Source organism: Coturnix japonica, chromosome 1, assembly GCF_054131305.1.
Source record: "Coturnix japonica strain WE chromosome 1, WE-NBRP24, whole genome shotgun sequence".
NCBI classification, from domain to species: Eukaryota; Metazoa; Chordata; class Aves; order Galliformes; family Phasianidae; genus Coturnix; species Coturnix japonica.
The window spans coordinates 94,151,285-94,212,232 of NC_140663.1; the positions used below are offsets into that span (position 1 = coordinate 94,151,285).

Sequence of the window (60,948 nt, forward strand, 5' to 3'; positions counted from 1 at the left end):
ACCCTCTTAACTTTCTTTTGCCTGTTGCTGAATTTCAACAGCATCCAAAGTCCCACTTCAGGTTGGATTTTGTAAGAGAAAAGGCCCTAGTAGATATTTGCAAGAATGGTAGAGATAATAGCAAAGCACTGGAACAGGTTGTCCAGAGAGGTGGTAGATTCCCCGTCAACACAGACACTCAAGGTCAGAATAGACGGGGCTCTGACCAGCCTGATCTTGCTGTAGGTATTCCTGTTCATTGCAGGGGAGTTGAACCAGATAACCTTGAATGATGCCTTTAAACCCAAATAATTCTAAGATACTATGATTTAAAAACCATACTGCTACCATGAACTTCCTGTGCAGCTACTTCAAATAGAGACTGAAGAGCAACTAGCTCAGAAATTAAATGCCAATGAGCAAGAGTGAACAGAACATCTGTCCTTCTTATTATATACTTTCTATTCAAGGCACAGGGGTTTTGACCTGTTTATGCAGTCATTCAAGAAAACAGAGAATCAAATTTCAATGCAGAATATACTTTTCCTTCATTTACATTTTTACAAATCATGCAGGATTTTTTATTTAGATAAAATAAATATTGGATGCTGATGCTGTTGCTTACCAAATATCCTCTGTTTATATTATCATGGTACAAAAATAGCTACAGAGAAAGTGCATCCGTCACTGGTAGTGATTAGTACGACAAATCCCCTGTTAGGCTATAGCAGATGAAACAACCTTGGGAAGCCCAAAAGATCCTTTCAAAACCTGCAGAGCTCTCTATAGCAGTATTGTTATTGACTATATCTGAGACAAAGGTGCTACTGAAACAGGCGGTGTGCATAAACAGACAGTGATGGCCATATGCACTTTGGTAAGTTAAGGAGGGCTTTGCTGTATGAAGTGAAACCAACAATTGTTCATCTTGCTTTTGAGTGATCATCTCAAGACAGTTAAGTTCTTCAGAAGTTCAATGTAAAATGATAAATATGCAATTGATCTGATCATTCATCCCAAACCCACATGAATCCCTGCGGCTTAATCTAATTTTTGAGCTGCTTATTTACATGTTTTCTGAGACACACTTTGAGGCCAGATAGAAAAGTAAAGACATTCCCGTCTCACATATGAAGGAAGAGACACGGCTGACTTCAGGGACGTGCAAGGTGCTTATCTGCAGTTCACATGTTTCATCAGGCTGACCTGAATGAACAACTCAATCCCCAATTTCCATCAGTTAGGGAACTGAATTGCTTTATGTGAGCTGGGCCGTTCTGTACTGGAGGCATTTCTGCTTCCCTCACTCTTTACCGCCCAGAAACATAGCCAACAAATGTCACTGAGCAAGGGCACAGAGTTGACAGGAACTGACACAGTGCTGTGGTACAGCCCTCATTATTCTTCCTCTCCTCACTCTTGAAAAGTAACCATGGATGACTTTGGTTGTCCTTGATACATAAGTTTCTGTATCTACGGAATTAACTACACAGAAGTGTCTGCTTAAACAGTTGATTTTATCTATTTCCAGTTAAAAAGAAAATAAAGCAAAAAAACTCCTAAAAAACACTAAATCATTCAGAAGCTTCAGTGCGTTCTCAATGTCCTATTCTGCTCCTTCAGATCCAAAATAATATATACGATGTTGTTGTTGGCTTCAGGTAAATAGCTATATAGAGAAGTCTAATAAAATACTACTCATATTTCAACAGATTCAGTTTTTCCTTTCAGGAGAGGCATACTACTCAATGCTTTTACAGTAAAAGTTAGAATCTTCCTTTTCAAATGCACTTAAAAAAAATCAAAACAACTCCACAAAGCCCAGGTTTCTTAGGCAACAGCAGAAGAACTCCCCGTATATGATTGCAGCAAGCTGGCTCTTCTGGAAGAAGGCTGTTAATGTACAAGAAAGGAAAACAAACAGAATCAAAATGAGTTCACGTGTGAGTGTTTCTCAGCAAATCCTAGAAGACAACACTTCAGGGTTTTTTTACTTTCACAGAAGCATAGAATTGTCTGAATTGAAAGAGACCACAAAAGACCACCTGGTTGAACTCAGATCTAAGACCTTGTGCTTGGATTTGTTGAACCTCACAAGATTCTCCTGGGCCCTCTGCTGAAGCCTGTCTAGATCTCTCTGGAAGGCATCCCGTCCCTCAGGCAAGCTGACTGCACCACACAGCTTGGTGTCATCCTTCCTTTTTCTTGTTTTACAGTTCTGTTTTCTTTCACAAACACACTTGTATCAGTCTTCCTTTTGATAACTCTGCAGATAGCCTCACTAATAAGCCTTGAGTTTACAACTGAAGTGTTAGTCTGTTGGCACTTGAAACAAAAATGATGATGTAGGATTTTATCTTACAAAATCCATGAAAGATTTGTCTCTGAGTGCGCTGCTTCTATCATTCATTCTATCATTCACATTCATATCTTTATGCTTACTACATGAAATAGTTTGGCAGAAGCAAGTAAACCTCTGTTTTTTTCTCAGCTAACACAGAACACGTTGTCATTCTGAACAAAATCCTCAGCTCTGTGAAATGAACAAGTTTCTGCTTTGAAAGCTTACTCCTATCACGTTTACAATGTCTTCCACATTGCAAAGAATGGAAGTGGAAAATATTGCTTTTGTCAAAGGATAAAGACTCTAATGAAAATTTCCAAAAGAAATAAGAAAAAAGCATATGAGAAATTGCTAACACTGATCTTTTCACCCTGTCGTGTTCCTGCCTTGAGAATTTGCTTCTGTAAGTAGAGAGTTTTAGCAGTGGTGATTAGATGTTCCTGCCCTAACTTGTTAATGATACAAAGAACAGTTTTCATATTAGTTCTCTGAAGTATGCAGAAAGCAATAAAAATGCATATACATCCTAGAGGAACGACTTTTCAAGAGCCATTTGCTTGCCAAGGCTATCAGATTATAGTGATAAACTACCATCTGTTTATTTCTTAAGTCTTTAAAAAAAACACAATCCTTTCCTCAAAGGATGTGATAAACACTCTGAATACACATTAAAGAAATAAATGCATGCACAGTATTATTTAAGTGCAGATACAGAACTAGAGTGATCAATAGAGGTACAAAAGGCTTGTGGAAGGAAATCATATCTGTTACTAGAACCAAAAAGAGCTGGAAATAAAACTCACACAGGCTATTCTTCAGATTTGAGAAGCATAAAAAGCTTCGCAACCATGGCCATAGTTGGCAAACTTCTGCCAGCAAATCATTTATTTGTTGAAAAATGTAGTATTAGAGCAGACGGAACTATTTGCCAGATCTGAACTATTCACCATGAGTTACAGCCAAGAACAGAAAACGCTGGAACGTCAAAAGGATTTATCTGAGTTCTTCTGAAATGGAAACAGTGACCGAGGTCATAAACAAAAGTCCTGACAGAGCCACAGAGCCACACGCACAGAGTGAAGGTCCCGTTCACAAAACAGTAGGCAATCCTCAAAGGCATAAAGTAGGGTGTCTGGGGAGTTTGCGCTCAGATGGCTTTGTCACACTTGGTACAGCTGAATTTTTCTTTTCCATATTATGGAGAATATCCTAATGATATTTTGACCACTTAGAGTTACAGCTTTCCTTCTTCCACTGGTAAGCTGTGTTATATTTTAACCTCACTGGACCAATGAAAGGGATGAATCAAATTCACATTTTGCGAGACAATACTCAATGCTGAAGTAATAAAATGAAGAGGAAAAAAAAGCTACATACAACAAGCCAGCCTCCTTGTATTTCTGTGCTGCAGCTTTTGAAAAGATAAAATAAAAATAGGAATAATAAAAATAAAAGATTCTGTAGAGACTTCAACACTTAATTCCCTTAATTTCAAAATATGTTTCAACAGGATGTGCTAATATATGTGTGCAAACCCGTATGCAGTACTATTTCTTGTTAGACTGAGCAATAAAGATTTCTTCTTGAAAAATGTTCCATTTTCATGCCATCATGTAATTTCATGTGTTTTCATATGATTGGAGACAAAAGTCAAGGTGAACTAAGAAACAGCATAAACAACTTAGATGAAAGGATGACATGATTTATTAAATGAGACTAAGTGATTTACTGTTTGAAGTTTATAAGAAGAAAAAACAATCATAATAACATTATCTCTTGAGGTAACACATACACCAGAAATCAAGATTTGTAAACACTCTATGAAATGAACTGAAACAAACACAGGCAGCTCATTCAGTAGTGAAATACAGCTACCTTTTGGATGGAAAGCAGCAAACACTAACTGGGACAATACCAACAAACCTCAGAGAGCAACAAGGATGGAAACTAAATGCTGCATGCGGCAACATCTACTTCCATGATACAGGATCAGGGACGACCTTGTTAAGCCCAAGAGTAACCTGAAGTGCTGGCAGTGTAGAGACAAAAGCAAACATCGGTCCTCTCAAACCACCAACTCCACTTAGCACCTGTTCTAGCACAGATGGGATCTAGCTCAGGAGCAGAGATGCAAAACTATCTTCTGGTGTTCCCTGGGAAAGCTACAGCTCAGATCAGAGGGGAACATAGGCATCTCTCCTGGCAAGACAAGTGTCAGACTCCTCTAAGGACAGTGCTTATTATCTGGAAGGTGTTTCTAAGGCACACATTATCTGAACCTGAGCCCATAACCTCTTCCCACCACCCCAATCACCAGCTGGTCTTGTTTAAAAGACCTTTTTTTTTTCCCCAGAACTTCAGACTAAGGTCCTACTATTTTGTGTCATAAGAAATAGTATCAGTGGGGACAAGACCTCACCATTGCTGTCATGGGGTTTTATGGAGTCTGCACACCAGGGGATCCTGTCCACAACTGATAGATCAGTAGCACACCTAGTGTTTCACATGTCACTCTTCCCTCCTGTGCGCTGGTAGCTGCCCCTCCAAGTAGATGAGTTTGTGATGTGTGGTTTTTTTCCTTCAAGTTAAACACTTCTATAGTAATAGGAGCACAGGAGAATATCAGGTAATAGAAGTGGCTGCTTGTTTGACTCTCTGTTTTGCCCCACAGTTTCCTTCTCAGCCTCACGAGGGAGAGTAAAGACTCAGCAGCTGTACAGCAAAATCTTGCTCTCAACACCTCCAGCATACATCAGATGAGGAAATCAGCTTGCAATAAGCAGAAATATTTCCTGACCCAGATTCAGGCATTTTATAAACTTCAAGCCTCTTTCCAGCTGTACAGATAAAACACTGCACTGAAGCAAGAAACAGTGAGAGCTGTCAGAGTCAGCCATCTTCACCCTCTGTCACCATGTGTGGCACAACCATTCAGAGAATTTATACGATGTTTCACAACAGAAATGAATGTGTGTTTAAGACCTGAAAGCCTCTCTACTTGATTTGTTTTGTTGTTTCTGCTGAGCAACACACTTGCAAGCTATGCTGAAACGCAAAATGTTACACAACAATTCATTTGCCCGGCGTTCCAACAGAAAGGCACCTAAGTAGGGAAATGGCATCCTCCCAAATTTGAGGTCCTTCTGCAGTCACAGGCTGGCGCCTCCAGGCTTACTGAAGGGCTCCTGCAATGGCTCATTGTGTGCAGTACTGGATGTCACCCAGCCCAGATGGGAGCTGAGCAGGGTCTTCGTGTCGGCTGGTGCAGAGCACAGTGGTGACAACATACGCTGCAGCTGCCCAGAGGTCTCCATTAGAAAAGATCAAGAAGTTTGTGAAAGACAAATGCAAGTGTTTCTTTGAAAAAAAAAAACCCATAAAGTAATTCTCATAAAACCTGGGTAACAGCATTCTGCAGATAGCAAAAATTGTGCAAGATTACATTATACTTTATCTTGAAGCAAGATAATACATTTCATTCAACAGTTTTACTTTTTTTTTTTTTTTTCTAATGTCTTCTAAGGACAGATATCTACTTTTTTGAAGACAGTGATGTGGTTCATTATTGTCCTCATTCACTACCATCACAATAGGATCTTTATACATGGCTATCGCACAAATGGTAATTGATGCTCGAGAGTAATATTACTGGAGGGATAAATTGTATGGAATTGCTTCAAAGTCTTTTTCACTTATTAAGGAAGTCTTCTATATTTATTCCCTTCGAACAAAAATACTTCATTATGAAATTCTGATGGCCACACTGATGGTAGTTTCTCCTGGATCAGGTACCTCAAACATACAGGTATGGCATTTCACAGTCACGTTGTAGGGTCACTGGTTGTTAGACATATTTTATGGCATCTGTTGTCACAGTACCGACACCATGCCCTCCACTTAAAAACTATGCGAGGGCAAACAAAAGGCAATACTATATGCCATCCTTAACTCCAGACTGCTTCTGCTAACCCATGTGGTGGGGTGGCAGCAATGTTACTAGGGGACCTGGTGATGCTAAGCCCCCTAGTCCTTTGCAGGGCTCCACAACACAACTCATATCCAATGTGAGCCCACTGCAGAGACCCACCGCCATGAGGGTTGCTGGAGCAGCGCTGTGAGTCAGTACTGGGACTCAGGGCTCTTTCTTTTGCTTTCTCCACAGCAGGGTCTTTTTTTAATTGTAAATATAAAATCAAACAAAAACCAGCCAATCAAAAGCCAAAAAATCTCAAACCCCCAAATGTGGCAGGGGTTGAAAACGACCCAGCCAAAATAGTATAATTGGATTTGGAAAAGGGAAGCCTGTTTCAAAAGAAAATTCCTGAGATACTTGTTTTTAAAGTGGTAGCGGCAACCTCAGGAAAACAACAAACCATCTGCTAGAAAGAAAAGGGGGTAACGTAAGGTCTGACCTCAGGACTTACCCTAGTACAGCTCTGCTGCCCTGCAAATATGTCACGTCCTTGCGAGCAAAATCATGCGCAGGATAACAAAGTCAAGGTAAATTGCTCCAGACGTTTCCGAGTGCAATTTTTCATGTAATGTGATTCCCACTGAGGTAAAAAGGGCATATGCAAAATGGGTCAGGAAGACAGCTTTCAGCCAACTAAGATGAGCAACATTTTTGAGCAAATTTTAATATGATTTCTGAGATTCTAAATAACTTAAAAGATCAGGTTCTGTTACTGCTTTAAAAGGTGGAGTTTTTTTGTACTATGCAGATGAAGACAATACAATATGCTGGCTTCAGCCGAGCCTGGGGACCTGCTGCATTAAATATACTGCAAATCAAAACATAGGAAAAAAGACAGCCTTCCTGAAAGAGCTTATAAATCTGAACAAACAAGATGGGGGAAAAATAAAGTATTACTAATAATGCTCTCTTCAGAGAAAGAAATAGTGGCAGATGTTGTCTTGCATCCAAATCAAGAAGCTTCTAGGATACTGCATGGCTTTGTTCATAGAGAGATAGAGTGAAACAAAATTAAAGAGAAATTAGGAGATGGCAAAGTGCTGAATGTCTCTATTACCCAAGTGATTTCTTCAGAGGGCAAAATTATTTCTAGTGTCTGGAGGGATTTGGTTTATTCTACAGTGTCAGTCGTCTGCCTGAGAAAACCACAGTTAAAAACTGGCTTGCTGTGAAATTCAGTGAGTGTTTCTGAATATCTTTGACATTTTTTGAAGCTGAAATATTTGCTTTTAAATCAGTTGATTAGCTTCAAAATGCTCAGATCAAAGATGTTAACCATGGAGTTGTTCACTGTAAGAATGTACACAGAACACACATAAAGGAAAATTGTTGTTATTTGGCTGAATAAATGTACAGATAGAGTAGATTTTCTTCATGATATTTCCTCTTCTGAAGACACCACTTCAAGTCAACTGTATCTGACACAAACTGTGAAAATTCATAAAAGATGTGCAGCCAAAAGGATTGCTGCATAACAATTTTCAGTTTGGACATGAGAATAATCTGTGTTACGTAGTACTTGCTAGCTCTAAAGGACAGCAGTGAAAGGGAAACACAATAGGTGAATATATGGCAAATACAGACATGATAAAAAAGAAAACGCTGGTAAAATCTCTGGATGCCAGCAGTTCCAGTGTATGGTTTATGTTCACTTTTTACTACACCCTTTTCCTGTTTGCCTGAGAGCTTATCTTTGATTAAAAAATAAAACAAAAACACAAAGCAAAACAAAAACCAAACAAAAACCCATAAACATTGTTTAAGATCTGACTAATACCCACAAAAACAAGGACAGCCACAGAAGGAATTCTATGATTCTAGAGATAAAAAAAAATCCCATTTCTTTGCCTTCTCTGATGTTTTATGAATTGGACAACATTGTTGAATGACACACAGATTTTTCTTTTGCCTGGAATGGAACCACTTTTTACTGTAAACCTAAAATTTATTACTGATTATATATAAGCAAACCACTCTTAGTAGGTTACCTGCAATGACTAATGATAGATATTCAGTATTCCTAACCCCCTTTTGTCTGTATTTAGGCTGACATAGAAAGGAGGCCTTTTCATTTAAGAGCTGAGTGACATTTAAAATCAGGCATCTCAGCAAGCTCTTGTACTAAGGTTTTCAATATTTGCTTTCTATAAATAGTCTCTTTAAAACATTCTGTTTCTTTGCACTTCTCTACAGGAGAAACAATTTGCTAATATCAAGCATTCAGGAAAATATGAACAAGGATAGGTAAAGCAAATATCAGTTTTGTTCCAACAGGACTGTCCCTTCTTCAATTTTTTACCGCCTTTCTTTGAAGACCTGTAAACTATTATGTTGCATTTATAGCTTTCAAATCGAATGGAACAGAATTTCTCACCACTTCCAAACAACCAACTTTGGGAGTAACCACACATAAATTTACACCCAATAATCTCAAAATGCATATATATAATCTCAATTATTTCATATTTGTCTTCAATTGATTTTTTGTGTGTAATGTTAAATGAGTCTCAAAGCATTTAAAGAATCAGAGGCCTTGGTTACCACTGAGTTTGTAATCACAGAATCACAGAATTGTGGGGGTTGGAAAGGACCTCAAGAGATAAATAAGTCCAACCCCCTGCCAAAGAAGGCTCCAAAGTAGGTTGCACAGGTAGGCATCCAGGCAGGTCTTGAATATCTCCATAGAAAGAGACTCTGCATCCTCTCTGTGCAACCTGTTCCAGTGCTCCGTCAACCATACTGTAAACAAATTCTTCCTCATCTCTTTATGAATCTTTCTATGTTCAAGTTCTAGGCCATTACTCCTTGTCCTATTAATGCTGTCATTGTTTTATGATTTTTGATTGGTATTTCATATCATAACATCACATAATGTATTCAGAGTTAAGGAGTTAATGCTGCAGCTCTGTGAATTACCAGTATTTCCAGTCTCTTGGTCTCAGAAGAAAAGAGTGTACTAGGCCAGACTAGGCCAAACTGTGACAACTACATGCCACCAAGAAGAGCTTGGCCTCATCCATTTGCCTCCCACTACTCTAGATATTTACAAACATTAATCAAATCCCTCTCAGTCTTTTCCCCAGACTGAACAGACCCAGGTTACTCAGCCTTTCCTAGTACAGGAGATGGTCCAGGCCCTTTATCAACTTCAAGACCCTTCGCTGGACTCCTTCCAGCAGATCCCTGTCTTTTTTGAACTGGACAGTCCAGATCTGGACACGGTAGTCTAAAATGTGGTCTTGCCAGGGCTGAGTAGAGGGGGAGGATCAACTCCCTTGACCGGCTGGCCATGCTCTTTTTAATGCAGCCCAGGATACCATTGGCCCTCTTGGCCATGGAGGAGCTCTGCTGGCTCATGGCTGACCTGTTGTCCATGATAATCATACTTTATTCCTTGTTTGAAATTCTTTCTATTCCTTCATAGGAAAAATGTATCTGAGCACACAGTGTTCTCCATCATCAAATACAGAACTGCAAAATCATGCTGAATTGTGACTTTTCTATTTGTAATCCCTTTGGTAGGTTTGTTACAGGATATATAATGAAAGGACCGAGATACTTCCCCAAGTATGAAAAAAGGGTTTTCAAAAGAGTTCTGCACACTCATTAATTGGATCATTCATCACTGTAATTTGTCTTTAGAGCACAGTTAGTATTTGCTTCAAAGATGATCACTGGTAATTTCACAAGGATGAATACATTTATTAAAAAATATTATTGGTCTATAATTTTACAGATTTCTATATGAAAGCAATTATGCAACTGGTAAATTACTACTAATAAAACTCTTTTCCATAACTCAACCATTTGTAAAAAATATTTTGGTGGAGCTTCTGTATTTTATCATTTCTGATTTTTTTGTACCCTGCATTTTTCCAACCACTGTTTTTGATGGGGAAGGAAAAGCAGAGCTCTTATCATCTAAAACACTCTTCCAAAGCTGTGATAGCTAATCTCTTTAAAGAATAACCTAACTGGTGAAGACAATCCTAGAGTAAAGCAGAGACTTAGTAGGCCAACTTTATGGTGCATCTAGTCCCACCAGTTTATAGGACAAAGGACCAGAGGTCATTGCTGAACCTTAACCTCTCTCACAATAGCATGCAGAACTGCCTGGCCAATTTCCTCTGGGTTTTATTTAGCAGACATGTGGCCAGCATGGGAAGCAGCCTTTCCCACAGATGTTTAGTATAAAAGAAGCTATTTGTCAGTGTGGGTTATACGGGCAGACTGTGATTAGAATAGATCAGGTCTGTTTCTTCAGTATGCAACACAGCAATTCCCATGTTCTCTAAAACAATAGGTTACAAAAGCTAAATTAAAACTAATTTCTGCCTGAAGCATGTTTTCTTGCAATACTTTCTTTCAGAGGACACTGTTTTACACCCTTCATGTTGCCTGAGAAGATGCTGTGGATCACAGGGCAGATGGCAGTACTGTCCAGGGTGACTGGCTGTACAGACCTCAGGAAAATAATAGGGTTTTTTGACAGGCCTACCTTTGCTATCCATTTAAGCAGCGCTTACATTCCCCAAAAGTCTTCTAAAATGGCGATCTTCTCATTTTCCTTAAAAAAACAAACAAACAAACAAACAAACAAAAAAAAACAAAAAAACAAACCCAACAAAGTATAGGCAAGTCAGCCCAAGTTCCTTTCCTTGAACACTAGGAGTCTCTTCTCTCACATCTGCCATTTGTCTGAAGTATCACTGTTCTTGTTTCATATGCAAAAAGTACATCAAATGGGTACTGTTAGATTCTTCTCAGACTACAAGGACTACAGGTATTAACTCACGGTAAACAATTGTCAGATTGGACACATTCACCAACAGTCAGGATCACAGAACAGTGGGGGTTGGAAGGGAGCTCAAAGCTCACCCAGCCCCTGCCATAGGCAGGGCTGTCCCCACCAGCTCAGGCTGCCCAGGACCCCATCCAATCTGGCCTGGAGTGCCCGAGGGATGTGGCATTTAGCTCCTCTGGTGCCAGTGCCTCACTGCCCTCTGAGGAAAGAATTTCTTCTTAATGTCTAATTTAAATCTTCCCTCTTTTATTTTAAAACCATTCCTCCTTTCCCTGTCACTACCCTTCCTGATAAAGAGTCCCTCTGCAGCTTTCATGTAGGACCCATTTGATAAACTATCCCCTTCAGCTGATTATAACCAGTGCACAGAGGATTCTTATTTATGTCATTCACTCTAAAGCCAAATGCATCATCTATAGCTTCAGAGAAAAAAAAAAAGAAAAAGAAAAAAGAAAAAAAAAAAACATATTTTAAATATAATCAAATGTAGTAATTAACTGTACTGATTAGACTAAAAGCATTGTAATATAATACTTCTGGAAGCTGAAGCCTAACTGGGGTTAAGCAGTGCGTATCATTTCTGGGACTATACCAAGCCATCCTAAATGTGGGCATTTCAGGGGTCAAGTCCTTGCAGAAGAGTTTGAGAAACTGATGCATTTTCCCTCATATTCTTAAATTCAAGAGTTTTCCTTAAATTCTAGCACTTACAAAACTTTCAGGTTTCAGTTTGAGTTGGAACAACTAGAACACCCTGGATGAGAAGTACAGAACTCAGCCTCCTTCTTGAGTCAAACCTTTTTCTCCCCAAGCACTTGTTAACCCAGGCAGTGCTTGTGCTCCCCATGCTGAGACCAGATGTTCCCAGCTGGTCCCAGGGCTAGGTAGAGGGACTGTGAGAACCAGAAGAAACTTGAGCTGCTCCAGTCCTGGATCTACTACTGTACCATCCCTGAAAACTGGATGCTACACAGCACTCAGCTTAGATCTTCTCAGCCCATGGAGATGGAGCATCAGAGCTTTTGCCAAGAAACCCTAGTGAGTTTCAAATTAGCATAGTAGCACAGAGATTCTTCAAAGGCTTATGCATTCAGACACGCTTGGGCAAAATGTCATGAGCAAAGCTATTTTTCCAGAGACACACAGATTTCCTTGTCCAGACGTTAAGCTGTTGCTAAAAAGCACAATAATCTTTGTCTTGTCCCAGTAGAATGCTTGTAAGAATTCAGGAGCATGAGAAAATGCATCATACATCAATTACCTTGAGAACGGATGATTATTTATTTATGCAATCTATTTATGTATTTCTTTACCCATTAAAAAAAATAAGATTAAGAATAAAAATAAAACCCAACCGTCAAATAACTGTACAATAAAAGAGCAAGTATTCACCCTGAAGCAGAGGCCTGGCATAAGAAATTTTAGAGCACTGTAAAATAAGTTACCCCAGCAGAAGCAGGATTTTACAAGGGAAATTGTTGGACAAATGTAACTTTCAGCGGCACTGCCAGCTCTGCTTATATGAAAAAAATATGCCTATGCAAATCAGCCAGTCCTTGAAAATTTACAAAGCCCAAATGCTATCCTCAGTCCTATAGCGGGAAGGAAAGTCCATTACTTGAAGAAATGTTAGCCATATTTTGAGTAATGTCATTTCAGGAAAAGCTTGTGATAGATTATGGGAAAACAAGACTCAGCTGGAACAGCGTTACTAGAAGTCTTGGTAATGCCTGTAGCCGCCCTCCTATCGCTCTTCTTCCTCAGTTTCAACAGGTGTCATGTTCTCCCCATGTAGTCGAAAGACACCCCTCCTTGGGTGCAAGCACGACTTTTCTCAAAGTGAACATGGTGAACACAGTGTAATCCCTATAGCACTTTGAGAAGTGAGACAATGTTATCTTTCTCTTCACTCTCCTGTAGAATGCATGAAATACAGAAAGATGCTGCAAATTTCTACTTATCTTTATCAGATATGGAATCGTAAAATCACAGAATTGTTTGAGTTGAAAGAGACTTTCAAAGGTCATCTAGTCTAATCTCCTTGCAATGAGCAGGGACACCTACATCTAGGTCAGGTTGATCAGAGGCCCATCCAACCTGACCTTGGATGTCTGAAGGGAGAGGGCATCCACTACCAATTTGAGCAACCTGTTCCAGTGCTCCACTATCTTATTAAAGAATATCAAAGGATACACTGGAGTTCACCCTCAGGGAAAATATTATATGAAAACAGAGTTTTTGCTGTGCATAACTCTGCCATAATTTGTTATTTGGCAAACATATGGTTAAGTGTGCATAGGACTGCAATTTCTATTTCTGCCAAGCCTACACAGCAAAAGTCTTTCATTCAGTTATCACAGACCAGCAGACCAGTGCCACATGTAATAATTTCTATCACAGGCCGCCATGTTCCCACTTCTTTGGCAGCTTTCATAGTGGCCTATGTTACCACCCATGGTAATACATGTAATACAGTTATAATACATGTCTGTTGTCTGTTCTAGCAGACTCAGTGCAGCAGGCACCCTGACTCAAATCCCCATGGACCGGACTCTTCTCCATTTGTGCAGGCTGGAACAGTGGAAGATCTCCATTTTTTGACAACAGTGGAAGATCTCCATTTTTTGACATTCACTCAAGTATTTATTGTACATTTCCACATTGCTGTGCTGCTTAAAAGAGTCATTACAGAACAACTGTGAAATAATAAGTGTGAAAAAAAGTCAACAAAGAGAGAAAGGAAAAAGTGGAATCACCTCATTTCTGACAGATAGGAAAATGTAACAAACTTAAAACCTCTTCAGATCCTGGAAGCAATGAGTGTAATTTGACAAAGGTACAGTTACAAATTGCAAAGTTATTTTAATTTTAATATTTTTTAGCTAGCTCACATTTTGCATTTTGTATTCTTGCAATAGACAGACAAGGATTCTAGTATTAAATACATTTTCCCCAGTATGCTCTTTTATACTTTACACACAATTTGAAACATCTGGTAAATGAGTTGTTTTCCTGAAGCACAGCAGAGAGCATGCTTGGATGATCCTCCGCTGTTTGTAATATGTTTCTCTCTGTGGAACACTTCCCTTCTTCCATTTCCTCTCCATTTTTGCTATTTGCTTATTCTGAAAATAATAACACCGATGTGAAAGCACCATAACAGATTAGGGTACTGATTGTGCTGTAAGAATGAAACAATATGTGATGGATGCCTTGCTTTATTACTGAAAGCCTTTACTACTGAAAACCTTAATAAGATGGGGTTTTTAGGAAGAAGTATGCTTCTCCCGAGACTGATGAATTGGGATGCCACGCTACTGCAGTACAGAGCATTGGGCCATAGATTATTTGGAATCTGCCTTTTATTTTAAGAGTGTTTATTTTCTGACAATCCATCTTGACATGGAGCTGTTCTCAGTCTCCTATTATTCAGGACATGTCACCGAATTTCGTTTGTCCTTTAATACATGCTCTCATCATCTTTCACACTCACTACGTGATACCTGCAAATTTTCAGTTTTCAGCTACAGTTCTAGGTAGCCCTTAAAATTAGTTAGGCTTGTTGTGGCAGTAAAATATAATAGTAAAATATACGCAGGCTGGATGGGGCTTTGAGCAACCCCATCTAGTGGGGGAGGTGTCCTGGACTATAGCAGGGAGGATGGAAAAAGAGGATCTTAATGATCCCTTACAACTCAAACCATTCTATGATTCTACACAGCCTGCTATGTGCCATAGAACCTGCTAATTGCTACTGTTTTGAGAATGCCTTGCAATACCTGAGAAAGAACACAATCATAGAGATGGTAGGACCTGCATACAGCTAGTACAGATGAAATCTGTTAGACAGAACACTGTGGGAGACTGTGGGAGCAGCTCCTCTCTGCCCTTTGACTAGACACAATATAAGAGGTACTAGAACAAACAAATCTCTGCAATGCATTTATATATCTAGCCAAGTATTATACTGTGTGCTCATTCCACTTCCTACATCTTACAAGAGCCATATTTGTTTTCTTTCTTCTTTTTATTTTTTTTTTAACAGCTTCAATCCTGATTTGTTTTTCTTTTTACAATCATAGCAATAGAGTTACAGCAGCCAGCACACACTGACGTAAAGTAGTAAATAATACTGGCCTTATGCAAGCCTATTTTCTGCTGAGCCAAATTCATCCTTTCAGTCATTTTAATGCCATCTGTATGCTAGCATACAGGTTGGGGTTTTTTTGGCTGGAAGAAGATTAAGAATGAGGTGAGCAGAAAGTATCAGCTACCACAAGCCCAGCCTTGCAGAACACCCAAGAATGATGCTCTCTTGAGATGAATAATTCATAGCAGCGGGGTTCTGCATACATGAGTCCAGTGAGTTCATAATTTGAGCACGTATGTTTCCAGTCAGAAATTATTTCTTTTCCATGTATCCATGTGAGAGCATTTCCAGCTTCAGATAACACTGAAGGCTTTTACTCCCCTTGTCTTTCAAAAACATGTAATTATTCATTTTGCACATGATACACTTAGCTGGCTCAGGAACTAGACAGGAAATACAGAATTACATACCTGTCACCGTAATGAAGACAGACCCTATGTCAAAAGCAAAGTACTTCGTATATGATAATCATTTTATGAAGTCTGGAGAGGACAGAGGGGGGTGCATGAGGGGTGGAAAGGAGGTCACAGGCAGGACACACTCACAGAGAGGGGGGAAGACTTATATATAGATACGGTCCTCTAGGTAACATATCATTTAAAAACAAAGAACTGAAACATGAATTACCATGAAATTCACCCAGAGTGACTAATGACCACAGATACTATCACTTTATATCACAAAATATAAACACATGTTCAGAGCTGGACATAAGAACAGAAGTGATGAGGTTATGGAAACATAATAGGGAAGGATCCAAGGAATCTCTACAGCCTGCAGCAATTAAAGAAAACTGCAATCACAGAACTTCAGTATGTTTCCTCACTTAAAAATCTATGGAATCTGTGAAAACTTGTCTGGTTTTCTGGCTGGCAGCTACTATCTTCAAAAGTGAAAACAGAGCTTCATACAATAGGTGCTTGTCTATTTTATGTTTTAATTTGTAAATGAGAAGTTATTCTCTCACTAAAGTTTGTAATAAATCCATCTCCCAAGTGAAATTTCAGAGTCCAGGTAGGTTTCAATTATTCCAGTCTTTTCAGATGCTTTGCAAAGGCAAAGAAGTAGTGTAAGATCTCCAGGTCGTTGACAGAGTAATGGTCAAAAGTAGGAAAGGGAGTGAGAACATCCACAAGGACATCTGACCTATCGAGTTGAGTTTCTCCACATCTCCCTTATGCCAGCTGGCACACTGAGGTCACTGAGAAATGAAAGTCAGTCATAAATAGAAACTAAAAGAAAGGAACATAAATAACAATTTCAAGGTGAATAAGAGGTACGAAGGGAGAATGCTGTATTCTGCATATTTCTCTTCAGTAATTGGAAATGATGCTGTCTCTTGACTCTTGTGCCTCAGAGAGTGCACACTTATTTTAAGAAAATGTGGTTTCAAAATGAATTGACATTTCTGTTTCATCAACCATCTACATTAACACTACCAAGCCAATACCAATACAGTCTTCACTGAGTTCCAGTATTAACCAAAACTGTTTTCCCCTATGTTGAGGGCATCTGACATGAATCTGACTGGTCAGAGTTATTTCAAACTGATGGCATAAATAATGTATCTCCTGGTCCCTTTTCGTATTTATTTCATTTTGCTGTGGAGGACAGGGTTGAAAACCCTGGCCCTGCCAGACAGGGGGTTGGAGCTTCATGATCCTTGAGGTCCCTTCCAACCTGGGTCATTCTATGATTCTGTGAAATTCTGTGATTCTGTGAAAAGACTTCCTTTCCAAGCTGCTGGTGGGTCAGAGCAACTTTATCCTCATGTCAGAAATTGTGCAAGTGCAAATTGTGAGTGAATGTTCTGTAGTGGCAGTAATAAGAAAGCCAATGTATATATTTAGGAAGAAGCGAAGTCCCTAGGTGGCAGCTGCATTCACTGACTAGAGCAAGATTTGGTCATTGGAAACCTACTGTGATGATTAGTATGCAGCAAACTTCATCTCAGATGTTCTTTCCACCTCAACACACAGATGTGGAAAGCCTGAAAGAAATTTTCATGAAAATATCAGCTAATACCTTGAATGGATTCATAGTACTTAATATGCCCTGCCCGAGGAGTCACAGGTCACTTATCTCCAAAGAATCCAAAAAGGAAAATGGAAACTGCTGGAAATTTACCCCTGAAACACAAAGTAATATCAAAATTTCTGATGTAATTGGCCAGTTACTGTGGAGACTGGAGAAAAATATTAAAGAGGATGCTATCAGAATCTGTCAGTCAAACAGCACGAGGGATAACTTACAGGCTTCATCATATTCTGGACTTGCAGAGGGGATCTTCAGTGGTCAGGGGCAGTGGAATCCTGTTTGCATCCTCAGAGGGAGATGAAAAGGAGAAAGGATTTAGGCAGGGAACCAGAAGTTACAAGGACTCTCTGCTACGTGTGCGTACAAGCCAGGCACTCTGCCCTGAGAGGCACTGTACTGTGAAATAAATACTCAATTATCCAAAATTAGAACCAGTGACATAGTTAGCATTATTCTGCAAGCTGCTGCCTTAGGACATGCTTGAAATTGAAAAGATTCATTTCCATTCAAGTATTTTAGCCTACCAAACAAAATTTTAATAAATAAATGTTGTGGTCCTGAATTTTCTAATGCTTTTATGCAGATTTGAAAAAAATCAGTTTGCCACACTGCATGGATACAAGGTTATTTGAAACTGAATGCACTTGAAAACTGTGCAAGATCAAGTGATGAAGAAAACAACTAGAATTTCATATAAGCACCAGTAAGAGCAAAAAATGACGCAACTACACAGACTGTGTGTCCTTCCCAAACCTTTGTAAATGGAATTACTGCTGACTTTTAAGGGAAAAAAACATTATAGACACTGAAAGTCAGAAGATTTTTTGAGAGCCATAAAGAGGCTTTGTTTTTTTTAACACCTGACGTTACCCATGCAGTGGATTTCATGCTGTTTAGCAAAATCTAAAAATATGGAGACAGAATTGCTTAAAATCATGCAAAAATACTATTAATGAAGTCGAAGATCTTAAATGATATATCTGTAAGATTTCATCAGAGGCTGCTTATTACTGTGTTTTTTACTTATTTTATTTAGCTGAAAAAAAAGCCAAATTGACGAGAGTCCGGACTAAAAACAATTAGGTATTGGCTTAAAACTACACAGTGAGCTGCTGTGTCAATATTACAAGTCACATCAAACTACACAACACGTGAAGGACTGTTTTTGACTCCCTCTCCCATGCATCATTGATTGCATAGACTCCCATCATCTAAATGATTCTTTTCAAAAATATTAACATATTATTAATTGATGCTATTTCTCAGAAAATGAATCTATGCTGGAAAATCAAAGCATGTCGGACCATAATTGCGGTGCAGTTCCCACTACTTGCCCACATGGGCTTGTCTAGTTTTAGAAATTTCTAAATTTGAAGGAGAGCAAATGTATTTTGTATGAAGTTTTGGCACATGGATTTTAGAGCTTGGCTTTCGTGTGTCAATGCAAAATAGTTCTTTCTCTAGTTATTTCCAAAAGGCTCCATTTTGTTAAACTTATTTTTTGCTTGAAGGAAGTAGAACTAGGGACAGGAAGATGAGGTCAGTAAGGCATAAGTCTGCTTTGACTTCCTGTAATGTCATATTTCTCTCTCCCCTGTTTCTGTGACCATACCTTTAATGTCAGTAGGACAGGAGAATGGTCTCCAGTGTCACAGGATCCCAACATTTGACCCTTTCCTGTGAAAGGAGGATTCTATGCCTGGCCGTGACTAGAGGTAGCTACATCTCACATTAATCCTGGCAGCAGATCATTTGAATTACCTCACCTCCTCAGCCATCTCCACCTTTATTCCCACATGCCCATCTTTCTTCACTGAGCATACTGCAGTACTTCATGATGCCCTTAAATACGTAGCCTAGAAGATATTCACAATGTCTTCGTGACAGTCAGGACTATGTGGAGAATATCTGGCAGTTCCATGTTTTCTAAGAAACACAGGGATCTTCCTTCATTCACAGGTACTTTACAAATGCTCTGAAGCCTCCATCATCACTTTGGGCATTCAGACATCTCTTTCCACAGTCATAAGCACCTAGAAGTGAACTATCAAGTCTGATTTGCTTCTGTTGCAACATGCTTTCATCTCAGTCCATCTTAGCTGTACATCACCTGGGGCAGCCATAAATGGTCAGCACCACCAAACATACTACATTCATCCTTACCAAAATTTAAATTACTGCTGGATGATCACACTGTGGTCAGCTGTGATCTGAAGCGTCTCAGCGCTACGTGCTCTACTCTCTCCTATGTTCCAGAGACCTGTCCTTGCCTCTTGATCTCGGGGCAATGTGTGTTCCAGCACTGCTCAGCTTGGAGTCAGTGAAGCGGAGCATGTATTTATGATAGTGTGGTCATAGAAGTTGTTAGAGTGATCAGCACCAGGTCAGTCAGCTGTCCGCAGTCATGGTGGGTGTATCACTCATGCAGTATACAAGCTGGCAGAGGGAACCTGAAACATGGCTGTATCACATAACAAGTTCACAAGAGCTTGCTGTATAAGCCCTGTAGCAGGTGATTGGACTCACAGGGATGTATCTACAAGACGTCTGAGGTGTGATGACCATTAGCCATCTGGATACTGTAAAATGTAGACTGAAAAATCCCTATGTAATTACTGCCAACAAGGGTTTTCTCCTCACTGAAAGGTCTGCTAATAGGAAACAAAAATAATAGCAACAAAAATTGAAAGAAAAGCAGTGCATTCATGCTCAGTCTGTCTTATAATCCTGAATGTGAAGATGGGATATCCCCAAAGCATTTTCTATTCCACGCTTCCCAGAGAGCCATCTAATTAGATCTTCCCTTCAGCACTTGTTTACAGGAAAGGACTCTCCACAGCCAATTTAACTCTTTGTTCACAGGCTCCATAATCTTCTCTGGAGCATTTGTGGAAATTTTTGGACAGAAAAAAAAAAAAAAAAAAAAAAGAACAGGTTTTTTTTTTTGAACAAAAAATTGCATAGATTTTCTATTGAAGGGTCTTAATTTTTTTCTCCAGGTGAAAAAACCTTATGTTATGTCCATTCATCTGCCACTAGTTTATCTTCTTCCCTCACCCCTTCAAATATAAAAATAATAGTAAGGAAAAAACAGACTGAGGAACCTCTGCTCTTGGTGGTTATAAGCAGAGTTGTAGGCCCAGCAGAACTCAAACATCTCAGCACATGCTGTTTTGTGATCTCTGCTTTCTCTAGAACTGCTCACACATAGGACAAAACACAAGTGCCTGTTCACTAAAGAGGTTCTGCCTTTGATTTAGGTGGAAGACAATCTAGCAGTGGATATATCTTCTTTTTGGTTCTTTTTGCGAGAGTCAACTAGATCTCTGTTTACTTGGCTGAGGTTGTCCTTCCTGACTACTAGGTTAAGGAAACGAAGCTTTCAACCCTTTTCAGTTAGGAGGGACTTGAGATATAACGGTGGCAGAGATAAATTACCCCACGGCAAACATGAAGGGAAAGAAGGCAGGGAAGAGGCTCCAGCTGGCCTGACGGGTTAATTTGTCCCAGCTCTCATCCTGGGATCAAAGGAACCATAAAGATCCAAAAGCACCATAAAGCCAGGGATGGGAGGAACAGGTGGGGACATGAGTGCTGGGAGAACATAGCACCTGGACTGGGGCAAAGGTCTCTTTGCCAGGCAGTGGGACCCCATAGAGAGCTGTTCAGCAAGAAAGAGGACAGAAGTCAGAGAGATGACCACAGAATACTACAGTTGCACATTGTACAACATTCAGGGATGGGATCTTATGCTCAGCCGCTCTGACAATAGCAAAAGGACACTTGTTTATGTAGAGCCCGTTACAACATTTGAACGCCTCTGCCTCTGGCAAATAAAAAATATCTTCTTTAATTTTTTAAGTAGTAATTGCAATAAAATTAGAATATTTGCTTCTTTGCACCACTACCAAGATTCAATTTTTTATATAGATTAGTATAAACAATAAAGAATACATTATCTGTACTCTGTACTCCAGCTATCACAACTAAGCTATTCAGTATTTCATTTAGCACCTGTTAACAGTTCTTTAGATTTCCTCTCTGATGTTTGTAAAACACGCACCACTGCACAATATTTACATTGCAAACAAAAGCAATTGATAAGCTTCCTGCTCTCAAAATTAGTTGGTTCTGATAAAGCCACCTAAAATACTGTTTTGGCTCTTGATCTAAAACTAGCCAGCAGCATTATTTCACTGCTTATTACGCACATAAAAGAGCATGCAGGATGTAAAGGTAACAAAAGGCAGGAAATTCAGTAATTAAAGACTTCATCATAGTGCATCTTAATCTCTGCCACTTACAGCAAACCTTGGCCTGTAATTAGCTGTATTATGGTAGCATTACAGCACACAGCAATTTACAGGCAGAGAAGAGAAAGCTTCTTCCCTTGAATGCAACTGGCTGCAAGTAAAACAAGGGCTGACTCTGTGGCCTTGTGTGGCTAGCACACAGATAAGTAATGGTGAGCTACTGAGGCTAAATAAACACACCAACCTCAGCCAAATCCTGACCCCCTCCTTCAGTAGGATCAGGAGCCTGCAAAAGCACTGGACCTTCTTCTTCCCTGCCCCAAGCACTTCCTGACCCCAAAGCAACTCCCAGCACTGCTACCCCAGTTCCTCACATGGAGGCATCCCAGCCGAGCAGGCTGAGGTCCTTCACAGCATGGGGCTGCCAGGCTGCCTGCCTCAGCTCGCCTGCAATGCAGGCTGCGGTGATGCCTGTAGCCCTGCTTTCCTTGCTCTGCACACTGTTTAGACGGACTGGGGAACCTGGAATATTTCAAGATCTATTTGATAAGCATTTCCAGTTGTCACTGTGGCATGAACAGTCGTGGACCCAAATCTGTCTGTGATGACTATTTGGCTGCTCTTACTCTGCTTAGAGGAGGCATCTCACAGACCTCACATGGCTTTATAGATACCCATCAGGTTGGATTCCTTAAGCTGAACACTGGGCTGTGCATTTATCATTATTGTATACTATTAGCAAATGCATTTTGTTCCCCATTCTCTCTTCATCTGCCAATACGCTATAGCAAAGTGTTGTGGAAAATCACTTCATCAGGAAGGAATCAAATGTTGCGAAATTTTCCTTAGGGTAATCCCATAATCTGGCAGTTCTTTGAAGGAGCTGTTCATCCATAATATGTAGACATCTCATTGCTAGGAAACAAAGCTTGCCTGCAATGACGGCATGATACTAAATCTAAGCTTAAACAAGACTGTTGCAACTCCTGCTTCTGTGCAACTATGTCTTCACATTTAGATTTCAAAGGCTTGTAATGTCGAATTGTTTAAAAATAACATTTACTGTCCACAGAAATAATGCTGCCATCCTCAGATTTTAAAGTGCTGCTTGCTGTGCTTTGTCTTCTGAGGGTTTATCAGCGGTAGTGACTGTCTAGAACCAGCTGAAGTAGCAGACATGGTGAAATTTCGACTCTTCTGGGGATCGTATGCCTGTTTGTGTAAAGTTAAGCCAGTTACAGTGGTTTTGGTAGAGGCATCAATAAACTTCATATGCTACCAAGTTCATGAGGTATTTTGAAATCTCCTCCAGGTTTCTGACAGCTCAAGTTTTTAAAAGTAGTGGGTAACCAGCAGAGACATGGGGATATGTAAGTGAAGACACATACCACCCAACCTCATCTGCAGACCCACCTCACAGTAGTTTGAAGCACAAGAGAAAAACATGAGCTCTGGCCATGTGATCTCCTGAACTTCTGGCCAGCAAGGAGGACTATTAGAGAGTACAGAGGTTGTTACCTCCTTTTTCTTTCTACCCAACATGAAAACCAATGGGAAGGGCCAGACCGTGTTCCTCATGCACCAAAGAAAGAGAAAGCATTTAATGCTCATCTGTATGTAACTGAGTTTGCCAAACAGCTTTAGCCAGTGAAGTCATTTCTGTACATGTGAAAGCACAAACCTAATTTAGAGGGGCGAATGAAATTTCCTTGTTGGTACAGCTTAGGTCAGTTCTCAGAATAGAATAAAGGACTTAGGCCAGTTTAAATGCTTCTTCATTAGGATTTTTGCCGTTACAGCTAAAACAAATTGGGTTGTGCTTTTCTTTTCCGTGTTCATCAGTGACATGACTATGCCAGCAATGCTTTTAAGAGCAGTCTTTACTTAGGCAGATCTTGTGGGAGTCTGTCAAACACCTCCTAGCAAAAGCAAACAAGCTTCCACAAGTCAGATGTGTAGGCAGACCCAAAGCAAGAGGAGAGCTGGCTGGCTACAATATTCATCATGCTCAATTGAAAGACAAAATGACATAGATTTAGGTCACTTGATATTCTGGATGTCAGAAGATTAAAAAAAACAACTGATGACCATGTGAATTGTGTATAAAGCAACTAAATGGTCAGTCCGTACACTGAAAATTCTTCCCCAGAGTCTCACAAAAATATATGCCAAACACTTATCTTTTTGTAGTTGAAGTCCTGAATAGAAAATTATTTCCATTCTTTGAGGCACTTTCTTGGCACTGCACTGAAACTGATTTCAAATGGCAGAATGCATTTTCCTGGCACCGAAAATATCCAGTCTTTTTGTTCTCCACTGCATATTTCCCAGCGCTGCTCCACAACAGGTGAGATCATGGGCTGCAGAGCTGGGGCTGTCTGAATAGCACCAGGTCAAACCTCACTCTTCAAATCAATTCTCTCAGAGGGCCCTCAGCTGTTGCTGACATTAAAAAGAAAAGTGTTCCTCCTCTAGAACAGACAGCTGGAAACACCTGGGTAGCAAGTACAGCAACTTGATGTAATTGTACTTTCTGTTCTCTGACAAATTGTTCCTCTCCTAGCCAAGTCACTAAACCGAGTCTCTGCAGGAGAAATAAACAAGGTTTTGTCCCCTCCTGATTTAATGAAGTCCATTGTAGTCTCCACAGCAAAGTTGCTTGAGCTGAACAACTGGGACCTGTTATCGCTGCTCTTGAAAATTATGCCCTATTCATCCTTACAGGCAGCTTTGTTGCTGCACTTTAGGTATTCAGCCATTTCCAATGGGATGCCCTCTCCTGGCATATCCAGGGAATGTAGTCTGCATGCCTAGGCATTATTTTTCATTCTTTGAACAGAGAATTTGCACACCACCAAGGTGAATGTGTCCTGAGAGAAACCAGAGAAGTGTAGAAGCGATGTCTCCAAACATGCAACTTATTTGGGTAGCTCTGAGCTCAGAAAAGAAGCTTGCCCTGGCTGTGGGATGCGTATGATTCTGCTTGGTTGCCCTCCGAGTATGCTTCAGTGGGCTTGTGGCTCACCAGCAGTTCCAGAACCTGAAGAAAAAGCCAGTGTTTGCAGCTGGGCCAAGGGGCATCTGGGTAGAGACATTACTTTGTGAAATCCCAGAGGCACCACTGGCATAAGGTGACGTTATCGGCTTACTTCAAATTAGATGCTGTTGCGAGTATTTTCAGTCTTCAGGTCTTTACAGGGCTCTTTCAGTCTGAGGAAGTGAAACTTCCAAGCTGCTGTAAGCATCGTGTGGACAGTTTCAGGCTCTCACAGACCAGTGAGTATGCAGAAGGTTTCTGGCAGGAGTGCCAGCTGCTGCCTCTCTGTGCACTCTCATTCACTGTTTGCAGTTAAGGCTATCGTGCAATGCAGAACGCATCTGCAGCACAGACCTAAATCCTAGCAATCTAGTGATTTTTAAAGCTAGACCAACAGGAATCTATTTTTAAAACTGGAATAAATATGTAAGGGTGCTACTTACACTCACCCAAGCCAGTGTCTTTTTGTGTATAATGCCTATTTCTTCAGACCGAGCTTAGGAAACCGGCTTATACAAGTTTTCAGCCCTATGCGAACGGAAGCATTAACTCTGAATCGCCTGGATTTTGCAAGCTTACAGCAGATCCAAAATTATTTCATGCTGATTTTTAATACGTAATTCCTCCAACCTGCTTGTCTGCTGGGCAGCTGTTAGTGTCTCCTGGGGATTGCTCCAGCTGGAGCTGAATTCAGATATCACTCTGGGGGTTTTCCTCTCTGACATCAACTATTATTCCTTCAAAAGTGCAAATAAATAAAACCATAAATTAAAAGAATCAAGAGGAAACATGTGCTGAGTTTTTTAATCTTTTTTCTTTTTTTCCTAATTCATCAAAGGCAGCTGAGTCCCTCTAGTGCTTCCATGTTGTGCTCTGCACTTGTTCGAGCAGGAGAGTAATGAGGAATGGGCAATATCCACCTTAATTATCTTAGCATATCTCCAAATGTGACTTTTGGTTTGCTGGAAGAGAAGAAGGAGATGGTCACTGCCTTGTATTTAATTCACTTCTAAATCTGCCCCCGGGTCTGGCTGTGAGATCTAATTTTGGAGATATGTTCCAATAGTTTTCACGATTGACAACTCTATGCAATTAGCAAGTCCTTCACTTGTGGACTTCATCTGCTACTAACAGTTCTAGCCATATGAAAATCTTCTAATCACAGTTTGCCCTCAGGAATTTGGGAAGGTCAACCTCGTCTTCGTGTCCCAGCTCCAACATTCAAATATCCTTATATCTTTTTAGGGTAGTACTTAAATTCACTGTTCTATAAACAAATAAAGAATTCAAGAATACCAAATGTGGTTGCTGGAAATGCTTTTTATTATTATTATTATTTCTTTTTTTTTTTTTCCTTTTTTTTTTTTTCTTTAAATAAAGAACAGATTTGCTTAAAACATACTTAACAGTACAATTAAGAAATCAAATATTTAAGCTATTGCCAGCTAATGAAGCATTATTTGTCATCCCAAACTATCTAGGTACTAAGCATGCGTAAACAGGAGCCCCTGAGAAATCCCAAACATGAATGCTGTTAAACCAACATGCAATTAAGATCCACATTCAACAAAAGGTTAGCTTTTATTCTGTGCCTCTGAAGTTTACTCAGTGCCATCTTAAATCACAATAGGTGTAAGCATGTGCTTAAACATCCTGCTGAATGACAGCTGCACCCCCAAGGCCATTTTTCTTTTATTAAAGCAGCTACAGACAAGGCCCAGCAGTTTTGTGTCTTGCTCTAAAGAGTACTTCATGTTTTTGCTCTTAAGTGAATTATTCAAACCTCTTACTCTGCAAAAGTGGACCATATGTGTGAGAAGCATAACAAGTATGGTTTTTAGTAAGCTGTGGTAGGGATCAATGCAACTTTGAAGCCATTTCTAATATAAATAAATGATGTCCTGGTGATCTCAGGTTTAGCCACCCCCCTCTGACAGGAACTGCAGAATGACCCACTTTTATTTCTTGCTATCTGTGCCTTCAGAGCAACTGCAGCAACCAGATTTTTTTTGCCAGAGCATGACTGACAGAAAATTTCAGAAGAGAGAATGAGAAAAGTAGACGTGGATTGTTCTGAAACTTCATAACTGCTGATAACATTTGCTAAGAATTATAGCAGAAAACCTGAAGAGTTTCTCCCTTGTCATATTTTGCTCAACAAATAATTTTTTTATCCAAGCAAAAGAGGTTCAGATCAGTTCTTATCCCTAATGCTATTTGTATTTTTGTAAATGAAAACCTTATAAGATGGCAGCATATATTTAATTTGTTTGCAAGGAGACAGGCATATTGTCCTAGTTATACTGAAAAATATATTGGTTCACAATTAAAATGGCCACTGCTTTCAGCTTGCCTGATTATAATCTCTACCATATGGCTTCCCTCTCCCCCCTACATTGGAACAGCTAGCTCCTTTTTGTGCTTATAGGAAAATATGTTACATTTGAGTGCAACTAATATTGGATAAAATATTCATTTTCAAATGGAATATCTGGGAAGAATCACGAGCTGATAGAAAGTCAAATTAGTTTTGTAGCTTTCTTACGCAAAAGCCAGGATATAAAGGATGACGGGTTTTGTACCGGTTCAACTCAGATCTGGGATGCGTAATTTAAAGTATTGTCCAGACATCTGGGATCTCATTAACTTATGGTCCTGGGCTGAAATAAGACAAAGGACCATCCTTTAACACACTGAAGCTATCAAGCAGACGTAGCTAGCTTATGGGCAAAGGCTCTGTGTGAAACAGTGTTTCTGCTGCCCATGACCAAACGTCTTGCACAAGACCTTCCTGCACTGTCTGGTGCCGTAAAATAGACCTGAGAGGCACAACAGTGCTATTTTCATCTCTTGTAATAATCAGTCCGCCCCAGGCTTTGAGCTCGCAAATGTTTATTGGAATATAATGTTGATATCACTGCTTGTTGTGAACCTGATAGCTATGTTTTGACTTCACTTCTGTGGGTGTAAGTTGTTTTGCGATTTGAGGGTGAGTACCAAGACTGAATGCATAGCTATAACTGTTGTTTAACTTGGAAAATAAAAGGGTTTGGAACTTCTATGGAACAGATATAAGAAAGGGCACTGCTAGGAGAGGTGGCAATACTCAGCTCTGTCCTTTCCCTGGCCCCACACGTTATAACAATGCATGCGGTTTATGCAAAATAAGGCAAAATACTGGATAGGTATTGCTGAACTCTTGTAGTAGCCCAGGCATGTCCGAGGGATTCACCTCTGTTCTGGGGGATTGGGGAAGGGCAATTAATTCACTGTCGTTGTGTGGTCTTGACAAGTGAAAACTGTTCACCTAGTTATGCCCACTTTGCCTTGAGGACTGAGAAGCCCTGACCATATCACATAGGATCTTTGCTCCAGTGGTGGTTTGTAGGCATGTTTGCAGTTGCACAGGATGAAAAGCTTTCCCAGGTGTGTGTGAGGCCCACAGCAACATCAGCAAAGCTGTGCAAGCAATTTCATAGCCAGCTGATGAGCAGAAAACAGACGTGAATTAGCAGGAGTAAGTAGTAGAAAGCTAAGGAGTCTGGGCTGTTTTTCTGAGGCTGCCATTCTAAATTTCTTTAGGGGCTTTTTCTTCTCCATTCCTTGCCCTCACCAGTGGGTTAGGGCATTACCAAATCACTGATTTGGACATTTACTCTGTGAGCCAATGTCCTATTGCTAAAAGCATAGCTCCAGATACACACAGGCAACAGACGGCTCTAAATCGGAGGTATCAGCTGCTAAAATATATAGCAGCTCCAAACAATTTCAAGATTTTTCCATACTAGAAGCATAGTTATTTCTTTACTATAAGAACTCACATGGAAACATCTTCTATAATAACTTTCTCTGCTCCGAAGCCACATGTATTACCATCAGTGGCAAAATAATTACTTAGGCAACACCAACATCTAACATCTTTACAACAGACTAGAAAGAAGAGAACAGAGAAGCTTAAGAATCCTTTCACATACTGTTTTTGGTATTTTTTTTCCTGTTTAGTGCTAATTTTGTTTTTAGCAGTAAATTGAATAATTTCTCAATTTTAAAGCAGCTACTCCAAATTTTATAGAACCTACTCTTACAGCACTTATTCAGAATGGATGCCAAAATTTCACACACGAATCAGCCTAAAAAGTAGCTTTGAAGCAAAAATGCATTTCTGCTTGAATTCCCAATTATTTTTTAATTTGGATGCCAAAGTCTGAAAATTGCATCCTGGAGATCTAGTACTCAGCTGGACTTTACTTCAAGTTCCAAGCTCTTTAAGGCCATTGCTGGGGGGCAGTGAGGAGTTTTCCTTATGATCATAATGCCTGAAAAGGCAAAGAGCTACCAATAGTGATGTTGCTTTATTTGCCTCTCTCTGCCAACAGAATGTCTTGTGGCCCCACCAAGAACTGAAACTTAGCTCAGCTTTGAAAGCAATAAAACTAAGGGCTATTAAAGAAGACACATTTCATTTATTTATACACCTGCCTCTCCCCGTATCTCTGAAAACATCTGAAAACAGCCATTTTATCTACCAAGCCCACATTACTCAGCTACAACTGTTTACCACTTGTGATCCCAAGAGCATTCCTGATGAAAAAGCAGAAGTGTGTTGCAATTCCTTCTGACAAGCCTGTGCACAAAAAACACTTAACTCTCCAGCCCTTTGTAATACAAGCTATGGGTATCCAGATGCTTGGAGCAAGGAACATGCTTAGTTCATCTGAAGTCTTGAATGCCACACAGCAGCACCAACTTGTACTACTTTAGCTGGATTTCCCTTGCTGGATCACCACAAGCAGACTGTCTCGTAACAAGAAGGCAGTTTAGGAGTGAAGGGGCTGTGATTGTACTGTATGAGAACATAATTTGGAGTATGTCATAGAATCATTAAGGTTTGAAAAGACCTCTAAGTCTAACAGCAGTCTAACCGTTAGCCCACCCCCACCATGCCCACTGCCCAAGTCCCTCAGTGCCACATCCACACGGCTCTTGAACACCTCCAGGGATGGTGACTGCACCACCTCCCTGGGCAGTATGTGCCACTGCATCACCGCTCTTGCTGAGAAGAAATTGTTCCTAATAGCCAACCTGAACCTCCCATCTTCTGTAACTCACCTCTGTTAAAAACAGGATATATAAGAACCATATTACTGTCCAACATATGCAACTGTAAAGGATTCATGGACTGATCAAAGAAAAATATGTAGTCAGTAAACTGAGCTGGAAATGCAGTCTTGGTTTCCTGTGCTACAGCTATGGGTTATGAGCCAGCCAGCTGCTGCTGTGTTCATGCTCTCAAGAAATGAGTGCTACTATAGAGATTAGGCTGTCATTATATCATAGCCTTTTATTAGTTCATCGCTGATATTATTATGTAACCTTTTGCAAGAGCATAAAAGGTGCTGCTGTTGCCATTTCTTACTGTAAAGCATCAAGTGTGTTTAATTTCCTCCACAACTTCCAACTCCTCACTTAGATCACTCAGCCCTGTAATTAACTAGAGCTAACTCAGGTAATATGGGCACTTCAGAAAGGCTGAACACTTCAGCACTTTTTTGTTAAAAAAAAAAAAAAAAGGTAAATTGCTGCATTTAATTGGATCCAAATTCCCTTCTGTGTGAAAGGCGTTGCCTGTGAAATACCATTGTTTCCTCCCAAACAGCCCCAAGTGCTACTGCAAGAGAAGAGTATGTCAGCACCCGGGGCTTGCTTTAATTGATATGGGCAGGTCAAGGGGAAGCTGTTTTGTCTGCAGGGCTTTCTTAGCCCTGCCTTGAGTCTAGGTTGATGAGAGCAAAATCGGGCAATGACCCTCAACCAGAAGTCGAGGGACTTGCCAATTTGGTAGATATGGAATATTTTGTAGTTATGGGACGCTAGCTCCTAAGGCTCTTAAATGAAGAGTGTTTCAGGTAATGCCAACAGACAGCTTTGTGTTAGGGCACAGAGTTTTGAAGGATTAAGAACAACAGCTGAAAATTAGTTATTTCTCTTGCAAATGTATATATCTATATATTCCTAACTTAAACTTGCTGAAGTATATGCATGCATATATATACAATCAAAGAATCATTTAGGTTGGAAAAGACCCTTAAGATCTCAAAAGTCCACCACTAAACCATGTCCCCAAGCATTACATCCACACATACCTTAAATACCTCCAGGGATGATGATTCTACCACTTCCAATGCCCAACCACCCTTTCTATATGCAAACATATGCAAAAATATACTATTAAGCATTCATGAAAAAAGAAAGCGGATGCATCCTAAATAACACTACAAGTAAAATGTTCCCTAGTAGTTTTGCATGTCAAAGACAAAGTAATAGTCAATGATTAAGTGTGACATGATGAGAATTTTTCTATGTGCTTTAGAAGGGCCAAGATTTTATCCGTGGAATAAAGTGGGAACAATTTCTGCAAGACAGAGTCCAAACATTGGCAAAGGAAGTTTTAATAGATTTTTACATGACACAAAGCCAAAAGTATTCATAGATGACTGATGTCTCAAATTCCATGGCAAGAGTCCCGCTGAGCTCAACAGACGATTTTCCCTCAACTGGAGTAGTCATGAGATCAGAAATGAGGGAGCGAAAATCAGTTTCTTAACACTTAGTATGTATTTCAACATTATGAAACGTGTTACCAACAGTTAGAACAGTTCATTCATACAGTACTTTTACAAGTAATTAGAAGAGCGTGATCATGAGGCCCTCCAGAATTTTGTGAGGGAAACCTCTGACTGCTAGTTAATGGTTTTAAATTCCAAAAGCATCTTTCCCAGTAGGGTAAGGTTAAGTGGAGCAGGTAAAACTGCTACTTTTTGTACATCCTTTTTTTTTGGCTATATACACCACTGACAGCAATATTCCCTCTCTAAGCACTTATTAAAATCAGTGGTGTCAGTCTAGCAGCAGTCCATATTTTTGAAGATGGAACAACAGTACTGAGCACCGAGATAGTGGTTAAGCAATAAAATAGATAATTACCCCTTTCAGTGTACGGGTAGAGTTTTCCAAACCCCTTAACTAACACAGCTGTGTAGTAGCCTAAGCTACTGATGTGGTTTAGCTTTCTTCGTAACATTGCCGAGCAAAATAAGCTTGGATTCTAAGGCAGACTCGTATTACTCCAGTGAAATAAAGACGCTCCACTTTCAAAACTTATAGGGTTCATTTATTACTTCTAGTAACATATTATACTGTATAAATACTCTATCCTTGTTATATGTCCTTTTAAAAAAGCGATAACTTAGAAGATCACATTAGACAAGAAGTATAAAAATAAATATGCTCATTATATGCATTTATTACAAATTATAACCCTTCCCAGAAGGGAAAGAAATATAAAATACTTATAAAGTATATAACATCTATAGTAATATATTTTACTATATACATATGGAAAGCCATATTCTCTCATTGTCTATGGACTGGCACAAACTTTTAATTATGCAAATGCTGGCGTACTGCTGCGGATGGACCTGCTATCCTTCAGCTTTGTCTTCCCGCCTTATCAGTGATTTGAGCACTACAAACCCACCAGAGGCCATTTAGGGGAGGTTCCCATTCATAGCGGGATTTCTTGGATGTCTTTATATCCAAATGCAAATAATTGCTATCAGCTGGGGTAAGGGAAAAAAATAACATGAGAGCAACGACTGAAACGCCCACTGCCACTAGTCTAGTTGACAGGATGGTAGAACCAAGCTCAAATCAAACAAAGCCAGTGGAAGGTATGCAGAAGGCACAAAGAGCAACTACTCATAGACGCTACCTGCTCCATGAAGTATTCCACTTTTTTCTAGCCTCTGGATTAGATGTCACTACAGAGGCATTAGAGTGGGTAAGAGAAATGGACAGGAACATTGGAATGATATAAAGATGCTTTAAAGGAAATAATGAAAGAATGGCATTCTAGTTATCTGTGGAATAGTTTTTGCTATTTCTTACTCTTTACAGGTAGAGAATATGGCTTCGTTTTTATATAAAACTGTTCTCTGAAACAATAGCAGCCATGAATGACTTAGTTAAAGCTCCTTTTCTAATCCTGTGTTTTGCCCTTCGTGAGGTAGGTAAGCCCTGACCAATTATTTTAAGCTATCTTTTCCACTCCCCTTTGTCTTCTCTTCTTACATGTGGGGACTTGATGAGTACCACAATATAAATCCAAAAGAAGGGAGAATTAACCAACCCCAAAATGTTTGCTTAAACATGCTTTGGCCACTGCTCATGTTTTAATTTGTAACAGACTTAAGAAAAGAAAGTTATATTACCCTAGGGCCTTCTCTGCTGAAGATGAGTGAGTGACACTGGTCTGCTATCCTATCAAATCTGCAGTTGGCAGGGTAGTTTAGGATGCAATGCCAACTAAGGTTATTTGCACTGTCCCACCTCAATGGATCCTCACCATAAATTTTGTACACAAGACGTACGCGCTACCTCTAACCCTCTTATTTTCAGTGCATTTTTCTGAAGGAAAAAAAAAAATAATAAAAAATTAGCTTTCCCAACTTATACTATTTAACTGCAGTCCGTAACATTGCAGAAGTCTATCAGGTGCTTCGGTTTCTTGGAAGGCTCACAGCTTTCTTGTGGCAGCACGCCGCCGTCGTAAGAAATACATTTCAACAACCTCTTTTTGAAACCTTTCCCGCATGTCTTAGAGCAAGCCGACCAGTCCCCCAGCTGCCACTGTGGGCAGGGAATATCAGCACAGGGACGGATATCACTGGGCTTCAGCTCCCGGGCACAGTCAGTGGCTGGCCACCCCCGGGGGTCCCGACACTCCACTGCCCGTCGCTGCCAACCCGAGCCACACGACTTGGAGCACTCGCCCCACTCCTCAATGACCCACTCAGAGGAGATGATCTCCTTGATGGCATTGAAGGACTCTTTCTTTTTACTGGGCACCTTCTCTGACGCAGGCTGAGCAGGCTTCTTCACAAAATAGGTGAACTTGATCTTGGGCTGTGGCAGGTCCCCCACTGTGAGGACTTGGATGGTCAGAGGCTCTTTTAGAGGGCTGAAACTGCGGATCCTCTCCAGAGCGGCAGAGGAGCCGCTATATCTCAGCACGCTGCCCTTGTAGGTGATGTCCTGCTCCAAGGTTGACAGGGTGTAATCGCCATTGAGGACATAGGTGCCATCTGCAGCTTTGATGGCCAGGAAGCTGCCGTCATGCCTGGCACCTCTGTGGTTCCTCTGCTTCACCTCAATATTGGTTGCCCCAGCTGGAATGGTGACCACGTCATGGTAGCCCGGTCTGCCCAAGAGAAAAAAGAAAGGCTGAGTTCTCCACTCATCCCTGGGACAAGGGAGGAGCTGCCTTACATGAGGCTGAATTTCATTTGGAGCCAAAGCATGAAGCTCACAAGTTGCTTATCTAATAGAACTAATGTATTAAGAGATTTGCAAAGTCACATCCCACATTATTGCTATGGCAAAAGCACGTCCCATGTAATGGGTTTCCTTTAACACTAAGATCTGACTGTGAGTCATCATCAATCAACTGTCTTTGACAGAACAAATCTCAGTTCCAAAGATAAACTGAGACAGTATCTCACAGACTTGGAAACCAAAAGCCTACACCCACAAAACATTCCCCAGAAAAAAACAGCAGCTGCGGTCATGCACTCACTTTGCTCTAACAAGTGTGCCTGACACTTTCTTGCAAGTGGATCCATTGCCACCGCAGATCCCGCATTTGTCAAACTTCTTATTGGAGCCTATCATCCGGTCACAGCCAGCCTTCACGCACTGTCCCTGGACGCACACAGAGGTGGAGTCAGGGCTACACGGGGTGCCATCCACAACCTTCAAAGGAAACCAGCAGGAGAGCAATTCCATTAGAAAATGTGCATTTCTTGGAAACAGAATGGAGAATATGAACAGAGAAAAGGCCCGCAGCACCCAGATTTTTAAGGCTTTTCAAAATGGAAACCAAAGCAGTCTGTAGGTAGTTGGAGCTACATAATGATTCTTCAACTCACTTGTATAATAAAAATAATGCCATGGTGACAAAAGAGAACAACCAGTTCCAGCTTTTATTAACACCCACCCCACTCCAAAAAAAGTCCACAGAACTGTTAGTAATTGTGTATAAAGGACATTTCTCTTCTCATGGTCCTAGAAGTGAGTGTATAAGAAAGTACAGAATTAAAATTGCTTTTAATGGTGTCCAATCAATCCTTTCTTTCTAGGAGTACTCCTCTACGATAAATATCTGTGTCATCACCCTGGCAGTTACTGGCTCTCAACATCTAGTGACAGTGAGTTCAAGTAGCTACGCAAGATAAGTTATTTCCCTTTTGTTTATTTTAAGCTGTCAGCGTATTAGTAACTGCTATGACAAAGCACTGATATTTTGGCAAGGAACCATCAGAATTCTCCAAACATATCTCAGTGTAATCAAATTGGTGGAAGGAGAGGGAAGGAAACTAGGGTGGAGTGGGTAGAAGAGGTGGTTCTTGTGAAGTAACTGCAAGCACTGTGCCAGAGTATTTAAAGCATGCTGGCACCAATCAGGCTGTACATGTATGGAGCAGAAGAGGAAGAATACTGCTTAAATACAAGAAAGAGAGACTCAAAGACTCTCAGATTTCTACAGTTCTTGACTCTTAACTTCACAAAGAGTAGGAGAAAATAGAAATGTGCTACTTTAGGAGGATGAGAGAGAACTTTCAAATACCTTTGGCTGTAAAACGAAGAAATATCCTGTTCCTTTTGCTCTGCAGACCAGTTTGCATCTATCCTTTGGAGAGACACCAGCATACTTGGGTGTCCACTCCACTGCAGGTCCGCTTCCAAAGGCAGACTTGGAAAACTCGTTGTGCTTCTCACATTGTTCCTCTCTAAAGGTTTTGCCTGCAGGCAGAGGAAAGACAGGTGCACATTAGATCAACTTCTGTCCATTGTCTTCCTCCAGAAGATCCCCTTCCTTCACCTCAAAAATGGGGAAAAGATTACCATTGTTATCTGGACAGTCCTCGATGTTACACGACCTGTACTGCACCCGCTTCCCCTCACAGTACTTCCCCCCATTCCTCGGCACAGGGTTATCACACTCCCTGAAAGAGTACTGCACACCGCCACCGCAGCTCCGGGAGCACTCTCCCCATGCTCCCCAGGACCCCCAGCTGCCATGCACCGGGGTCTGAAAGAACAAACAGATGAAGACCAAAACAGTTAGATAAAACCACAAAGACTTTAAAACCAGCTGCTTGTAGAAGAAAAAAAGATGAAACCAAAAAGACTTCTAAGCCTGTAGAATACTTACATCATAATGCTTCTTCTCAGTTTTATTCACACACTTGCCATTCATGCACCATTTCCCTTCCCCACAACTGGTACCATCCGCCCAAGGGAAGTGTTTGGTTTGGCAGACGAGCAGTCCTCCCGAAGTGCCGGTACACCACAGAGTTGTGCACGTACTGGCTGCATCAGGGCAGTGCTTGGATTCATCTCCAAAAGTGAACTGGCACTGTCTGTTGGCATCATACAGCGTGCCGGGAAGGTCAGAAGGAAGCTGGATCGGTCTGTGGGGCTTGTCCAACAAACACTCACCTGAAAAGGAATAGAAAAGGAAAACAGAGCAGATGGTGCTGTCAGTGAGTTCAGTTTTAGAAGGGAAAAATGTATTTGCTTCACTGAAGCTTCATTTGCATTGCAGCATGAGTTTTCCAGCCAATCTGTGCCACCATTTTTGTACAGCTAAGGGCCTTCCAATGCCATTGACAGCATGCAAAAGGTTAATGCTGTCTTTAACAGAAAAGGAATAGAATCAAAGCAGTAAAATACAAGAGCATGAATGCCACACGAATGGAAAGTTTAATCATCTTACCATGACCGTTATCCAAAAATGTTGTAATCATGTAGGCGCTACATGGAGACCAGGGCTGGCTGCGATCCAGGTTGGAAAGCATGGATGCCATCATGTGGAAATCCCGGCTTATTCCATTAATGCCAGCACACTGCTTTGCATCATCATGAGGCATGTTAAACACGTGGCCTTAGGAAAAAAAAACAACACAATAAAAAAGTTTGTGATTTCAGCAAGTCTGTCCTTTGCATTACCAATGCAATTGTAACTCTAGAGCTACTCATAGTCAGGTCTTTAAACACTGAAAGAATAGTGGGATCTGAACAGTGCCAAGTTTTAAGCAGATTACAGAGCATCTTCTCTCTCCTCACTGGCTATTTTCCTGCCATCTCAGTCCAGCACAGCTTTCACAGACAATGCAGAGTGGTCTGGAACCGTTTTCAGCAGTGGAACCCTGCTGCACTGCCAGGCTGTGCTGCTTCCAGCCTTGCCAAGGCAGCACAGGGTGCCCAGTGCCTGCTGGGAGCTTCCAGCCTCACTGCATTGAGCTGCCTGCAATTATTCAGCTGAAATTGCATTTTAGAGCTTCAAGTACCTAGCTCGTGGGCTGTTGTGAAGGCAGCCTGCAAGCCGTCGTCCTCTATGATAGAGCAACTGCGGTTTAGATCACAAACGGTTCCCACATCGGCCATCCCAAGAGTATCACATGTCTTGGCACCACAGAGGTCCTGCAAAAAAAGGCAGTTCATTATTAATCAGATCAGAGCCTTCACCTTGGCAAGAACCATCCCACCCTGGCAGCTTGCCTTTACTTATGGAAAGTGCATAAATATTCAGCACTTCAATGGGTATGATGGCAAAAATCTGCCTTTGGAACATACGCAGGGCTTACACGTAGAAGCAGGATGCATAATTTCCATACTGACTCTGCTAAAAATATACAGCAGAAACACACTGCATATCACACAATATCCCAAGTTGGAAGGGACCCATAAGAATCACTGCATCCAATTCCTGCACTCTAAGCTTCACCTGAGACAGCACAAAGGATACTGAACCCTAAACAACAGAAATTCATTTCAATTGCAGACTGCTTACTGGAGCCCACAGTGACCCCAAATGCTTTTGGGGAGTTCTTGGGGGGTGGGGAGCTGCGGGCAGTGGAGTAAACTCAGCCTCCTCGTCCCTCACCTGCCTGGTGAAGAGGATGGCAGTGTCATAGTGCTCGGCGTGCCGGTCGCTGGGCGGGTTGTGCTGCTTCTGCCAGCTGCAGAAGTTGCGTAGAGTCAGGGCGGCGTTAGAGGAGATGTCGGGTCCTTTGCGCTCCTCGTAAATGACCATGATCTTCACCACCACCAGGCTGATGGAGTTACGGATGCTGGGGTGCTTGTAGAGCTTGGCCGCCACCGAGAGCAGCGTCAGGAGGTAGTGCTTCAGTCCGCTGCCGTGGAACTCGGCCATCGACTGGTCGGCCACCAGCATGGTCTCCACGTAGCGGGGGCTGGAGACGAATCTTTTTTTCCTTTTGCTTCTCGTTTCTGCATTGAAAAGAAAAGAGAGGGAGACCCCGCGCACGTGAGCAACGCACGAGAACTCCGTGGACAACCACAAGGACAAACACAGCCCCCCGCTCCCACCCGCCTTCGGTACCTGCGTGTCCCGAGGGATCCGGCTCCGGTCCCTCCGCCTCGGCCCCCGCCCCGGGCTCGGTCACGGCGCAGCGGGATGCGGCGGGAGCGCGGGGCCCGCGGAGGCGGAGGACGTGGGGGCCGAGGCGGTGCCCCGCGGCTCCGGGCGCGGGTTGAATGAGGTACTCGCGGCCCCGCAACGAGAATGCACCGCGCATCCCCGAGCACAGGCTGAGGGCGGCGGCCGAACCGGGGTCCCGGTTGACGGTGCCGGAGTAGAAGCAACGGGCGAGGTCGTCTCCCGGCGGCGGAGAGGAGGAGGAGGGCGGCGGCGGCCCGCCCAGGTACTGCAGGGTGAAGTCCGGGGCCAGGAAGCTGCTGTCGGGCTCCAGCTCCAGAGTCAGTCGTTCCCCGAAGGCCTCCAGGCGGAAGCGTTCCCGGCCGCCGGCAGCGCCCAGGCGGCGCGGCAGTACCATGGCCTGGCGGGCGGCGGGGCGCTGGGCGCTGCACAGCCCCAACAGCCCCAGCAGCGCGGCCAGCACGGGCGGCGGCGGGCGGGCGCCGGTCCTCATCGCGGCGCGGCGGCTGCGGGCGGTCGCTGAAGCTGAGCGAGCGGTGCGCGGCGGTTCGCTCAGCGTGGGGCGTTCTCCCGGCGGAGGGGTGGCCGCAGGTCCGCGATCACTGCGGGGGCGGCGGAGACTTTCCCATGGCCGGCTTTTCGGGAGGGGTCTGCTGCCGGAGGGTCCCGCTGTGCGGCTCTCCGCTCGCTGCCGTTCCTTTCCCTTCGGCTCTCCGAGCTCCGGTCGTTCGCTCCTGCGAAAGCTCCGGAACGGTCTCGCGTGCACTTCCACGGAGCGGGGCCGAGCAGCCTCCCCTCCTGCGAGCGGCGGCGGGGACGGAACGAAGGCGGCCCGCGAGCCTCCGACCCTCCGCCGCGATCCGGACGCCTCCGCCGAGCGGGGTGAATGCAGCAGCCCGACCGCCGCCGCCGCCCTTTATGGGGTTTGTCCGGGCCGCCCCCATCCCCGGCGCGGCCTCGCCGCCCCCCACCGCGCCGCCCCTCGGCCCGGGCCGTGAGCTCACTGCGTGCGTAAGGCGGCTGCGGGCGGCCCCCGCCCCCGGCTCCCCCACCGCCCTCGACGGGGCGGGACGGAGCGCAGTGCGGTGCGGCGGGAAGGGCAGGGGTACGAGCCCAAACCGCGATGTCGGGAGGGGGGATGCGGCCGGCCTCCGTCCTCCGATCTTCACCCCTCGGGCTGGGCTCAGGGTTCCGTTGCCTCTTGGTTGTGCTTTTCATTTGAACCCCCTTCCCGCTCCGTTTTTATTTCTTTTTTGCTCTTGAAGGAGTCCTTGTCCGTGCGCAGCCTTAATGGCTACAGTCAGCCGTGCACCTGTAGTTCTGGGAAATGGTTCTTTATAAATCACTTAAATAGAGGCATCTACGGTAGGTGCAGGCAGCGTTTTTCCCCGAGGCAGCCCAGCGGTACAACCAATCCACATAGTAGTGTGCAGCTCCATCAGCAATGTGACTTCGTCCTCACTGAGGCCTTATTGAGGATCAGGGCGAAGGAGTGGTGTGCAAATGTGGTTACAGAAACCGAAGTGCTGTACCTATCGGTGACAGATGCTTCACTGCCAAGCAATGCTGTGCTTTATGCCAAGGCAAAACTCACAGGCTGGAGGCAGAGCAGCATGCATCATCCTGAGGGTAACATCTTTGTAGCACAGCAAGTGTGCTACTGAACCGAAACTGGAGGCTTTTCATCCTCATTTAGACAACTTTGAGACATGTTCCAATGACAGTGGGGCAGGCTGATTACCTAACAATACATTTGTCTCCTACAGTGCTGTGAACAGATGAACCGGAGTTTCCAGTTTCTTATTCGACAAAAAGTGCTGTTATCCTGCACTGGTGAGCAAAATCAAAGAAAGAACTTCACTTAGTATGAAGCAGCCCAAGTCCTTCTTTAAGAGAGCCTTGCAGCCCAATAGTTGGAGCTGTGTGTCCATCTCTGCCCTTATTTTGGAGATATGGCAATGTGTACCCTGGTCTGCTTTTCTAGGATAGGAACAACATCAAAGGTGCGGTCCATTTATGCTGTTAGTTTTCTTTTGCATCTGATACATACCTAGAAGTGTTTGTAATTCATTTTGGAACTTAAATGTTCAAAATAGTTAAGCTTGCAAAAAATATTAATTAAAAATACAGAAATATCCTGGCCAGTGCTGATAGAACTTATTGTTCAGGAGGGATGGAGCCTCAGTGACTCCCAAGGATGTTCTTGAAGCCACGAGCAGCTTTGTCACCATGTTTGACAATTCCTTTTTGATTTTAAATCGGAGATTGAAATTCTCCTGACCACCTTAAAAACGCTTTTTGCATGATCGAGGTCTTCCCTGTGTTCCACCAGGTGGCAGTCGCCTATCACGGATTATTTTTGGATAATGTTTTGTGATACCTCTCTCTGTTTCCAGCTCTGCTCTGATGGAATTGCTTTTACATTTTAGTGCTGTTCTCAGTGCTTTGGTGACTATGAGAGTTGGTTAAGAGATTTTTCTTTATGTAGTGTCCAACAGCATAGCTTAGTTCAGGGGCACCCACTCTGCAATTTCCTTGTTTTCCAGTTATTGCTTCTTACAATGCACAGACGAGAACGTCAGTGATATATTTGCACTGAGCACAAATCAAAGGAATAATTACAATTAGAAGCAAAAAGCTTGGCTCCTGACGAGCATGTAATGATGCTGCATGCTATGCTTCTAGTGTTGTGAGGGTTTATTTCTGCAAATGATTCTAATGCCTCGCTGTATATTCAAAGCTGGAGAGTGTGTATGTGTCTATTGCAATCCATATCCAATGCATATCTACAGCACATTTTGTATAAATGAAAATCCATGTCATGCACATATCAGAGTGTTTTAGAAAGCTAAACATACTGAACTCTTGCTTAATTTCACTCCGTGGGATGTAAAGTTGTCTTTAAGTTCATTTCCAGTGTTTCTTGGGTAAAGGCAATAACTTTTACTGCAAAGGGAGCCGCCAGATGGAGCTCATTGATCACTGTATTTTAGTTGGTAATGGAAAAGCGGTGCTTTTAATTATGGGTTAGCCTCAGTTATTTTCAGTATCTGAGCAGTGTTAACAATGGCAAAGCTTTAGTTGCTTTCCCAGTCTTTGTGTGAGCAGCGGCTTTAAAGCACAACAACAGCAAACGCAACAAGATTTCAGCCCGTTTGTTTAAATGCTGCAGGAGAGCATGTTTCAAGGACTATTAAAACAGCAGGTGGCGCATTAAGCCCACTGACAGGATGATGCTGTTAAAAAAATACTCGAAAGAACACTTCCAACCTTCCAACAACTTTAAAGCCATTTCTCTCTCCCCCCCCCCCCAAAAAACCCAACAAGCCCCAAACCCCCCAAAAAACAACAACAACAACAACAAAAGCACAATGCAGAAACTTTGGCCCAGCCAAATTTTATTACTAAATAGCTTATATAGGCCTGCGTACAGTTAAAATGAAGCACTACCAATTCTTTCTGCTTTCCATTGGTAAACTTTCATCAGTAGGATCATTGTACCTCTGGCTGCATGAGTCAAACGTTTTGTTATTCAGCAAATGTAATGCACCAGACATTTGTGTTCAATACGAAGACTGCAGTCGTGGGTAGTAATGTTCCCTTAATGATGAGCAACTGTAATACCCATAGCTCTCAATGTCCTCCTTGTGTTACAGCCGTGAATCATAGCTTTCTCCTGACACTACTAGTAGGTCAGGTCTGATGAAGGTGTTGAAAAACATGGAGCTGTTGAGACCTGGACTTAAAAACTTAATGTTATTCAACAGGGCCAAATGAAAGGTGCTGCACTTGGGTCTGGGCGATCTTGCCTGTGTACAGACTTGGAGAAGAACTCACTGGGAGTGGCCATGGGGAGAAGGACTAAGGGGTCCTGGTGGATTAAAAGCTGAATATGAGACAACAGGAAAGCCAGCTGTATCCTGGGTTGCATCAGAAGAGAGTTGGCCAAAAGGGTGAGGGATGGAACACCTCTGCTGTGAGGACAGACTGAGAGAGTTGGAGCTGCTCAGCCAGGAGAATGGGAGGTTCTGGGGAGATCTGAGAGTGGCCTTTCAGGATCTAAAGGGGGCCTGTAAGAAAGAAGGGGACACTTTAGAAGCGTCTATTGTGGTAGGACTGGGGGAAGTGATTTCAAACAAAAACAGGGGAGATTTAGGTTGGATATAAGGAAGAAGCTTTTACTATAAAGGTAGTGAAGAACTGGAACAGGTTGCCCAGAGTGGTGGTGGATGCCCTATCCCTGCAGACTTTCAAGGTGAGGTTGGATGTGGCTTTGAGCAACCTGATCTAGCTGTAGGTGTCCATTTTTGCTGCATGGGGATTAGACCAGATTATGTATAAAGGTCTTTTCAAATTTAAATGATCCTGTGATTCTATAATGTGAGTCATGCTGGGTCTGACACAGAGAATCATTCCTTCTGTAGCTGAATGTGACCAATGGAGGATGGCAGTGCATCACCAGTGGTGTATGCTGGTTGACACGCTTGTGCTGAATTGTCTTGGTAGGGAAAAGTGAGCCTGTGTCTTGACCAGCAGCTGCCTGTATTCATAACTACATGTAAAGCTGTCTATTGTTGAATCCCTATCTGATCCAAGACATCAAAGGCTGTTAGCAGCTCCTGGCTGTTTGTTGATTGATGTGCTTGTTTGGACCTGTGAGTTAGCACACTTAAAGAAGTACATTCTAAGGCTAGTGGAGGCAAAGCTGTGCATACATTTAACACCAGTTTTCTGGATAGATCAACACCTAGGGGACGGCCCAGCATCTACTTTTATATTACCCTCCTGGCCTAGCTGTTATCAGCCACATACGTTAGCAAAAATCTCTTACCAAAGCACAAACCTGAAAGACTTGAGACTGTAAATCTGAAGAGGGAGGTTTGTGTAAGAAACTATGATGTGACCATATCATGGAAAATTTGTTCTAAGGACTGTTGAGGTCTGACACTGTATCTCAGTCTCTGATAGTAGAAGTATTCCTACAGAGGAATTAATGTCGCCATCTAAATGGCTTATGAACAGCTGACCTAAATCCAAATTTTCATGGTCAAAACAACTGCCAGTGTCAAGTATGCAAAAATCTCTCTGAAAAGAAGGGATCAAATAAAAAGGATTTAGGTGAAACAAAACGTTGAATTATACTATGTCTGCAAAAGTGTTTCAGAAGTTAAATATAACCATAATGTTGGCTGCTAAGTCCCTCAGCAACTGGAAAAGAGAATGGAGCACATTCGTGCATACCCTGAGTTCCACTGACATTTTGATATTTTTATCACACTGCTATTTCAACAGATACCATGCTTTCTCAGTGTGCTTTGGACAGAGAGTTTCACAAGTGCTGCAAGAAGTGTTACAGTTTCCATGAGCATTCTCATAATGAAAAGTCATCACTATGCCCACTCATATATTTATCTATTTTTTTCCTTCCAGACATTTATGTAGTGTAGGAGACAGTTGTTGTCACTTAGCAGATGTGACATCGATTAGCATGTGACAGCGATTCCAGCGAGTTTCTGTCTTGCTAAACAGTGCCCTCCGTATCGTTGTCCTAGACATGTGCTGGTATTTCTTTGTGACCAAAGAAGCCTATATAATGTTGATAATCCTTATAAAAAGTATCAGGAAATTTGGACCCATTCAAGAAACATTTTCTTTGGAGTCAGATTTCAAGCTGGGCAGCTTCCTCACCCTAATGCTCACACAGCCACACAAACAGTTGTATCGGCTTAGTAGAGGGTGTGATAATGCATTGCAGAGAGTGGTAGGAATGGGCAGCTCAGCCTGTCTGGCAGGAAGATAAGAGCTAAATTGTCAAAAACATAATAATATTGTATGTAGCTTGACTTACATGAGGACTTATGAGGGTTCATTTTACTAACTTTCCTTCCTCACATTCTCCCTCTATGATTTTAGTAGCCTCATTTGCATACTTTATCTTACCCATGCTTTTTTCAACCCTTCTTATCATACTTTTCCTCCCTGTTATGCTGGATAATCAAGAGTTGGCAGTAAGGGTATTTAACAAAGGGCGAAAAATAAAAATAAAAATAAAGGAAAATGCTTTACTACTCTCTACTCCCCAAATAATTTATATACATATTTAGACCTATTTGATCCGTGTCTTGCTGTGTGAAAGGTGTGATGCTCTTTGGATGCAACCTGTTGTCTGTATCCCTGATTGAGCAGAGGGTTGAACCACTGACCTCCAGAGGACCCTTCCAATCTCACCCATTCTGAGATTTTGTGAAATCTAAGGCTTCAAATGGACCTGCCGCTGTAGCTATTTGAGAAATAAATGGAGAAGTGACTTCATTACTCAAAGTCCAGAGTGAAACTTTGGTCAAAAAGCAGCAGTGCATTTCTGCTTGCAGCAGTTGAATAAGAGTTCGTAATTCTGAGCTTTTCTCTTTTGAAGTGAGGGATTTTGACATATGTGTCAGTGCTACTTTTATAATGCCAAAGAGTTGTTAGCCCCTAGGTTCTCCAGTGTTTTTAATCTCAGCACTAACTGTAAGCAATTGTAATGGAGATCAGCTGTTAGCTTCCATCTTGCTGCCAAACCAGGCTTGTATCACAAGTGGAAAGGTGCTAGACAGTCAAGCGTGAAATTCTCTTGCCTGCATCTCTTTTATTCAGACCTGATGGAAATAACATGTAAGCGAGTAAAAAATCTCAGCGATACAAACCTCAAGAGAGACAACTTTAAAAGGCAGATTTACATAATGGCAAATTTAGGGATTTGCATCAGCATCTTTAGATACTTTATTCCAGTCATTTATCAATTTATACCATGACTTAAGCAAATATTTCAGAAGTACTGCAAAAGATTATAATGCAAAGTCGTGGTTTTAAGTACAATTCTATGTGTCTTTCTTTAATATTAATTGTATACAAAAATAGCATGCCTTTTCTTTAACATTAATCGTATACCAACATAGGGTACCTTTGTAACTTCTGGGGGGCCTATTTCTGCTGCAGACTCTTAAGATGAGAAGCAAATCCATAACAAAGCCATAAATACGTAAAAATCAGTTATTAAATCTGGTAGATGGTTCAAATCTGTTTTTTAGAAGTTTGATGGCTTTCAGAAGCCATCAGTAGTTGCCTCCTAAACACTATATTTTTGACTCGTTCATTGTTCATGGGCTTCAGAATGAGCAACTTGCAGTCCTTAAGAATTACCTCCACAGCATCTCTCCTCCCCAGGTTGTCCCCAGGCACCCCAGGGTGGCTGCTGGGCCCAGCCCACCTGACTAGAACCAGCTGTATCTTACCTCATGGGGCAGTCCCGGCCTTGCCTTATGCTGCAGCCTTGCAGCCCGCCACTGCCAATGCGCATACACATTACAAATGGTACAGAAAGGCAATGTGTAAGGATATCCTATACAGCTTTTCTCACTTGCCTCTTTACAGTGTAAAATTTCCCAAGTCCTGCAAAAATGTAATACCTGACACTTTCTCTGATCCTCCATAAAGAGGCTTCTGATCACCCTCTGCTTTCCTCTATGTATATGCACTTTCTGCTTTCTCTTCCATCTAATAAGTACCACAATTGGTATTTTCACTTGTGAAAAAGTAAATGCCTACCTAAACCAGAACTTGGAGGAGTAAATATTTCAAAGAAAGCCCCCAAACCAAGCAAACAAGTGAGTGAGCAACCAACTTCCCAGTGAAAATAAAAACAGCCAAAGAAAGAGGGGATTCATTTGTCTTAAGAGCTTCCAAAGAATTTTTGGAAACAGCCATCATAACAATAAATTGTAAGACTATAGAAATGGTTAAACCAGTAAAATAATGAGCAGAGTGACCCCCAGAAGATCAGGCTGGAACAGACAAGCAGTCATTAGCAGAAAGAATTTGAGCTCTGGGACAGTGTGAGCTACTCCCTTCAGGTTTTGGAAGATTTAAAATTACTCTCATAGTTCACTGTGCAGTTACACTTGCTATCTCCCCAGCCAATCTGGAGCAGCCCATGTGTGCGTCTCCTCTGGCACATAACATTGTTTGCACAACTCCATATTAAGTCTATTAATACTCTTTGCCCACATGAGGAACCCTTGTTGCAGTGATGCAACACGCAGCTCAATCATATAATGTTAACAAAGAGAACTTGAGCAGACACGTAGACCCCAATCCTGGAAATATTTATAGTTAGGCTTGAGTTCTGGCATCTTATTAACCCCTTGAGTATTTGGAGGATTGAAAACTTAATAAAATGTTCGCCAGAGTATTCTGTTTACAAATGATATCAAGAGGAAGCATGTGCAATGACTTAGATGAGAAACGAAGTTTTTAAAACAAAGTATCCCTCCATCCCTGCTCTGTGTATGTCAGTTTATACCACAGAGATTATAAGAGCACAGCCAGAAATAAACAAATCCTAGTAGACCAGTACTCGGATTTGTGTTTTCACTCATGTTACTAGTAGGTCTTCTGGAAAAACGTCATCGCTTTTTAGCTTCCACTTAGCATTATTAACATCTCATCTTGGTTTTAATATGGACTTTTGTAAGCCTTCACTGTACCCTTATAAACAGGCCATTTAATTTCCCATGGGCATAAATAGAGGCATATGAGCAAATGTTAGCAAGAGATTATTGGGACCTCTGTCTTTGCTTTGCCAACTCCTTTTTTTCACAGTTTGTCACTGGATATGTTATAGTTCAGGGTGATAAAGAACTGAAGGCAGGGAGCATGGGGTATATGTTCATGATGCCTTCCCATTCATTCTATTTCCATGAGTGACATGGTGAAGTTACAGCTTCTCTGACTGAATGGCTTAGATTGCCAGATATGTGCTTTAAAGTTAAAATCTATACTTTAGGCCAAAAATAAAGGTTTGGATACATGACTTAAATTCATTTAGAAAAAAATTCACAAGTTTGAAATGTTTCAAGTCTTCTAGGAATACATGGGCCTGTATCTACCAATTGTTCTCAGTGTTTTGACTCATACTGTTGAGTTCCATCTTTTGTTTATTTAGGGAATTATGACTTTTGTGCATGATTAAAATATCATGGTCATAAAAACACATCATAGTTTCACATGGGATATGTATTTTTAATGTAATAATTAATTTTATGCCTTCATAAATTCAGCTATCATTTCTAATCATAAGCTGGTCCTAGCTGGAAGACAAGCATCACATACCCTCACATGCTGTCAGTCCTCTATTCTGTTGTGAAAGAGGGCTGGGTCTCTTGTCTGGTTTGGCATCTGGCTCCCTAGGATATAGAGGGAGTACAGCTGAGGTAACCCTGCATTCTTTGGATCAGCCACACTGCCAAGATGTGAAAGAAACCTTGGATTACAGCTGCCTCTGCATGGGTCAGCTGTGTGCTGAGGAACATTTACATGCCCCTTACAAAATGCTAGTGGGTGAAGAGGCAAGAGGGTGACCTCCAGCTGTTTTTGCTTACACCAGACTGTTTCAGTCTTGGAAGAGCTGCTGGCCCATGTCCAAGAGCAGTCTGGGGAAGTCCTGTAGGAATTAATGAGGGACATTGACTGGAAAGACTTTCTGAGCTTCTGAGGCTGACATCCCATGGCCTGAGAGCTGGTTATGTGTCATGTGTCTTCAAAGGCATTACGAAAGCAGTTAGGGAAGTCCCTTCCCAAAGATCTAAGTCCCACAGGAGGGTTCCCATCTGAGGCTGGACTTTCTTACATATAACAAATAGAACAAAGCAGTTCATGACTATCCAGAAGATAGAAAATCTGTGCTGCTTTTCTTTCTTAAACATACAGAATCTCTATTCTGTTGCTCAATAACATTTATGAAAAGGGAGTAATATAAAAATAATATCTACTGCACAAAAATGCACAGCTGTCATGTGACACACCTTTTAAAACCAAAGCATCATCAGGTATTGTAGCAAAAAGTAGAAAAAATTCCACTTCATAAAAACATATCTTTATATATGTATATATTTATATAGTTCTGTTGATGCCAACTGAGCTGTCATTGCTTTATATGGTAAATACATGAGCTAACATAGGTTGTCTAAATAAATAGCTAACGAGACAAAAAGTGAAACCAAAGTTAACTGTGAGGGCCCTGCCTGCATTATTAATGTGCATTTCAAAGCTTTAAAAAAAAAACCCAGTCTCTTTTTACCTTTTCAAAAGAACTGAAACTCAAACATAGAATGGGAAACAAGCTGAAAAACTGTAAACACTAAAGATATGACATAAATCACTGAAAGCTGAGAAATTGTAAGTGGCAGCATTAACTCCCATTGTTTATTTCAGGGAAGGCAGAAAAGAAAAGGTCAGTTAAGGCAAGAACACCCACCACTAAAACTGCCAGCATTTACTGCTTTATGTTAATCGCTGTGGCTCTAACACCAAAGTATTTTTTACATATCAGTGGACAGCTGCACTTGAACAGAGGCCCATTGACTTGTCATCTGAGCATCTCTTTTGCATTCAAGGACTTTGATGTGTGTGGCTGGAAGGAGGAAGTCCCAGCTTTAGCCCACAGCAGCATCCCGGTACATACGTGCTGCTTTCTTTGCACACTGCAGTTGTTCTCGACTACTGCAGCTCTGCAAAGAACTGTAAAGAAAAACACACATGCACGTTTTAGCTCCCATGTGGATTGTTTAATTGTATAATTGTGATGTGACTAATACCAAACATTATAGCAGTGAGTAATACAAATGATGGTTGTCCATAAGCCAGGCATTTGATTATTAGTGCCAGTGAAAAGACATCAGGTTACTGATGTTGGAGACTGCTGTTTCTGTAGCCTGCCAGGACTGTGACAGGTGCAGTTTCATGATAAGATTCTCTAAAGGTGTACATGAGTAGATATGTTTTCCAGGAGGAAGGATGGAGGAAAAGAGCACCATGTTTGAAAAGTGAGCATGATGAATTTCTGGACTGAATTACATGCGTCTACTTCCTATCACAGCAGAGGAAGGAATACACTGTGAAGGAAATTTCTTCCAGACTCATATCCCTAATATGCTATGAAATATACGTGCATAAACTCCCTGCTTGGGCTTATTTCAACATCCAAAAAAGCTTGTGAGCAGTGTTTGATTATTCAAGAGCAGGGGAATGCAAACCTTCTGACACCTCCAAGAAGCTTCCAACAAGCACTTGGACTTGGAATTGGTGCCTAGGGAGCTTTTCCATACAGAGATAAGTTTAATTGCAGACATCAGCATTTTGTTTTGGAGGCTGCTTTGTCCAAAATTTTGCAGTGTGTGCATATGTCATCTCAAGCATAACAGCTAGCAAAAAAGGATCAGCTGGTGCTCTGTACTTCAAGGCCAAGTGCTGTGAATATCTACAATAAATGTTACACACTTGAATAATGCCTTTGGCTCAGTCTGTGCTGTCTCTGGGATAGTGAACCAGAGAGCACGATATGAACCCTGACCTGCTTATTGTGTGCATGCATTGCTGCCAAGGGGATACCCTAAGCCCAGCTATCTCAAGGTCCTGTACTTTCTCTATCATCCACGAAATGGGGCTTTTCTATGGGGTCTAGCCAGCTAGCACATTTATTCTGGGGTACTCTGGGATAAATAGTATAAAGGCATATCTCTTCTCATTAAGGGAAAAAGAAACCCTTTGGAAAGAATTGCATACTTCACCCCGCTGAATTTGTTCTTACTTACTGTGAAATAAGTTGACCACATTGTTGTCTAATCCTATTTTAGACCATGTGGACAAGCCCCCAGAGTTTTATGGCTAGAGTTTGTCATTAGTTATCACATACAAGGGATTCTGAATGTAGTATTTTGTATAGGTATTTAATTTTATGGCATCAGTGTAGGTGTTGAGTTGGGTTTTTGGGTGTTTGTTTGTATATGTTTGACACCTATTTTTAGAACTAGTAAGAAATATATAATAGAGTATAAACAATTCAATGAGCTTACAGTTAGTCTGATGCTATGAGTCAGATGGAAGATAGTTGATAATAAAGGGCGTGACTGGGATAAATAGATAATTGTAACGTAAAATAGCACAAACATCAGCCAAAGTTGGAAAAAGGCAGTGTTTCCAAACTGGAAAATATTTTTCAGCTGGGGATTTGTGGGCTAAGAAAGGGTTAGGGGATTTCTCTGTGCAGCTTGCAAACACTCCTATCAATTCATCCTTAAATTGAGGTTGTCGTTTGAGTTCTGCCATTTAGCCATGTATGGTATTCACTTAACTGTGGTTATGGAGAGGGCTAGAAGCCTTATGATGCTAGAAGAAGACTCAAATCTCATAATTAAAGCTACATACTTAAGAAACCTCCCTTGAAAAATAAAAAAAAAATAAAAAATTAGAGCAGAAGACTTCAACTGTTACATAGGTATCTGCTGTCTATCAAGATAATTTGTGGTTATCACGAACCAAACATTCTAAGCAGATGGTGAAATTTAATTGATTTTGCAAGGATAAGTGAATACTCCTACACCATAGGAGTGGCTTTAAGGGAGCTTGTAGAAACTGTAATAGAAGTCCTGTTTCAAAGAGATGCTGTGATGGTGGCTTCCCTAGCCCACTTTTCCCTCAATTCTGAAAGTTGGTACAAGACTGATAGAGGTCCTTCCCATCCTCAGCAGCTCCACAACACCATCATGCCAAGAAAGGCAGGTCTAAATGCCTATTTTCTCATGCAGCAAGTGGGCATCAGTTGACCTCTGTGGGACCTGTAATGACTGGTCATAACTATCGCATTCATTTCATTGATTCTGGTAGGTTGGCCCAATGGTGGTGGAACCAGTCTTGTACCCTCAACCAGCACAGAATGAAACTGGTGCAGCTCCCCTCCGTCTCTGCCCTGTATCCATTTGTTCTTTGTACTCTTTATACTCTTTACTCCTTGTACTTTTATACTCTTTATATACTTTAAATACTCATATACATAAGGAAGCAGAATTTTATGGAGACCTGTAATCTAGATAAAAAAAAAAAACAACAAAAAACCAAAAAACCAAAAAAAAACCAACAAAAACCAAGAATAGAAACACGTTGATGAAACTTGTAATATATGGCTAGGAACTGACAGCAAATGTGTAATTAATTGGAGTAAGCTGTTCTGTAGTATTAGGACCACCCAAAAGATGGCACTAAACAACCTTTGGTCATTCCACCTGATACATGGATATACATCTGCACATGCACACACAGATTTCTAAGAATACTCACTAAGAATATTTTGCTAACTTAATTTTGTAATTTTGGGTGCAAAAGTAGAAATCCTCCCAGGCAATTCTGCATTAGACCAACAGGTAAATTGAGGAGGATAAATTTAAATAAGCAGATAAACTTTGCACTGTAAATATTACTTTTCTATACCCACATGAAAGCATTCATATTTTTGCAAACATGACAATGAGACATTTGGTGAACAGCATAATTGCACTGAAATTTACTCAGGAGTGAGGCTTTGCAGTTAAAATATTTGATTATTTCAGTGCTACTGATGCCACCGCTATATACTGACTTTGGTAAATATGTGTTTTTTGGGACAGAAGTGCTCATATTTATGTGAGTGCAATGTGAAGTCATTTCACTAGTGCATACAGAGCCACATAGAATAGCAAGTGTTAGCAAGGGCAAACTCTGGCCTATTATCACTAACTTTTTCAACATATAAGGCCAATGATTTTGATTTTTAAGTCAGTGTAGTAGGTCTGTGGTGAGAAGAACAAGACATGTTTCTACTAGCAACCTAGTTTATGATGGAATAGTTGAAGGAGGAAAAAATCCCTTTCATATTTATCAACCTATGAAAACTCTTATTGTTATCTCATTTACAATAAGCCCTAAAGCTAAGAGTGTTCAGAAGAAGTGCTGGAGGAGGAAACCTGACATCCTGGAGTTGGCTTTTTCTATGATTGCAGTTTCATGATCGTAATCAAATACCACATTGTTAATAGTAAACAACAGAACTTCAAGAACACCACCTTTGCTTAGGGCAGAAATAATTTGGGCACCAAAAGGATTAGAGTAAGTCGTTGCCTTCCACGTATTTTTGATTCCTGTGTGTTATGAGGCTTCTCTTTTAAATGTGGTTGCCTGTTAACCCACAACTAAAGAAGACGGATAAAAAGAAACATCCCAGGAACTGGGACAGATGTGGGAATTGAAGGAAGTCTGCCTGGGTACAAAAACCTTCTTTCACCTCATTTTCCAAAGCTTGTCCTTCTGCGAGTCTTTAGTATCTTGTTCACTACTGCATTTCTTACTGCCACAGCCAGAATGGATGCCTTGGAAACACTGAGTTCTCTATACACTCATGAAATTTAGGGCATTTAAATTGACTATATCAGCTCAGAAGTGGAAGTCAAGGTTTTATGTTTGGGGATATATTATTTTTATTCTTCTTTTGACAGCTCGAGAAAGGCATTTGACTCACATAATCATTTGATTATAATAAAAAAAACCAACAAGTGTGGATGTTGAGGTTTTCATAAGGAAATGAGCTGGAATTTATTCAACAGAACTTAGTAGCACCTGTGGAAAAGCTGTGCACAGACGTGGAAACACTAACTGGCTTGGTTGTGTTTATTCACCATGGGTAAAAACGTAAAAAAAAAAAAAAAAAGGAAAAAAAAGAAGAGAGAGATAGGACAAGTACGCAGAATGAATAGGTGAGGAGCTGGATTCTCTTTGCTTTGGTAGCAAAGTGAGGTTTACTCACTGAAAGAATGAGATTTTGCACAACACACTGTTAAAAGCCACCATGGAGATTTCAGGTAGTGTGTGGTTGCGTTTTACCATAGCTTGTTGACATTAAGGGCTTACCAGTATAAAATGTGCAGTAGGAGTACTGTGATAGCATTGGGCTGCAATAGTCAGTGCTAAAATCTATGCATGTATATTAGTAATTAACTTTAAATGGTTTGTAGTAACAGTATTTAAATACAATATACCTAGACTAAATGAAACAGATACATTTGTGTGCCTCAAAATCCTTTATAATTTGATTTTCAACAACGTCGTCTTACTGAAAATTCTGCAAGTAACAGGAAACACATGAGATCACTCCTCAGGAATATATTTTAAAGGAGGCAGGGAGCAAAGCATTTTTCTGACAGCCATTACAATTTGTATAACATGTAAATTCTGAGGAGTTTTGAACTCACTGCAGATATTTTCTGCACCAGAGGATGTATAGTTTCTTACATAAGCTTAGAGATAACTTCGTAGTGAAGTAAGAACTGGAGGAGGTAAGGGGGTGGGATGACAGGGAGGCAGAGAGCCTGAACTGGAACATTATGAATTCTCACAACAGTAGCTCACTGAAAAAAGTGCTTCAGAACAAACCTTCCTTCATCCAGTCAAGTTTTGGAAAGAATTACTGCGTTTGAAACTGAGATTTTATTTGAAAACTCTTTGGAAACAGGATACTGCTTCCAAGCTCTTTCAGTTCTTTTGAGACCTGGAATGAGATTCATCTCAGTCAACTTTGGACATTTCATAGAATCATAGTATCATAGAATGGCCTGGTTTGAAAAGCACCGCAATGATCATCTAGTTTCAACCGCCCTTTCATGACCAGGGTCACCAGCCATCAGACGATGCTGCCCACAGCCACATCCAGCCTACATTTGCATTGCAGGTGTCTGCATATGAACCCTACATGCCTTTGTCACTGGAAAGAAGTACACATTTTTAATGTACGAATCATCTCATTTATCATGGACATGTACTGTTGGGTAAAGTGAATAGCAGTTGTGAAGTGCCTGCTTTCTCTCTGTTGAAAAGCACTTATAAAGACTGTTTCAGATGCAGATTGCAAAGTCCATGAGAGGAACTCTGTCTCTAATGTCAAATGTATTTTTACTTTTGATTTTTGAAAGACTGAGAAAGTTGCTACAGTTGTGTATATTTAAACTCAAAAACTTAAGAAGTGGAACAGTCTGATACACCCTTGGCAGAGAAGTGCCACTGGAATAATTTATGACAGCAGTGTTTGTCTTCATAGAGCAACTTACATAAAAGTCAACCATTGAACCATGAAACAGTCTGTGGAGGAGTTGGAAGCTAGGGATGGATTCACCTGATCAAAGTTGAAAGCCTCCTCCACATCCAATAACCTAGAGACAACTTTCTACTCCCTTTATAGTCAACAGAGAGAAACATGAGTGCAGTTAGTCTCATCCTTATGTCAGTGGTAAAAGCTACAAGTTCTGCACCTTCCAAGCATCTGCTTTTCTCCATTAGCTTGTAAAGGTGCCAGGGTTGTCTATTTAAAGACACTTTAAGAGTTGCTTTAGGCAGAACTAGTGCTCCCATCTGCAACAGGAAACTGCTTTTGTGGATGCAGTTGCAAGAGGAGACTTGAATAAAACTATCTGGGAGGGTCAATCTGACACTGAAAGCAGCTGTAAAGAATCCTGATAGGGGAAGAACAGTTGTTTTGTATTGCTGTTTGGGAGTCTAGCAATCCATGGTACATTTCTAGCTGTGCAAGTAGAACTCGCTGCATGGCTTAAAATGGGATAGCTATGAATTTTATGTCTTCCAGTTGCTTCCTCTGGGAAACAATGTTAATGATATCTTCTTGTGCCTCTTTGTCACTCATCATTTGACCTGTGTAAGCATAGGAGAATTCTGAAATCTCACAGCTCGACTTCACAGTTATGGGAAACTTGGGGATATTTGGTTAAGTTTTGAATGGCATCCCTTTCTTTCAGCTAGCTTAGTTCTGGATCAAACCAGCGTAACTTCTTTGGGAGAAAATCCAAGCAATGAACTTCACAGTGAAACCTCGGGGATATGAATGTTATTTTGTTTTTCAGTATGAAGAACTTATATAAGAAAGTAAACTGTAGCATCATACATACATGTTTTACCTTTTCTGTTTTCTTTTCTTTCTGCTGCTGTATATTGTTGCCGTGCATTCGTTCTCAAATTTGGGGACTGGAGACAAAAGCAATCAGCAGACATCACTGTTCATGTAAGCCTTCCTCTTGGTGGACTTGCTCAGCACAGCAAACTCATGTAACTCCACCTGTAGCCATCCATCTTCCTGGGAGTCATAACACCTGTGTATGCTAAGAACCTGTAAGGAAGTCTCTTGTTGACTACTGCTATGAAACTAACCAACAGGAAGAAATTTTTCAATACCCAGAACTGCTGCTGCAACAACAGAATACGGTTATTGTATAAAGGAAGCTAAGATTCCTAACAGAGCTATTTAATGCCTCCCTTTCATGGAGGCAGTGAAAATCTTTTTGAAGACAAAATTCTTAGTAAAGTATGTGGAGAGAAAGTGTCCTAATCAGTCAAAAGAGCATTGACACAGAATAGAAGGTGCCACAGTTCTATTGTTGGTCTTGGAAGGAAAACTGTAGCAATACTGACATCACTAGTTTGGGTTGGACCCCAGTCTCTGAAGTTACTTTATTTTCCCATCTATTTTTTTGTAATTTCAGCTTTGTGTACTGTATGAACTTTTGAGTGACTATGCTGCCTACACTGCGCTTCTGCAATTTGTCTGCAAAATATCTTGAAGGCTGAAACTACTGTGGTGGAACTTATTAATGTCAACGAGTGCAAAGCCTAATTATTACTGAAACTCAAGCCTTATCTTCTCACTCCAAGTTAAAAATCTTGAAGTGGCTTATATCATGCTGATGGCACTATGTTAAACATACAAAAATAATAACAACCTAAAACTTGCAGATTTAGTGTATAAGAGAACTGCTTATTTGTAATTGCTAATTTCACCATTATCATGATTCTCGATTCATTTCATATTTTGATATTCCTGAATATTTATATTCATTCACTGTACATGGGCTTGAAAGACTCTCTGCTGGTCTGTTACAAAATTTTCTCATAGCAAGAGATGATGCTATCATCCAACTCTTAGCTGAAAAGTGCACTAATTATTTTCTGAGTGGGCAGAAGGTCACAGCCAATGGACAATGGAAAGACAAGTGAGCTACATACAACTGTGCACTGGAATTAAGCTGAGGGAGGAAAAATAATATTTTTAAATATAGTGCATAAGATAATTTCAAAGCTTTTTAAAAGTCTTTGCCATGCTCTCAAATGGGAAAATTAGGTATTATTCAGTGTCAAGACCAGAAAGGCCAGCTCACAGTAGCAGAGATACAGTAGTAGTAAATAATAGAAATACTTTATTTTCAAAGTCACAAAGTAAACTTTGATCATCATACGGAAATTACAGCAGACCTAAAAAATCTTGCCACTGACCTCTAAGGTAGAATAAAACTGAGAGAGAAGGGGAGTTAACTCACCAACTTTTTAATTACTGTTATGCCAAGACTTTGAGAGAGTTTAAATCCCAAACATGTACTCTAGGAAAGGAAAACATTTCCCTTCACTGTACAGCCCTTAGGAGGTGGCGGGCTTTTTTTGCCTTCTCCTACCCCTCCTTGATTTTTTTCTTCCTTATATGTACGTGTAAAAACACAAAGTCATATGTAAGAAGTTCACTTAATTCCTCACTCTCTGCTCACATTTGTTACAGATTTTGTTTGGCTTTCAGTTTGCCAGAAGGGAAAGGAAAAGTGTGTTTCAGCCAGGGAATGCTGCTGTCCACTGAAAAATGTGTTTGGATGGAGGAGCTCTTTTTCATGGCCAGATTGTGGCTTTTGGCAGCAGAGGTGGCAGGAAGCAGTTGCCATAACAACTATACCATTAAAAAAAAACAACAACTTTAGGTAAAGAAATATCTTTGAAATCATGCTATTATTAATGAACCTGGTAGAATCAATCAGTTCAATATTATGGGTGACAGGATATTGAATGTGGTCTCCTGAGTGCACACTAACCATATGCTTTTGGGGCTATATTCAGGCATTGGCTTGTAAGGTACATAGAGGAGAAAAATATGTCAACAGGCAGAGCACTGAACATAATATGCCTTGTGTGGGATTTCAAGGCTTGGCTAGAATCACAGTATGGTGTTAAATAGCGTACTGAAATGTATATATATATGTACATGCTTTGCAAAAAATGTTAAGGATGGGATTTACAAATTCATTGAAGTGATTTAAAGACGTGACTTATGCTTGAAGTCAAGGCTAAGGACTCTGCCTTAAGCGTAGACATAATTTAATATTTATTGGGATTCGTGTAGCAGGTACTGCTTAGATAAAAAGCACAGACACAGCCAGTTAATGCCGAATATTACTGCAGTAGACTCAGGGATTTTCTACAGAGGAGGTTTATACTGGGTCAAACCCAGCGGAAGGTTTTTCATCCGCAACATTACACCACACATTATTGTCACTGGCACATTGCTTTGGCACTTCTTCTTCTTTTTCTTTTTTTTTTTTTTTTTGCTCTTGGAATCAGAAAATATTTAACACTGCTAAAATAACTTCAGTCTGTTGCCATATGAGTACCAACATAATTTTTGTGGTCCTCTTAACTACTTTCCTGCAGAGCTTTGTGATGCATCACTGATGACTAGGCTACTTATTTACTCATGGCACCTTTCTGAAATAGTCAGGTGAACTGGAATCATCCCCCTGCATTGGTTCCAGGAAGGATTTATCCTTTCATTCTCCTGTGTGTTAGGGATCAGCACCCATGAGACTGTCCATCAGTGAGCCTTTTCTAGTTGTGGTTATATTGTATCTACTGAGGTCTGGCAGAGAGGATGAATGCTCCTACATGCCCTTTCTGTTCAGCCAACACCTTTGTCTTGAGGCACAAAGACCCTTGAGGCATTAGTTAATTAAGATTCAGTCTAAAACCCTTGTCTGTGAGGTATGTTACCTCTATTACATCCTACTGGCACGTGTATCAAAGGAATTTTCTTGCCTGTCTACTAACAGCTTGCTTTTAAGTAAAGTGCTATATTAGAAAGTGCTTCAAGAATGAGTGATTCACTCTCAGCCATTTGTGAATTGTAATGCATATTACTGTTACAATTGCTACAATCCAAGGGTAGGAACTTCCTCACAAGCTAATTAAATTATTTAACTAGGATTTTATTAAAATCTTTAAGGAAATGCTTAAGCTTATAAATCCATGCTGGCTGCAATATTCATTTTCTTTAATAACAATATCCAGAGTGTCATAAATATTGGATTTATGAATGCATCTACTATTTCTAACTGAAATCTATATGTATTATAGAATTTTTTTTTTCTTCTTTTTTTTCCTTACCTTTATCTGGTACATTTAATTTTGTATAACATTATCCAATTCTGAACTATTTTCTTATATGTAAGTTCAAGGTAGAGGAGATTCTGTTTGTAGATACCATTCCTTCTTGGATCTTTTTTCATTCTTTTATTCTCTTTAGCTTTGTAGTTGGAAATAAGAAATAACCGTCTCTTTTACATATTCTTACATATTTCTAGAAATCTGGCTAGCTCTGAAGACAAACCAGGTGATGATTTACATAAACATTATGAGCACAGCCAAAGGAAATGGCTCTTGTGGTAGAACATGCAGGCTCTGGAGCCTCAGACTGGAGTCCCTCTGGGAAGGCCTTCTGCAGGGTAAGCTGGGTAGAATCCTTTTGGAGGAAAAGTTGTTCCATAATAACCTCACAGTTTGCCTTGGGTTCTGGCTGTCTCTGCCTTGCCTTAAGAAATTATTTTAGAGGAAAATATAGCAAAAAATACATAGTGGACTCATCCTAAAATAATAATTACTTTGATGGATAAAGAAGTAAAACATCCTTTGGTTCTTTCTCCTCTTCTCCAAAGTTGAAGTTCTTAGTATAATAATTCAGTTCACTACCTCTTTTTAACCTGATTAGGGGCTAGTGTTTCACTGATGATTTCCTGTGTACATTAAGAGGCTGAGCTTTACACAGAGAAGTCCTGCCATTTCCCTTCTCCCTTTGAAGAGCTTGTATGGCCAAGACTCTGACTGTGTATTTTGGCATTTGAATGCCAGACTAGTTGGTAATTTCTCCTTAAATCTTTTCATAGCTCAGATTCCTATCAAAAAAGCCTATCTCTTCACAGCCGGTGGTTCACCATACAGAGGTTGTCTCCACTATCGGCATCCTCTCCGTGGCTTGGCTTGCCCCCGCAGAGCCTGCCATTTCACATGCTTTTAGCTGGGAGTTCTCTGCAGCATATATTTAAATGAAATATTGCTTGAAAGCCCTCTGGATGGCTGTTAGATCTTTGCATGCCACATAAATATTAGTGTGAAAACATTCCTCCCAGCCCACACAGAATGCATGTAACACTGTTTTTTCTGGACAAACCATTGGTAAGTACAGTGAAGCCTTCAGAAAGGACCACTTCCACTGGGCAGGGTCCTGTTTTAAATCGACCACTTTAAAGTGCTCAGAAAGTTTCCAGTATAATTTTCGTTACCCTGTAGTTACAGACCACCTTTACTAGGTAGAGCAGCTTGTTTGCCAACCCGTTGGGCAGCTGCCATGTCAGCAATTGCCTCGGTGGATGTTAGCCAGAACTCAACTGTTTCAAGATGTGAGTTACCTGATGCTGCTCTAGACGGTGCTGGGGCGATGTTCACTTCTCGGATACCTTCCCAGTCTATAAGCAGATGCTTCTCTGTGGTGCCTTCACTGCTCTGTGACTGCGTGGGGCACGTTTCCAGCAGGCCTCTGCTGGATTGCCTGAGGAGGGCAATTTTCACATTCTTTGCACAAACTTTCATGGGTCTAACCCATGCGCGTGCCCTTCAGTCATTATCCACACAGCTAGAGCGAGATTTACATCTGCAAATCTCATCAGGGCATAATGGCCCTCGATTATTAAATAAGCAAAATTATCAGTCACCATAAATACACCTGGCTCCATCAGCAGAGGATCCGGGCAGAGCACCTGCTGCCAGGGCACTCGCTTCATGCTGTGCTACATTTCTGTGGAAAACGGAAGTTTCAGCCCTGAGTGTTCTATAAGCAAGCATGAGTGCCTGAGCGATTTTAATCGCAGCTCTGCAAGTGAGCAGCTCTGGGCAAGCAAGCTTCAAAGAAGCAAGAAACTCAGTGCCTCCAGAGCAAGAAGTGTAAAATCCATCTTGACTGCTCTCTGAAAATAACAGAAGGGTGAAAGGGGGAGGGAAAAGGTGGCTAGCAGAGCTGCAGCTACAAAGAGAGTATATTTATGATGCACACCTGCGTGAAGCACTTGGCTATGCTGGAGATAGGCATGTCAGTGCACATATGCAGGATCTTGTGAGTTCAGTTTCACCTGCTGGGACATGGGCCCTCTGGCACCCACCTGCTGCATTTAAGCCTTACTTGAATGTGTTGCTGCTAACAAGGGTCTGGGTAGCAGAACTTGGGCTGCAATCAAAGGTTATGTTTTTAGTTCTGTAGGTGCAGGTCCTCTAGGTAATGTCTTACTGGCAAAGAGGATCAGAAAGGACAAATACCATAAAGAAACATCAATGAACCAAACCACAACACTTGAAGTAGTGAGGCTGTTGCATCAATAGACGCAGTGACCATTATAATGAATACATTATTTGGTTATATTGCTAAAACAGACCTTTGTCAAGCATCTGCTTAAGGAAATGTATGTGAATTTCCCTTTAAGTGTTTTTTTTTTGGTTTTTTTTTTTTCCCAGAATAATCAAGGAAAAGAAAAGAGATTAGTGCCCTGTTCCTGGAAGCATGGAAAATAATCATTTTCTTTGGATTTTATTAAAATATATTTTCCCACATTTTCTCTTCAGTCCTTTTGTTGAGTCAGCGTAGAATGCTGAGTGGTGTAAGTATGACTGATATATTACTACCAAATTAGCAGAGTATAGCATAAGAAGAGCAAGGTAACAGTTCAAGCAATGTGGAAAAACTCAAACACTGCCTTGTTCTTGTTTAATTATTCCACATATTTTGATGTATCCAAAACTCCCTTTTTAAAAAAAAAAAAAAAAAGTTTCAGTTTGGCTGGAAGTCTAAAATTGACCAAATGGATCC

The 60,948-nt window shown here is 41.2% G+C and overlaps 1 protein-coding gene and 1 long non-coding RNA gene across 3 annotated transcripts; one reads left to right on the forward strand and one right to left on the reverse strand.

Moving 5' to 3' along the window:
• Window positions 1-31,726: 31,726 nt before the first annotated feature.
• On the reverse strand, window positions 31,727-38,592 carry ADAMTS1 (ADAM metallopeptidase with thrombospondin type 1 motif 1). Its single transcript, XM_015880877.3, has 9 exons — window positions 38,043-38,592; window positions 37,584-37,930; window positions 36,988-37,120; window positions 36,414-36,581; window positions 35,850-36,136; window positions 35,540-35,726; window positions 35,262-35,437; window positions 34,212-34,387; window positions 31,727-33,836 (listed from the first exon to the last, which is right to left on the reverse strand). Exons 1-9 carry the CDS (start codon window positions 38,590-38,592, stop codon window positions 33,095-33,097), a joined length of 2,766 nt encoding a protein of 921 aa, XP_015736363.2. The 3' UTR covers window positions 31,727-33,094.
• LOC107322644 (uncharacterized) lies at window positions 38,090-60,692 on the forward strand. 2 transcript variants are annotated; one of them, XR_001559008.3, is made up of 3 exons: window positions 38,090-38,364; window positions 58,400-58,540; window positions 60,597-60,692. It is a non-coding gene; the product is annotated as an uncharacterized LOC107322644 (long non-coding RNA). The 2 variants fall into 2 exon arrangements; XR_004309399.2 differs by lacking the exon at window positions 38,090-38,364 and adding an exon at window positions 56,552-56,746.
• Window positions 60,693-60,948: the final 256 nt, after the last annotated feature.

Coding starts and splice junctions, on each gene's coding strand:
- ADAMTS1 (XM_015880877.3), bottom strand. CDS start 38,592: ATGAGGACCGGCGCCCGCCCGCCGCCGCCCGTGCTGGCCGCGCTGCTG. Junction 37,931..38,042: donor GGATCCCTCGGGACACGCAG/GTACCGAAGGCG, acceptor TTTTCAATGCAG/AAACGAGAAGCAAAAGGAAA. Junction 33,837..34,211: donor GGCACACTTGTTAGAGCAAA/GTGAGTGCATGA, acceptor TCTCTTGGGCAG/ACCGGGCTACCATGACGTGG.